This window comes from Plectropomus leopardus, chromosome 15 (genome assembly GCF_026936395.1).
Source record: "Plectropomus leopardus strain MGB_pleo_1.0 chromosome 15, ASM2693639v1, whole genome shotgun sequence".
Lineage (NCBI taxonomy): Eukaryota > Metazoa > Chordata > Actinopteri > Perciformes > Serranidae > Plectropomus > Plectropomus leopardus.
Window position 1 is genome coordinate 18,275,332 of NC_142190.1, and position 72,089 is coordinate 18,347,420.

The window sequence follows — 72,089 nt, forward strand, 5'->3', positions numbered from 1 at the left end:
TTCATTGAAAATGTAAAAATGTAAATGTTAAATGTATTTATTTTCAACTACAAATGCAAAACATAGTGTTGGCTCCTATCAAAATTGTACATTTTAATGTTTTTTGGTTCTAGTTTTGCAGATGTTTCTATTTCAATGTAACACTGTCTAACAACAGATGTTTACAGATGTTTTAATGTCACTGATAGTTGAGTAAGGCCTATAGATAGACTGACTGACAGGTGGATAAATGAATGCAGAACGTCTGAATAGACCGAAGTTAAGCAAATTTAGCCACAGTGGCTACACTGACCCTGTTATCTGTAGATATAAAGATACACCAATAGGTGGCAATACAAGTTAAGACAATATTCATGGAGACAGAGCACTGCAGGGTGTGGAGGATTTTTTTCTGTCCCATCAGTGAAATGTCAAAATAAAAACCATCCAGGCTATAAGAGGTGCATTAGAGAGGACTGTATTTGTGCAACATTAACCCACCAGAGTATTTCAGTTCAATAACATACTCTGATACATTTATTTTGAAACGAGTCCTAACAATACACACTTTTTAAAATAATAAACTGTTGTTGTTGTTGTTTTCACAAGTCTTTTTTTTTTCTTTTTTTTTGATACAAGAGCCCTCTAACACAAAAACATGTTTATACAGCTACCTTTCAGTCTGTCCTGGCTCATTTCCCTGTAATTTAAAACAATGCACAGGATACTTCCTGCAAACACTGGCAAACCACTGACGCTTCCTCCTGCTGATGTTTCTGCACAAGACGGGAAACCTTTTCTGCGAAATGAATCAATGTTAATCTATAAAAATGACTAATCAAGCTGTGGAACATTTTTTAACAGAATCTTGGCTGCAGTTTTTTGGTCAGAAGTCTGTAGAGTGTGTCAGGGCTTTTCTTGTAGCCTAAACATCAGCTATAGAGTTGAGGTTTGATTTCTTTCTGGAAGATCCCAGTAGTCCGTCTGTGGCCTCTCTGCCGCTCATATCTGCTTTCAGAATCACAGAGACAGACTTCAGGTCTTGGCTGATGTCTCCAATCGGAAGTCCACTGAGGTCAGAAAAACAATATGTCACTTGGAGTATTACATTCAGTTCGTGTGTCTGTGGGGACATTCAGGTGTGATTAATGAGCTATTGTCAAAGCAGTCTGCCTATTTAAGAGCATTGGGACACAATAGGGAGTTCCTTCAAAATAACATTGTCTGGCTATTGCTCTGTGTGTTACACTTTTGTACAAAACTTTCTCTCTTTCACTCTCTCTCTCTCTGTCTGTCCATCTGTTTGTGTAAGCATAAGACATTATTTTAATCAGCATTTTAAACTGAGGTTTTGAACTGTTTTGCAGTGCCTAAAAGCAGGGTAGAAACATTTTAAATGACATTTCCAAAGTTTTAATGCATCATTTGAGATTTAGACGCTCTTAAAATGGCAATGATCTTCTCTGTGATTAAGTGTGAGATAGATTGTTGATTTTTTTACATTTACAAGAGGAAATACATAGGATGACTGTTGTGTGTAAAAGATTAAGAGTTGCTGATCAGAGCAGTTACGGCTGATGGGGAAGCTGAGATGGTAAGATAGCACCAAAAATAGTATGCATTAGTTTGAAGGCCTATATGGTGTATGGGCATACATGTGAACTGAGAAAAACAATGCAGCAACCGCATACTCTACTTTACTGATGGTGTCCGTGAAAAGAGACTGCAAAAAAAGAATGCAAGTCAAGAATTTAAATATCAGTATATCATTTTCACATTAGGTTTGAGATGTTCGTAATATCAGGTCTGGAGTTCATCAAATAATAAACCTATAACTAATAATTTTGTTTCTGTGTCACAGCAAACCAGCTGGGCTGCACAAATACAGTATTGCAGTATCATGACGGGGGGCACTGCTGTTCCAGTGCAAAAATCCTGGCGACGGGGCAGACAGAAAAATGAAAAAGGATAAAACAAACACACATGGTGTGATGCCTGAAAGGGGAGTAAGTAGTCACATCCTCTTGGATAGGAAGCAACAGGCTTTATAGGAAATATGGCACAACACCAGCCTATAAATAGGCTGCCACTGCAGAGAGATTGAGTCTAGCAAGGGCGAATATTTGGCTCTTTATTAGCCAGTAGCTAAACTTTGTTCACCAATTAGTTGTTAACCTTGACTGTGTCATTTGGTGCTTGACAGGTAGCTTAATAAGATTGTTTAAAGCTTTTTCGTTGGAAGCAATACAGATGAGAGTGGTGAGAGTGAACAAAACACTGGCCAGAAAACTAAAATACTAAAAGTCTCCACAGAATGGAGGGGAAGTGAAAAGTCAGGTGATAATTTGATATGGATTTACTACTCCTTTCAAATCACACGTAATTGCTTGAGCCATAGTTGATAGAAAATTATCAAACAGTTTCCTACACATTGTTGACAAAATACATTTTTAACTGGATAGCAGAAAGGACACATTTATTCGCTCTCAGGCTTAAATAAATCAGATTTCATTTGAAGCCAATAAAAGATATAATATAAACAATCCATTTAGGTCCTATCCACAGGGCATGAGCATCCATCCCTGTTAACCTGCTTCAGATGTTATCAGTCCATTAAATGGCTGTTATCAGTTGTCATCGGGAGCATGAAATAATGAGGAAGTATGACCTCACTATCCTCTACATTTGTTGTAAGGAGCAAAGGTGGAAGTCAGTGACATTGCTTAAAAAGTGAGTTTTTGTATGGTGGGGGTTGGGGTAGGAAGATAGAACAAACAAACACAGGACTTTCACTCAGACACCACGGCCATTTGTAGTGTACTTAACATACATCATATATACATATACATATACATCATATACGCAGCACAACTTCAGTCATGACATGAGTTAACATGGTTTATGTTCACAACTTAAGTCAAATAACAACTGTGCTTATTTTATTTATTTATTTATTTTGGTGCCTAAAACTCATGAAACTATGACTGTTCCACAATATTGGAAGTGCACCTTCTGACCTCCTGGTTGGTGCACTTTGCCCCGTCTGGACCAGTATAATGAAAGTGATAACAATTGATGGTGACCATTCAATAGGTTGATATTAACATTTCACAGGGTTTGTTTGTCAAAGCTAAACAGAAAAAATGGAAAGCTGAAAAAAAGAATAACAGTACTGTGCACATATTAGACTGATGATTTGTTTTCCATTTCCACAAAAACAATCATTAAAAACATGAAAGGCAAATGACTAACACATCTTATTAATTTAGAGAAAAATTATGGTGCGGCTCAAATCAGTAAATAATTAAGTTTACTTTCACAGATTACAACACACTTTAAGTCAGAGTAAAGAGCGCAAAGATCCATCATTCCTCCAGTAAGTGTCCGTCTTATTGCTGTAGCTTTCTGTGTCATATCCTCGGGATTTGGAACATTTATTGATAAAAGCCTGAGGCAACACAAGTATGAGAGAAGATTACATCTTGTTATGTTGCAAAGCATGAGGTATGATTAATGTTTCGCAAGTACTTTTACACAACCTTTCTAGTTTCCCTTCACAATAACATTGGATATTGCCAGTATGTGTGTGTATTTATCAGTGTGGAGACACAAGTCTGAACATGCAGTCTAAATGAGGAGAATCTCCTCCTATTTGGAAACAAAATTTCTGTCCTGGTATAAAAAACAAAGGTCCAGGCACTCGTTTGTGTTTGTGGCTTTATCAGTCAGGAAATGGGACATGGCAAAGGTGAGGTGACTGTCATTGTGTGTGCATATGCGTGTGTGTCTCTGAACATACTCACTGCTCTACCTTCACCTCACATGATTAAGGGGTCATAAGTGGGCTCTTTATTTGTCTGGGTCCTGTTCTTTGGAATGAGATTTATTGAAGATAAAGCTGAATCTAGAGGTCAAAGGTCACAACACACACCCCAAAAACTTAAGATTTATAACTGTAGGGGATGAAGGTATGGCTGATAAATCAAAAAATATTCACATTCTTTCTCTGAATAAAAGATGAACCACACCTCATGTCCATAGATCTTTAGATAGACGATTTACAATACTTTCCCCCCAGATTTGTCCCGAAATATATCACATGAAGAAGCTCTCCTGCAACAGTATTTTGTTGTTTTGTCTCTCCAACAAAATGTCATGGTATAATAACCTCAGGGTGTGGGTTTATCATCATATCAGATGGTGACTATCATAAACATCTTTCAGCCAACACACATTGTTGCTGCGTGTTATTCCACTGTACCAATGGTGTCATTTTTCACACTGGAAGACATAAAATAATATTAGTCAGCCATTTTGGACTGTGATAACAATGTAAGGGGTTATTCACCACCTTTATCTGCAAAGGCATGAGAGACAAATAATTTTACTCAAGACAACCAAGAGCTGTATTTCTTACAACTCAAAACTCTGAGGTGCTGAAACACCTCGGCATTATGGCACCAAACTTTGCTGTTGTAGTAGATTAGTAAACTTCAACATCTCTCTTGGCTGCTTCTCTCTCTCACACACATTGTTCAGACTTGGGTGTGGAGCCAGTTTTCTTTTTTTTTCCGAAGCTTTGGTTTTAATCCAAAGTCGTTGGAGCTGCTGCGTTTGTTTGGACAGACAGGAATTCTCTGATCCTTCAGGGTACAGTAAAATAGCAGGATAGTACTGTAAATGACGTCTGTCCAATGTCCACCAGAAAGTGACCTTAGTCAGATGATTCTTGCGTAAATGTGTTTCTTAGGTACAATGAGTTGTGCTTAAAGATACAATTAAATCAGCATTAAAGATGCAATGACTGAATCAAACAGTAGAAGCAAACACCATCTGACCCACGTTTAAAAGGACACACTCATACAAATTCAGCAGTACAAAGTGTAAATGGACAAGTGTTTGCTTTAACTTATCACCGAGCATCTACACACCTGCGCAGCATCAGCCGCGGAAGTCCTTCCCTGTTCCTCAGTTTCTCCCAGCCAATCAGCTCCCTGCGTGTTCTTCTGCCTAATGACGTTATTCCCCTCACATGAGCTTGTCCACCTATAATATATATATATATATATATATGTGCTGATATTTCATAAAACACATATATATACATATATATGTCTGTGTGTGTGTTTGAGCGTCAGCAACAGGAACTTAAAAAGTGTAAACACCACACAATTTATCGACTGAGAACAAACAATGCTGCTTATGAGTGTAAACTATCTTTAGCAAACTATGTTTAATGTGGCTGATTGTAGAGGCAAGTATCTCAAATGTGTGATAATCCAATCTTGTAGTGGTTAGCTGTGTGCGAAACAATGAGAATTGTGTGTTAATTGGTATCATCTCAGTTAAAGGGTGAGTACACCAACTTTATCCAACAACATTAATGAATTAGCAAAGGCAGATATGTCTTAGTCTGTGACAACAGAAACAGCTCTGTAGGACTACTAAACTGCCAATGATACCATCAGGGGTATCGCAGCTTTGAATCGGATGCAATTTTCAGTGAGAAACCTATATTACAATATTGGGACACAAAGTTAGAGCACCTATAAGACAGAAAGGGAATAAAGAAGAGATGCTGTTTAGTTGTATTACACGGACAGTAACACATAAAGTCAGGAAATCTCAGCTCCGCTTTGACTTTTCTGTTGCCAAATCTATGGAACTGCTTTCCACAGGAAGTTAGCATAACGAACAATGAGACAGTAGACAAATTTGTGGCTTCTCTCACCAGAAATTCTCCCAGACACACACACTCAGTGTCATCAGCTATAACTCATTGATCTTTTTTTTAGATTTTTGAAGCTGCAGGTTGTCATGAACAGAAGAAAAAGCTCACAGAATGAATTATTCTTGGGGGTAAAATACCCACTTTCAAAGCTGTTGAGGCACTTAATGGTGTAATTCAAGAACACTTGATGCATCTGCTGATCCTGAAGAGGTGAAAACTGCTGAGGATTGTTTGCTGTGGTTTCTCAAACGGGATGACAAATGACACAAGTGGAGAAAAAAAGGGATGCGGGTAAAAAGGTAGGGTGAGCAATGAAAATAAGGACAGATGAAAGATGAGTAGCAGAGAACAAGAGTCACCCAAGGGGGAGACAACCAAAGAAAGGAAGCAGAGAGAGAGTGATGAGGGAGGAGGTAGAGGGGGAGTTATGAACGAGATAAGAGAGGAGATGAAAGAGGAAAGAGCGATGAGGGAGAAGAGGAAAGCAAAGAGGGTGATGGATGGAAAGACAGGAAGAGGGAGAGTGACTATGATGAGAGAGAAAGAGAGAGAGAGGAAAAAAGGAGAGGGGTGGGAGGAAAGGAAAGGTGCTGACTGGTAGAAAAAGTGTTTATTTTTCTGCTCCAATGCTTCATCCCTGATCTGTGAGAACTGAATCTTTCATTTCATCACTCCTCACCTGTCAACAACACACGGACACCAGGCAGATAGTGTATGAAACTTTGTATATATGAACACTTGCAGCCAATTGCAGAGTCATCCAAATAAGGTTCTCAGTCTCAGCTAATCGGAGGTGATGCTATGGCTGTAAGAATACACAAACATGGTATAATGTAGGTGGAAAGAGGCAGGGCAGGAGAAAAAACACAGTTGTATGAGGGATTCTGTATTTTGATGGATTACTTTAAGAGCAATTCCACATATATTCCCTTTTATGTTACAGTATAAAGCAGAGTTAGCCAAAGACAGCTACTCTGCACCACATTACAATGTAATAGTGTCACTTCAGTATTTAACCTTTCTTTTATCTACCTTGTTGGCGTCTGTCGTGCAAGTTCTAAAAGAAAGGTTACACCTTATTCGGATAATCAACCTACAGATAGTTTTGTATTAGCATTTGTAAAATGTTAACAGCCTATTAGTGAAGAGTACACAACTCAACTGTTTTACTTTGGAGATTTTTATCTATAGAGTATATGAGACACCGCACCACATATTCTCAGTAAAATGTGGTTAAACGTGAACCATTCACTCAATCAGAGCCTGAAGTTTAACTAAATTATTCTGAGGATATGTAGAAATGTTTGTCAAAAAAAAAAATCAACTAAAAAACCTACACTACATGTTTACTTTTTACAGTCCAACAAAAAATGTACATGTAAGAAGAATACCACAAAACTATAGCTAGCTATAAATGGCAAATTGCACATACCTTAATTCCATTACTGTGAATCTACTATGATCTTATTTGTCATGGCATTCTCCTAACCGTGTTTGTGTCAGAACACTGCAGTCCATGTATGTCGGGTCTTGATGCAGGGAAGATTAGGGCTAAAAATCCAGAGTAGTTGCTGTAGCAGCAGGAAACAGCTCAGTATGGTCCTTATGCACAACATGCACAGGATGCACAGTACAGACTGGGCCTCTTCTATCAGAACAAATAAACTGCACCAAAAACTCAGCTAAGGCTGGGAATGTTTTCTTTTCCTTATGGACATTTGATCACTGGTCCCCCATGATGCAGGAGATCCAGGTCATTATAGATCTGAAAGTAAAACCTTTTTCTGGCTTCAAATGCCACTGAGCAACTTCTGTATGAGTGAATGAGACCTGGCCTTCAATGCTGTATCCAGTTCTCTTTATATGTGGTTGGGTCAAAAACCACAGGACTGTGATCCAGGAGACTGCTGTTTGTGTCCTGTACAAAAATAAAAGTCACTGTTGAGTAATGTTAAATTAGGTTATGTATGCAATGTGAGGTTATGTTATTACAAAATGCAACCATACTTAAACCTAACCTCAAACAGTGGGGCCGCTTATTTAAGAAATGCTCTGGTGGGGCATATTTGAATGTAAGAACACATGATGTAGGTGGCCATATGGGTTGATCTACTTTTTGAAACTACTTTTTGACACAGTGAGAAATTGTGGAAGATAAAAAGAGTTTTGAAAAAATGTATCCTGTAATACTACAGCTGAAAAATGAATTTTATCATGCTGATTATCAGCATATTTCATCTATACAATTCTTGTGTGAAAATAGCTGCATTATAGATTGGTACCACCACTTGAGGAAGTCACTCAATATAGAGGCAGACAGTTATTTCTGAAGAAGTTTTAAAGCTTTCCAGTATTACGGGATATTGGATTTAGTGGAAAGTAACAGAGAAGATTAGAGGAGGAAATCTACACGAAACAGACCTTGACACAGACTCACACTGGCAAGCTGAGTGAACTAAACTGCCTCAACATCCTCACCGTCATCTCACAGTAATTTTCCTTGACTGATAATCAAACGCTGTGCTGGACAGCATACTGTAGCTTGGCTTGCGTCATTTGATCCCTTCGAATGGAGCTTGTGAGGTCGTATTTTAAGTAGTTGAAGTCATGTTCAAGTGCAGTGTAAAAACACTGTTGCTTGGTGACCAACAGAAAAAGACAGTTTCATTGTTCTCTTTTAAAAAACGTTTTGTTTTTGTGCATGTATTTTTATTTCAAAGTTATTTTTAGTGACATGACAACAAGGCAAAAAAAGTAAAACAAACAAAAAATGTTTTGTAGAACTGAATAACGTTAGTCATGCTTAAGTAGCTATAAGCAGATACTGTATTGCATTATTGTGGGGGAAACAAATAAAGACTAAGAAGATATATGCTCACATCATGTTTTAATTATGTTGATTAAAATTTAACTGTTTTTGATTTCGCAAAGATGTCAAAGTATGGCCCAACTCTGCAGAACTTTCTACATATCGAGTCTGGAATAAAATTTCAGCTGGTCATTCAGATGGGCCGTGGATGATGCAGAGGGCAGATAAACGGCTGACAAGGATCGACTTGTGTAGAGCTGTGATATCAAGGGATGGATTCTTTAGGAGTTAGAAGGTGTGGCAGGGAGAGGAGGATATGGAGAGAGACAAGGACAGGAAGAGGTGCGGAGAGGAATGTGTTGGGGCTAGACAGACAAGAGGATATGGCCATACTGACTGCACTGTTTCTCCTTTCCCATAGGAAGGCAAACATTGCATGGAAGAGAACATCTAAAGCAGAAAGAGGCTGATGCACAGGACTGTTTGCTTGTGTTTTCTCACCAGTCATGCCACCACTTCATTTTTGCTCTTCATGTGGTTTCCTCTTTGAGTGCAAAGCCCTTCAAATGAACTGCTTAACTGATGCAAGCACTGCTTGATATTGGCAGCTTGCATTTGCACATGCAGAGAGTGACTCTTCCTTGCCAGATTAAAGACAGTGATCATAACATTACTGACTCAGGCACTGAAGATGAATTGCAGTGCTCAAATTGTAACACAGAGCATTGTCGCTAATCAGTACTTTTGGCCATGGGCATGTTGCTCTGGGCCTCTTGACAAACTTGCTCCAAAATGCAAGCAAAAAGAGATGGTTAAAGGTTGAAAAAAGAGAGATAGTGTGACTATCTCACTGTGATTAAAGTGTTTCCTGTTACCATGGCAAAATAAGTTTGACAAGTGTGACTGAAGTGTCATTCAACTACGATTACCCCTGAAGCAGGGGAATCGGAGATAGGCAGGGTCCGCAATAAGGAATCAGTCATGCATGAGTGGTAAAGAACAATCTGGTAAATCGTGTCTGTGAGGCTGGGGTATGAACATTGGCTGTGTGCAATCAGGAACAGGTGAACTGAGTTGCCTTGATGAGGTGGGCATGACTGATGCTGAGAAGTGGGAAACTAGGGTGAATGGAAAATGACTGAATTATAACTTTTGTGACTGGGTAGGCAGAAGTGAGCAGGTGACCAGTAATGCAGAACTGTAAAATAATATGAAGTATTTGTCTAAAGTATCCATATTGTCTTATCTGACCACAACAACAACCTTGACCCAGCCTGTTTTAGTTGATTTAAACTTAACTGTCACTAGGAATGCAATTGTGTCTTTTTAACATATTCTTATCCCAAGTCGCCACATGTTGCTGCTTTGCGGGACTTCCACATCTACATATTACATTGTAGGTATTTTTCTGTGTCTGCTCTTTACGTGCCAGGATATTGCAACCATGATGTCAACAAATGCCCATGGTGGGCTGATGTGATTATGTATAGACACCAAAAGCACATGGCAATCAACGCCAGAACGTCAAAAAATGCACCAGCAGCCACAGATAGAAAGAATGCACATGGTAAGGTGTAGAAAAAAAACATCACATTCAGATGGGCTTTGTTGGAGCGTGCATCGCCCCTCCTGCCCACCTTATAGGCGCCCTTGCGCTCCTTATATTATGTCGTTATCACAGCGTTTCCACCTGACGCTGTTCTGTGGTGTATCATGCATACACAACCACTTCTGTCCAGCCACGTTCTCAAATGATGCCGTCCATCGGCGTATTAGACTGACAAGGCAGGTGCTGTCCAGTAGTATATAATGACAATGTGACCGATTCTGTCCAACAGGGTTCTCAACTGATGCCGTCAAGGGGCATATCATGTGGATGACAAAGGTGCCTTTTGGCGACAGGATCGCACGCCGAAAGCACTGTGAAAGCGTCAATATTTTACAAGTTCAGAATGAGGATGGGCTGGTCTTTTTATTGCAGAGTGTTAATAAGATATATTAAAGCATATGAAAACATTATAGTGTACATTCACATTGTTGTTATGTTTTACTGCTCAACTGCAGCATTATAGCCACCCAACAGCCAAAAACAGAAGTCTGTGGTTTATGTTGCTACACCAATGTATGAATGTGACACAGGGTGTTGCTTAAAAAGAGCCAAGAAATCCTGCCCTGAAAAAATAAAGGTTAAAAAGGGGGGCATGGGGTGCTGTCAAGCTTTCAGTTCACTGCAGACATGCGATATACACTAGAAGCCATTCCTCACTCTCTGATAGGCTACTGTCCGGCTCTGATGTCATGAGGGCTTGCTTATAAAAAAGGGTAACGGGCTCAGCTGCTTCAAAAGGGCAAGTATGCTGGAGGGCTGAAAGAGTGTGTTTGTACATGTGCAGGAAGGGGAGAATGAGGCAGAGTGTGTGTGTGCGTGACCACACAAAACCAGACGTTCATAACTGAGCAGAAGAGGAAGAGAGACTAAAAGCTGCTGACAAACACATTATAATGATACTTTGTGTTGTGGATTTAAAGACGTTTGGATTATCAAGTCACTGGATTGTAAAGCACAGGACGGATCCTGGAGGTAGGTTTCTATGCTTCATGCATACAATGTGCATGTACATATAAATAAATATATATGTGTGTGTGTGTGTGTGTGTGTGTAAAAAACAACTACTCATGATGACACCATGGGTATTTTAAGAGGCAGGTGTCAACTGGTACAAATATTTCATAACTGTTAAAGCATTAATAGGATTCAGTCTTTAAATTACATAGTAAGGGATCATCTCAATGTCATTAAACAATTGAAAAAAAAATCTAGAGTTATTGAACCATTTCATATAGTGTTTACACTCTAAAAGGCTAATTCTAACAATTGTGTTACAGTGGTTTCATTTGTATGTTAAATGAAATTATAACAGAGGTGTCAACTTTGAAGCCTTTCTACCATCTGCTTAGAGTCAATTCTGCGAATGCATTTACTGCACGTGTTGAAAGTCTTAAGTGTGAAATATTATATAAAATTATATGCTCATATTACATATTAAGTATCACCCTGATTCTCTTTCCTTTCCAAACAAAAAAAACGACTGAACCTGATTTGGCAGCTATAAGTCAGAGTGTGAGGGTGTTTCCACAGTCACTTAATCCAAACTAGCTTTCATCTTTAACATCTACGGTTTAGTTTATCATGACAGCAACATGTTTTATCGCTCAGCTGTTATTAGTGCATGTGTGCTTTTCACAAAGTTTACAAAGACATCCCTCTTTGCTCACAGTTTGGCCGACTTGTCATCAGTTTTTTCTACTAAGCACTGTCAGGCTGGGTGTTCTGTGTGCATGTGTCTTTTTGTGTTTACACATGCGTTTGTGCCAGTGTGTACCATGTACCATTGTGTGCATTTTTGTGTGTTTAAGTGCTCACTATAATTACCACCACTAAGCTATCTCTGCCCAAATATTGGGATATTTATGTCACAGTAAATCTTTTGTGTTTGGTTGTTGGCCTCAGAGAGCTGGTCATTTTTCTTTGTGTGTGTGTGTCTGTGTGTGTGTGTGTGTGTGTGTGTGTGTGTAGCTGTTTAAACAGAGGGAAGAGCAGGGCAAGTACAGCCTCTTTCGTAAACTTGATAATCTAGCCACCCAGATTATTGATCTGATCAATGGGGGCAGGGAACAGTTACGAGGCACCTCAGTGTGAGGAAATTGCGGTGTGAGCCTCAAACTCCATGGAGAAAACAACACACAGGCTGAACATTTTACAAACATGAATAAAAGATTAAATTATTCCTTCGGTTGTATGTAGCAATAGTGTTGGATTGTGTGCAGTGCATTATTACATGTCAGGAGAAAATTGTGCTGTGCTGTGCTTAATTCATTACAACTGAAACAGCCTTCTAAGCATCAGTAATCAAAGATTGATTTTTAAAATGAGTCTGCAGTCAACTTCATCATTTGCCCTACACTGTGGCACCTCTGTATGCTCTAAATGGAAATGTGTTCAGCTGAGGTGAGTCACAAAATGATGAAGAATTTTCACACAGACTGGCTGCTGTGGACAGACAACACAATGGACAGCAAACTAACTCCAATTATTAAGATGCTGTAATACGACAGTAATGTAATGACACTGCAAGGCTTTTACTGCGGGCAGCAAATTAATTCCACTTGTGAAATGATTGTCATAAAACAAATAATCAAGTCATGGTCCACCTTGGCATTTTGAAATGCATCCCAAAATTCAACACTTTGCTCATTGACCACGGGAGACCTGGGTAAACACTTGTGAATCAAAGCGTCTCTTTACAGCCGGCATTACCATGTGTTGTGAGTGTTTGGATTATGTTGGAATAAAGCCAACGTACATATGAATCCAGGTGTGCATGCACACAGAAGATCCAGTTAAGCAAACAACCTCTGGAGGTAGTCAGAGGTGCATTAAAAAACATAGACCATACACGCTGTTCCCATTTCTAAGAGCGACAAAAAATAAATACACTGCCAATTTTTAAACAAATAGAACACATTTCATACAATAAATAAGATGAACAGTCAGAATAGTAACTGGTCACCTGGTTACTATTACAGGTGTCTGAGTTACAGCATTGCTGTAAAAGTGTCATTATGTAAGGGATAATGCCAGATGAAGAGTCAGTTATCATGAATTGATAAAAAACAAGAAGGTCCGAACTGGTTGTCTAAAGGGCATTATCCCTCTTTTGTCACTTTCTAGTCCGCTAAACTCATATAACACTTTTACTCATTTATCTGATACAAGGCTATTTGCCCATCATTAGGAATTAATGGACACATTGCAACTTATCAGAGTTGAGTATTAACCCAGACCATGCACTTATAACCCAGGAAGTTAAATACATTTTTCCTAATGTAAACCTAATAACAAAGTTTGTATGAAGCGGTGCTTCAGGTAAGTCATTCTGTTCTGCTATACACACTGTTTATATGTATATATTCTTGTCACTGCAATATATGGGTCTCCATGCACCAATAGCAGTAGCTTATGTATGATTTCACAAGCCCTAACACTTTCCAAGGCAAGCATCCATCTCCCCAGTGAACATCTAAAAGCTTTGCATATGCTTACAGAATTCAAATGTAAACAGGAACCTTTCTGCATGCCATCTATCCTTTTATAAAACAGGCCATTGACTGAAAGACGGACGTAAGTGGTGAGCTGGATATGAAAAACTTAGATAAGATTACATTACATCATAGCAGGGCACAAGCTGATATCAGCTACATGCTAACACGGGGAGAGAGCAGTGTGAGAACTATACCAAGGATTTCAGGGGAACCTTCTTTTTTGCATAGGGTATAAAGAAATATTCATAGCTGTAAGCATGTAGGTCAACTTACTTTACGTCATCATTTAATAATCCGTTGACCACATCGTAGCTCCACATGGGGATGAAAAACCGCATATCACATTATGATACAATACAGCCAACTAAAGCTGGGCACAGTATACTCTGCAGAGTGACGCTCTATAGTTTATCAGTACAAATAAGATAGATAGGTCAAATTGTAAAATGGTCTTAAAATGCACAACTGTATAAATATTAAATCATAACAGCTGCCTACAGGGGTTCAAGTCCTCATGTCCAGATGAGTACAATATTTCTTATCAACAAATTGTACATCAATAATAGGCTAATTTAAGGCATTATCCACAATGAAGAAGATACAGAAACATAAAAATGCATGGCAAAAATAGATTGCTATCAGTATTTTAGTTTAGTTTAATTGTGTTGTGGTTCCCCTGTAGTTCCCACCCTCGGTGAAAGACTCAGAGGCATGCACACCACTGAACCTGATGCACTCATGTTAAGGGGAGGGACAAATAACTTCCTCTGTGAAAAAGCACATATGTTTGTACCTCACCTCAGTAAGAAAAGAAAGTCATTAGCTGACTCATGACCAACTGAAAACACTGCACCAAGTTAGATGCAGTTGGGCATGTTCTTCAGCAAAAAGAATTATTTCTTGATATCCAAACAGTCTGTTTAGATCCATATTACATGTGCTTTTTAAGGAGATGCAATGAAGTGTTTTAAATGTATTTTAGGGATGTACCACACAGGTACAAATATGTGGTAGAAAGGTAGAAATATGTGATTGATTTAAAATCACTTATGGTGTAAAGAAAGACTTGAAACCTGAACTTCTCCCCACCTTCACCTGAGCTCTCTCGTGCTGTCTTTCTCCATTAAAAATAAAGCTGTGTTGTTCTGTGTGTTCTGACTGTAGATCATGGAAAATGTCTCAGCACTGACTAACCATTCACAACTCAGCAACTCCTCCATGACCTCTGATTCGTTGAAGACACCTCCAGAGTTCAGTGATGTAGAACTTGTGCTGCTCGGCGTTGCAATGGCTATCCTGGTTCTGGCCATAGTTTTTGGTAAATTCCGATTAATTTTATATTTCATTTAATCAATATTTATCAGATTAACTGTGTGGAGGATCAAAACTGAAATATTGTTTTCTTCTGGTCAGGTAATGTGCTGGTGATTACAGCCATCCTGCGGTTCCAGCAGCTCCAGACTGTCACCAATCTCTTCATAGCCTCACTGGCTGTTGCGGACCTCATCATGGGTTTGGTTGTGGTCCCCTTTGGCTGCAGCCCCATTCTGCTGGGAGTCTGGCAGTTTGGAAACTTCATGTGTGAATTCTGGACAGCAACTGACGTGCTGTGTGTGACAGCCAGCATTGACACCTTGTGTGTGATTGCTCTTGACCGCTACCTTGCCATCACCTCCCCGCTCCGCTACCCAACGCTACTGACCAGGTATGATCAAGACATTTTGGTTTGGTTTTGCGGGGGTTGAACAAGTATTTAGGTTTAGTTACTTTAAATCACAACCAATTCTTATTAAATACTCACCAATACAAAGCAATCCAAAGTGATGCTGCTGCTGCACACCTCTCTACATGTTCAAACTTTTTGGCATTTATCTAGTCAACCCAACACTGTCAAAAGGCAAAATCTGTTGTGACATCACTTTTTGAGGTCTGGCTGTGTTTGGAACATGCTGGAAAATTTGAATCCATACAGTACCATAGTTTCACCCACATGATGTAGACTGTGGGTATTAGCCTGTCACTGGCCGCCTATTTTTCGACAGTAACATGTTTCTTGCATGTTACTGTTTTTAAAATCACATCGCTATGTGAAACTACTTTTGCATAGTCAGATCTATGGCTGCAGTTTCTCTCAGCTAACATCCTGGTCTCAGCACTGCCCAAGACGATTGTGATTGGCTTAAAGAAATACAAACAAGACTGACAAGATAAGTCAGGCTATACAAGGATAGTTTTACACCGCAACAGGGATTTTGAAATAGTTACCATCTGCAGTACAAAAGTACTTTTCTGCTTGATAAGTTGACATGGTTCTAGCCATCTTCCTGCAGTTTTGGTCCCATAAAGTATTGGTCCCAAAGTAGTATTTGGAAAGGACCTGCTCCAGCGCTGGCCCCTTGCTATTAAACATACAACTTAAAGGCAAACTGCACTGATTTTTACACCCCAAAGTATGTTTACAGATCTTTGGGAGTACTACTGTATCTAAGAAGAAAGTTCCATTAAACCTCTTGTGACTCCAGAGGGAAATGCACAAAATCTGACAAACTGCCCAAGTGATATTACTTGAGTCTGCATGGGTTTGAAAATGAAAAAATGTTTACATTATTCTTCACCTGTGTGCACTCTCGTTTCCTGCTGCTGACCAGGGGTCGGGCCTTTGCTGTGGTCCTAGGGGTTTGGGTGGTGGCCTCCCTCATTTCCTTCCTGCCTATACATCTGAAGTTGTGGGTGTCGAAAGATAAGGAAGCTATCCGGTGCTTGAATGATGAGTACTGCTGTGACTTCAACACCAATGCAGCTTACGCGGTGTCCTCCTCAATTGTGTCCTTCTACCTGCCGCTGGTGGTGATGATTTTCCTGTACGCACGGGTCTTCCAGGAGGCCCAGAAACAGCTGGAGAAGATCCGAGGGAGAGAGAGGCGCTTCTGTAACTTGCATAACACTGCACAGCTGACTTATCCGGATGATAGTCCAGCAATGAATAAACTCAGGGCAGGAAGAGAGGTGGGAGAACAAGCAGAAGAGGACAGACTAAACATGCAAAAAATAGGAGATATAGACACTGGCAACGAGGAAAAGTTAGGAGAGAGCAGAGCAAGGACAGAAAAAGGGGAAGGGAAACACTCTGCCACAAAGCGTCTTAAATTCTGTCTGAAGGAGCACAAGGCTGTGAAAACTCTGGGGATCATCATGGGAACCTTCACTATGTGTTGGTTACCATTCTTCATCCTCAACATCCTCACGAACTTTTTCAACTGTGGTGAAAGTAAGCTGCTCTTCAGACTCCTCAACTGGCTGGGATACTCCAACTCAGCCTTCAACCCGCTCATCTACTGCCGCAGCCCTGACTTTAGGCACGCCTTTCAGGAGATTCTCTGTTTGAGGGGCAAAGGGGGAAGCTGGAGAGGGAGGAGAGGATGGGGATGGTGCAGGGAGAGAGATTGCTACTCCAAGTCCCCAGGTAGGACGAACAGAAAGTCAGACATGAATGGTGTCAAGGGGCTGGACGTTCAGCAGAGGTCAGGGTGGAAGGGCAGTTTAAAGAGCTCTATTCAAGCGAGCTCACAAACTCTAGCTCTTCAGATATCTTGCCATGAGCAGGTTTTAGAAGTTGCTCCTGGTTCCCTGTCAAACTGGCAGGCCAACAGTTCTGCTAATGGGAGCTGCAAGGAAAACCTGGCTTCTATTGCTTGACCAATTAAGATATTAGACTTTACATTTTGTGTGCATGACCGTGCTGTGAATATCAATTTTGATGAAGCTCAGAATGTTTGTTTTGGGTTGAGACTTAAGCTTGTAGTTCTGTTAGTTAATATTCATTTTATTTCAGTAACTGATGTTTCACTTGTGAATAGAGGTCTGACTTAAACCTTTAAAGGTCCAGAGTGTTGGATTTAGGCAGATATATTGGCAGACATAATGTATAATATCCCAACATATCCTCATTAAATGGTTTGTATGATACCCTGTGAAAATGCACACACGTTTGTATGATGTCATACGTACTAGAGCCCCATGAATGACATTACGTCCCTAATGTACAGTTATGTAATTAACTTAAAGCTATTGAGGTTAGGTGTAGGCAAGTAAAGGTACTGTTGTTAGGTTTAGGAAAAGAAACATGGAAAGGATGTACTTTAAAATGTCTCAATAATTCAAACTTCACCTGATTCCAAACATGCCACTCCAGTGAAAATTCTCCTTTTTTTTGTCTGCTGCCTTGTTTACTCCTGTCAGCGCATTGGTCATGTGATCACAGCTTTTCATAATTTGTGTGATATGTAAAAATGTGGTTACATTACTTTTCATAGCAAAACATAAAAGCAGTTTATGAGAACAGTTTGAACAGTGAAAACTACGTTTTCATTAGTGTATAATCACCTTAAACTATGAACTGTTGTGTTTCTATTACCTTAGTATAGGCTGCTTATATCTACATATGGAGTGACTGCTCTTCCACAGAGTCCGCTGTGTTCTTTCTACAGCAGCCCAGATCACACAAACTGAACAAAGGGGCTGTGTCAGAATGTGACATTTTTTTAGTATGTCTAAAACCTTAGTATGCATCTATTAGTATGTGAATTTGCCTACTTTAGTCCTGCAAACACTGAAGAATACGCTAACATAAATGTCCCACACTGCAATGTGGTATAGGACAATATTCATAACTGACGCTTCACTTTAGTGTGAGTATGTAAGAAATGTAAGACTTTACTTTTTAAATCATTAGTTGGCACAGGTTCCAACCGGCAAGAAGGATCTCAAAAAGTATGTTGAACAATAGTAGGCATATCGAATGTGTAATTCAATAATAATAATAGTTCGCCTTCACACTTGGCAATTGGGAGAAGTTTTAGTTTTGCATCCTCACCGCGATATGCCACTTAATTCTACACACTGGACCTTTAAGTGAATTTTCAAGACATTATAAGATTACAATGTATTACAGTGGGCACAATAACGCTGAATTACTGGTGCAACACTCACAACTGCCCAATGCATAAATGAAAAAATGTGCAGCCTCAAAACTAATGATAATCAGACCAGGAAAACTGCATATGCAGATTGTTTTCAAATATTATGAGCTTCACCAAGCTGGTACCTACAGCAGGGCTATTGGGAAGATGTTTCTGTTATTTTATCCACACTCCTGTTTATGCTAGATGGATAACAGAAAGGTGATGGACTGCATATGAATTACTTGCTACTGAAAACAGGTAAAATAGGAGTGAAATATTGACGGACAGTTCTGCTGTTACATGTGGAAAGGTTTTAATGACGCTCAGTGATGAAGTTCCAAAGTGCACCTTTACTGAAGCAGTCATATAGGAAAATCAAAGACTTTCTGTTGCTTTGAAATGTAGAAAAATGAGCCACTAGCAAGAAAGTTGATGGTTCAGATTTATTATTATTCATATTGTCAGGTTTGGAAGAGATTATTGGAATTCCTAATGATAAACCTTACGAGAAATCAGACGAAACAACCTTTTGTTTTCTGTTCGTAACTGGTTGATTATTTCGTTATCTCAAGCTTATTTACTTTAGTTGGCAAAATAATTAACTTGTGATCTTGAGATAATGATGTTAAAAAGCAAATGTGAGCAAGGCCATTCTCGGCTTCCATAGAAATCTTTTATGTGAACTGACCAAAATCCTACTCAAACATCAGAAACAAATGTTGGCAGTCAATGTTTCTGCAAACACTTAATGCCCTACATTAACACATTATCATAGGAGATATGTTTGAAGTTTGCATTTCAATAATGCTATGGTTATTGTGTGGTTAGGGGGCACAATCCCAGCAGGAAAAGCAACTATGTCTCAGTAAAAAAATGGCGGCTTTTTGTGATACTATACCCTGCCACCAATTCGCTACAAAACATCCACGTTTGGAACCTAAAAACCAGTTGAAACACACAGACGGGTCGCTACAAAACACTTGCGACTGGAGTCTAAAAACAGAGTAATGGACTGTAAAATACAACTGGCTTTATTGTTTGTCTCAAACAATAATCTGCAGTAGCCTAGTCTACAGTTTGAAAAATGCGTATGTAATGTTTTTGTGGTTTGCAGAAACTTATAATGCCAACATTTCCTGGTGCTTAAAAATGTTATATATTGGGCAGATAATTGTTTTTTATTGTAAGATCCCATAATTCATAATCGGAATATGAAATAAAGGTTTTATGGGCCTTTAAGTGAATTTTAAAAACCATTTAGACATAATCTTGTGAACCTTCTTAAGTCCAAAACACACAGAAACAATATGATACACATCATAATGATCATTATCATCTTCTACATAAACCCACAAGGCAGGGAGCACAGGCAGGCATTGAGCAACCTCCGTGAAGCAGCGATTCAAAAATATGTTTTGTTTGCCCTCTGGCTAAAAGTCTTATTTGAAACAGAGGGACTCATTTGAGGCTCACTTATTATAACCTCCTCAGATTTTTGTTTTTCATTCCTTCCTGATAAACCTCACAGCTGGTCCAAAATCATTAACTGGTGTATATTTGTCTATGAGATAAACATCTAAGACACAAACTTGTGACTATCAAAACTTTCTCTTCTTGTGTTCGCTTTCTTTCCACGTCTTCACTCGAAATATGTTCCCTCTCTCTGTCTATCCAAACATCAGCATCTACCCACTCGTTGCTTTTATCCTGTCGGCTTTCGCTCTCTGTTATAGTATGAACATTGGAATTTGTCAAGCAGAGCTGGGGAGACCGTTTTCATGAAGCGGGATCTCTTTTCATAACATTGTCTGCCACACTCACTGTAAAAACTGAGCAGGCAGATTACACATATTTTAAGTGTTTACTTTTAACATGACATATTAAGTGTGTTTGGATTAGTCGACGATGATAAAGTAGCTCACATACAGTGGAATCAGATTGCATTATTATACACCAAGTGGACAAATTACATTTTGAAAATAATCTCCCCAGCCCTGCTTTTATGTGTAAGGATAAATATTTTTGTGTGTAAAATGGCCCCTGAACAAGGTATTGAAGGTCAGTGTCCCTTGTGTTAAGTGAAAATCTGCATGTGTGTTTGTGTTTCTGTATGTATGTATAGTTGTGATATGAGAGGTAACCATTTGTGCATCTCAAAGCTCAAAACATGCCATTTTATACCATGTAATTTACTATAATGTATATTAGACTTTGATTAAGTAACAGTTGGAAAATAATGTACTTTTTAATTCAATAATTTAATGCATTTTAATGTATAGGGTTTAGATTTTGTATTGGATATTGGAAGAGATTGAATATAATATAAGAAAGTATGTTTTCTTTAGTGTATAATCACCCGAAAATAAGGATGAGCCATTACATAGGGAGGGCGTCCTCATCCACGGAGATTGCCATATTACACCGGCATGTTTCTATAGTAGCCCAAAATGGACAAACCCAACACTGGCTCTGGATAGGGCAATTATGTCTTTGTATTGGCTACCATAGTAGGCAGCCCCTCTGCAATGAGAGAATTGGGAAAATGCAGTTTTTTTAAAAGGTGAAAATGTAAAAACAGCTTTATTCACAGTTTTTTATTGATTTAAATAACCGGATCTATTTCTTTTGGAGCGGAAGAGACCTCTGCTGATAATTCAGCTTCCGATAAAAACCTCCTGAACTTCTGGGTCGCAAGTCAGTAAAGAATAACGGAGAGCGCACATAAGCAGGTGCTAGGCTAGTGGCTCATCTCCGACATGCTGAACCATGTCACTGATTTTTAAAAAATCGAGAATCACTGATTTTGTAAAGCAAAATTGTTTTAATTCAGTGAATTTACTGGTTTAAATCAGTAGTCCCCAGCTGGTCTAGCCATGGGGTCCAGAGTTTGTCCTTAGACATTATTCCAAGGTCCACACATAAGTTAAGTTACCACATATTCAAATTTATATTACAAAATGTATACAATACCTGGGCTTACAACACAATGAAATATGAAAATATATCTCAATAACAGTGCTTTATACATAGAAAATAAATAGCACTGCAACCAAAGAAATCCATATTATTGCCTCAAGATCAGTGACATAAAAACACTGCACAGAAAAAGCATGTCTATAGGCCAAATAATACCAAGAACAGAGAAATAAAATAGTAGCTAGCTGAAAAGCAATTCAAAATAAAAGCCCTGTGTCAGAAATTCAAAAAGTGTGCTTTTTTAAAACTTGACATGTTCAGGAGGCACTTGCGGTCTTTTCAGATTAGACCCGTGACCAACTTTTGGACCACGACCCACTGGTTGGGAACTACTTGTTTAAATCACTTTTGAGGGGAGGAGACCTCTGTGGATAATTTGGCTCTCCGTTAAAACCTCCTGAACACTGACGGAATTCGATTTGCAGTCCTTACTGCAAGATGCCACTAAATCCCCCTAAATCTTACACACTATTCCTTTAATGTGTGTTTTGTATCATGTCTGTTACTACATGTGGAGTTTAAGCAGCACTGAAACACAAGTCTACTCTCAAAACGACTCGTTTTATATTACATGTTTGTGTCTGTCCAAGACTAAACTTGCTTTGCTGAAACAGGATGTTTTATGGTGTGTGGCTTTTAACCAGAGGGGCAGATTCTATTTTCTACCTCTATCAGACTCATATGAATGTCATCTCATCTCTGTAAATATTTATTCATACACTGTTGGATATTTTTTTGAGTAAAAGAATTAAGTTTGACATGGTGTTGTTTGAATCTGTTGCTATATGTGTTGGTTTGTGATCACAAGAGGAAAGTCATGAGAGATAAGGAAAAAGAGGAAGATGTGCTTAACATAATAGCCAAATGAGGTTAAAATTAGCAGTATAAGTTTGCATTTTCATAACATACAGATGGAATTTGGGGTTATTTGGGGCAAAGAACACAATCATTTTGCTAACTTTGTGATTTGTTGTCAATAAAATCATATTTTCGTATTCTTCAGTTGAAATTTACCAGTAAATCCAAGTGTAAATCCATGTCTGCCATTTGCAGACATGGTCCTTGAAAGAAAACAGCAGTGCAGACGGTTAGATTGGATTCTAATCTAATTCCTGCTTTATACAGTGCCAACACCTGTGTTGCAATTTTTTCATCAGAGCATTGGCATTCAATGACTGAAATTAAGATGTTTAAGACACCAGCTGGGTTAAAGAAAACAGACATGCATGCTGTTGACCAAGTAAAGCATGAGTCCAAAAATCTAATCTGATTCTCATTAAGCATGTTAGAAATTACCATACCACAAAAACTGTTCCTCAAAAGGCTCTTTGTCAACAAATAAAATGAGATCAGGAAATCTGATTCTATTTGCACTGCAACTTTAACCTTTTTAACTAAGCCCGTAAGACAGAGGCTTTTTGTACTTATTCAGTCATCCAAGTTATTCAGCTTGCATTCAAGTTATAGTGTGTGTGTGTGTGTGTGTGTGTGTGTGTGTGTGTGTGTGTGTGCGCACGTGCGTGTGTGGCAAGACATACAGTGACAGGTGCAGGCAGTCACAGAAGCTATCAGCTGCTGCAGAGGAAATACAATCAGCTATACTGCCTCAATACACACACACACACACACGCACACACACTAACACACACCCACACACGCACACACACACACACACACACACACACACACACACACACACACACACACACACACACACACACACACATTCACACACACACAGCTTTACAGTTCAATGGCAAAACACACTGTGCGTATGTGTGTGTCTGTGAATGTGACCTTTTTCCACTTTAGGTATATGAAAATTAAGCTGCCTCTTGGTTGTCCTATGTTTGTTGTTGGTATTAGTGTATTTTTCTATTAATTTGTGCTTGTTTTCAAGTATTAAAACTGATAAATGGCCCAAAAACTATATTAAAACATCAGTTTTAATATTCACACAGTATAATCCAATTCTCATGTATCCATTTATGCTCAGTGCTTTCCAAACAAATTACAATACACTGCAGTCAGCCATATCCAATGGGGACTGACAGCAAGTTAATGCATGTGTTTGGAAATATCTGACCATGTGACTGAATGAATGAAACTTTGATCATATTGCACAAGTTGTATGAGGGTTTGTAAAAATATATTTTGATATATATTTGCTGTTGTAGACATGGTCCCCAATAACCAGTTTTTTGATTTTTCGCTGACCTGAGGCTTATGAGAAAAACAAGTTTTCTTCATGAAGTCAACGTAACGCGGAGTGAGTAACTAATACACAAATGACCAACTGTGGTGTATTCCTTTAACCCTAAATGAAATGTATGTTGTTGCAGTTTTTCATTTGAGAAAGAGACCAACTGAAAGAAGCGCGCTTTAAATGTTTTACATCCTGCCACCTTCTGTTTCTACATATCAGTGTCTTCTCTCACTTCAGCGTCAATTTGTCTGGCCGTGTCTATGTTTTATCTTGTTACAGGGTGTTTACTGGCGTTATATAGCTGACAAGAGGCAATCAAATATATCCTGTGTGATTACTCAACCACAAAGACACAAGCATTTACATGCAAGATTACAGATACACACACACACCCCTGTTGACAGGCAGGTGCACTTTAATCCCTGTAGATCAAAAGAGAGACCGACTGAGCTGTGCCTCAGGCCTTTGTACGCATTTCACAGAGCTGGTGGTATGCCCTCTAGGTAAACACACACACACACACACACACACACACACTTCCCTTGTCTCTCAATAACGCAAACATACCCGTAGAAAGTCACACACGTCGACCATCCACAAATGCATTATGTATATGCAAACATGAAAGCATGAGCATGCACAGAAGCTCACTCATGTCATATGTGCAAAACACATGCAAGCACACGTTAATACACGCACACTCACTCATGCAGAAACTGGCTATGCAGAACATGCAGAATATACATGCACAGCTAGCTACACAATGTCCTGAATGTGTGTGAGAGGGATGTGCCAAGTGTATCTTATGATCACGAAGAGTTTATAGATGGTGAGCGAGTGTTGCTGCCTGAACTGAAGCCAACCCAACACCCCCTGCCAAAAAGCAAGAAAGACAGTGAGAACAGACAGATATTCTGTCTGTGTGTGTCTGTCTGTTGGTGTCACACACGTACAAACACACCACAGTTCTCCGAAAGTGGTATGAAATCCAGAAGCTGTGTTGTGTACTTTAACTCTTAAGCACAGCGAACCTTCTTCTCAAATATCAATAACCTGCACAATATCTCTAGTTGCAGCACATACATGTCTACTTCATTTTTCCTCAATGGGATGGTCACTTTTGCTCTTTTTATCTCAAAGAAACAATGCAGATACACAAAAATAGACTATAAACACAGCGCAAGAGTTCATTGGCACTAAGTATATCAAGGTATGAACAATTCTAAGCCGGCTTTTCTCCAACTTCCTCTTTTTACAGAATGCATGCTTGACAGCATCTGTTTTCGTGTTTGCATGTCTGTGCACGTGTGGCCCCAGATGACTGCTACCCTGCAGGAGTGGACTGCTGTTCGTCACAGAGACATTACACAATGTTTGTCTATCATTGGGTGCTCGAGAGGAGGTATCAGCACTCAACACAAGTGAAAGAGAGACACTGACACATGCAGGGAAGAGCACACAAAGCAGCAAACTTATTTAAAATCCATTGTTACTGTAATCACCATATTTAGCAACATTTTGGTAGGTAATTCAAGCCTTGGACATTAGTTTTAAACTGAAAATGGATAAAGGAAATAATAATACATAAACTATAAATACAGAGCAAAGAATTGAAACAGAACGCCTTAAATACAGAGCCCTATCACCTTTGATATTAAACTTATACATATATTTGCATAGGCAGAGGCAGTGTGTAATTAAGGCTATGATAGGCCATGCTTTTCCAAAAGTATATACACCCTTAAAAAATGTTGGGATAAAAACAACCCATTCTGGGTAGTTTTCAACTACACTGCTGGGTGACTATTGGACCAACTACACGCTGGGTTAATCTAACTTAGCAAGATGGGTTGTTTGTTTAACCCAATAAATTGGGTTGAAAATTCAATCCAAATGCTTGGTCATATCACTTTGATCAATGCCTTAGAAATACAGAGCGTTCAGACACTCCCATAGACAGCCGTTGTAATTGTGGAATATGGAAGTTACGCGGGTCATGAAGCTCCCAAAAGTTCAAAACACGGATCGTTCCAGCGCTGAGCCCCATTCCTTTAGAATGATCCTGAGGCTCGCTCACCAGTCAGTTAATTGAATCACTCATTTTTTTGAAATGTTAATGCGTAAGTAGACCTTTGATTGATTGATTCTTTTATGTAGCCCTCTTTAATATTCAATTTTTTTTATCTTGAGATAATGGCTACCATAGTTAGATCCTTATACAGCCAATGCTAATGCTACAGTGCTACTGGTACAATGCTAATGGTATAATGCTAACGTGACTTGGCTGGCTAGATGTCAGTTGACCTTATGTCTCATTTACAAAATCATTTGTGTTCCTTTACTTACAGAGTTTTTGCCCTCTCATTACATTTATGTTAAAGTTAGCAACATTTACTTGCAACTGTATTTGTAGAAGTTACATGTAATTCACGTTACATTGACTGGTACTTTGCTTTACTAAATTACATGAGTAACATTACCTGAAACACTGATGGGTCTGAAGGAGAGTTGAATAGTTTGTATTTCTGCCATATGATGATGTGTGTCCCGTCTGAGGTTTGTCAGCAGTGGAGACAGCAGACTTGCATACCACCTTCAGGAGATGAGGACCCTGGGTGGAGAAACAGATTGGACCTCAGTGCTGAGTTGTAGGCCTGAGGTATAAAAACCTCATTCATAGCCACTCTTTAAGAGGTTGAATTTTCTTTGAGGACTGCCCATTCAAGAAAATGTGTTACTGGCATTCACTGATACTCACATATGCATGTTTAAGTAAATCCATTAACATAAGATAACATTAGGATGTGTGCTGTGGGGGAAGAAGTATTGAGATCCTACTTACGTACATGTACTAATACACCATGAAAATACCCCACAACCAGTAAAATGTGAGCACAAAAAACCTTACTAGCAGCAATAGCATCAATGGCTGAATAAGTGTGAGTGTACACACACTTGAAATTTGACTATTTTTTCAGTGTACATACAGACAAACAAAAAAAGAACAATTTAACTGAAAAAAGGGGTAAGTGAACAACTGATATAAAAAGGTATAAACAGTAATAGGCCTATATACACTTCACACAGTGATGCTCTTATATTTATTAGTGATAATTATGTTATGATAGTATGCACTTACTATGAGCAAAACATAGCCTACTTAAAATCATTTTTTAGATTATTGATAGTGCAGTAAAATATTCCCTATCAGTGTTTTATACTTGATGTTTTTGAATAGATTTCCTATTGCATTAATATATATATATATTGAATTTTATTGCTGTAGCTGTTTACAGTTGTACTCATTTTATCTCCTTTATATAATGATTTAATCTACAGCCTCATAGCATCATATGCTATAAAATCATAATGTTTGTAGCGTGGCTGTCCTATGAGAACCATGTAGCTGTTAAGTACAGTATTAAGTTACTTTATACCTCTAGTTGTGAGTAATTGGGACCATAGAAGTACAAAAGAGATGTAAATGCGTACATACTTTAAATCTATTTTACATTATGAGAACAAATCTCATTCCCTCAAGGATTACAAACAGAAAAACGGATTAATGCTGTCTCTACACCACTCCCCATTCAAAATGATATTATGTATATTGACTGTGAGCGTAGTGAACGTGGCAATCAATGAAGATTATGTATTAAAATTGCCTGAAAATTGATGAAAATATAGTCACTGCTGAGTGTCCTGCTTTAAACTCTTCACAGCGTGGACACAGTTGGAACTATCTGCAGCTCCATAAACCACGTGACTGTGTGGAGGAGAGACCAAAGAGTCTGACATCTAGCTAGTCACGTTAGCATTGTACCGTTAGAATTGGCTGTAATTAGAACCTAACTATGGTAGCCGTTATCTCAAAATAAAAGAACTAATGTGGGCTACATAAAAGAATCATGTCATATCTATTTATGCATTAAAATGTCCAAAAACTGAGTGATTTAATTAACTTACCAGTGAGCGGGCCTCAGGATAATTGAAAACGTATTGGGCTCAGTGCTGGAACTATCAGTGTTTCGAAACTATCTGTGTTTAGAACTATCCGTGTTTCGAAACTATCCGTGTTTCGAAACTATCCGTGTTTAGAACTATCCGTGTTTCGAAACTATCTGTGTTTCGAAACTATCCGTGTTTCGAAACTATCCGTGTTTAGAACTATCCGTGTTTCGAAACTATCTGTGTTTCAAACTATCCGTGTTTCGAAACTATCCGTGTTTCGAAACTATCTGTGTTTAGAACTACCGTGTTTCGAAACTATCCGTATTTTGAACTATCCGTGTTTAGAACTATTGGCAGGTCCATGACCCGCGTCACTTCCGCATTCCACAATTACAATGTGTGCCTTTAGGAGTGTCGTAACTCTCTGTATTTTTTAAGTACTGGTTTTGGGGTTTTTCTGTATTTCCTCATTATTCATTGAGTTACCCATGTTGTGTTTCCTGCTTTATTTTATCATGTTTAATGTTTCCTGTTGTTTCCACAGCCACCTGCTTTGTGTCAGTCTCATTAGTCCTTCCCTGCAGTGCTTTCCCTTTCGTTTACTGCGCCCTGGTGTTGTTACCTATCACACTTGTTGACTCCATTGTTGTATAGTCCTTGTACTTCCCTTCTTACGCCAGTACACAACAACTTAGGTTGTGTCATCTTGTATATGTACATTACACCTATGTTTCCCTTTATTCCTTGTCAGTCTGTCTGGTCCCCACATTTGCCTCTGTGCTTCTTGTTGGATTTCCTCTGTGTGTCTCTGTGTTGTTCTTTGTTTTAATTAAGGTTGCTCCCTCTGTTTTATTTCATTTTTGTGGTCTTTTGGTATCATCTTTATTTTACTAAAGCTCACTTTTAATCCTTCAAACCCACCTTCTTCTTGTTTTCGCACAAATTCTCTTTTAAACTGTGCACACAGGAACTTGAATATACTTAGTGTTAATAATACTTCAATTGTAAACAGGCAAACAAGCTAATGTTACCATTAGCTAGCAGTGTTTTCCACTGAAAATAGCGTGATTCTTGTTTGAGCTTGTAGTGTTTCCAATTTGGGAATCAGTAACCAACAAGACTGATGTTCTGACATTTTTTTCAAAAGGTAACCTTTGCTCTAAACTGAGGGCGTCAAAATATACTAGTATTAACAATATCAATGATATTTATAAATGAAATATTGATATCATGTTAATAATACATATATAATAACATGAAAATATCCAACTCTTCTTAAATCATTTCCATTTCTTTCTGTTCTTGCTTTGTCTTCCTCCACAAACAGAATGTGGTTCGAAGGTGTAAATGCTTTTTTATACCATTTTGCACAAATACGGTAACAGAATCTCTCTTTACTTCTCTACCCTTGTATTTTGAGTGTTATTTTATTTGTCAAAATGAGAAACAAAAAACACAACAAACAAAGTTAAAGATGAATCTGAATTTTCCTCTCTTTCTTCTTATTTTTATGAAACTTTCTCTAGAAATTGCAATAATAATCTTTTAATGAAAATACCCTGCTAGCCCTCCTCTGGGATGCTGCTCCACCTGCTCTTGAGTGGCAAAATAAATAGCAAAAAGGTATGACTTTAAGTTGAAAGAACAAAATGGCCCACCTTAGCCTACTCTGCCTGAATATTTCTTTTTTGAGGGAAGTACAGATGATTATTTTTATCTTTCAGCAGTTTAATAAAGCCTGCCACCCATGACATCAGGTGTTTAAGAGCCCTGTGACTCAATGACACATTGGTTCATGGACATGAAGCAGCCTACACATGAAAAGCTGCTACAGCAGACTTGACGTAAATGAAATAAATCATAACCATAACTGGGATCCTAAGTGGGAAAAGTATTACTGCTAAAAAGGGAAAATTGGTTTTCACAAACTCAAAGTGCTCAAACTCACAACGTTTTCACATCTAAACAATGAATGCTCTCTGGTTGTAACCTGTATATTTTCTCTTCACAAAACAATTTTACCCACAAAAAAATTACAGAATTACAACCAAACAAGCACACACGTCAGTTATGGGAATAAACAGGACACCGTATCCAACTACAACATGACTCAACACTACACTGAACGTTCTGGTAGCTTTGGTCTATAAATAAGGCCGCTCTTATCTTGCTCACACGTCATTGTGAGGTAACACGCTAACCAGGCGACTAACAGTAAATGAGACCCTTGATCTGGGTTTGCACGGCCCTGATCGGTCAAGCAGGGGCTTCTGTGGAAGTGGGGGAGCATTAGGTAGTTTTATGTTCATTGAAAGCTCTTAAAGACCAGCCGATTTAAAAAAACAAACAAAACAAAAAACCTTTTTATCCTAGACTAGGATAAAAAGTTTCCCTCTGCTCCCAGTCTTTATACTGAGGTAACTGTCTCCAGGCCCTGTAGCATTTTATGTAACCTTTGGCAAGAGGGTGAACAAGTGCAGAACCACTGTTGGTCATTGAAAGTAATGCATGTTAAGGGACACCTTTGCTGGGCTTTTCTGTATGTTGCCTCAACAGCAAACTTCTCCAGTTTGTTTGATAGCGAGCTGTGAAGTTCACCAGCTGTCATATACTGAACACACTACAGACTATAATACTGTTTATGGTACAACAGAAAGAACCTGCAGATCCTTACAGTTGTTAAGAGGTAGATGTGAAATTCCAAGAAGTCTTTGTTCTACACAAATCCCTCACATCAAACATCAAATAAGAGACACCACATGTTGATGGTATTTGGGGCCCTGCCAGTATTCTGGGATTTGAAATTTAAACAGTCTCAGCTCAGGGTGTCGAGCCTCCTATACCCTCTGTGTAGATTAACATGACAGATCCATATGTTACTAAAGCGAGCAGGCGACCTCATCTGCCTTTGCCAGCTCACTGATGAGAATTCTAAACAATACCTTGTGACAGTGTTTTCATGGTCAGTGTTATACTATAATTCTTTCAGAATTGTATCATTATGGTGTAACAAATGTATGGAGGACCCCAAATTACAAAAAGTTTTTTTCTCATAAAAGTTATAAATAATTTGTCTTTGGTGTGCCTGTACAAATTTGTTTAAGCCATTTATGGTTTTTTTGACACATTCAAGGAACAGCTCCCTTAAATAGCTTAACTAGAAAAACTTAAAGAAGTTTAAATACTTATATATATAAATTATATTTATTATATTTTCAGCAACATAAAGGGGATCCTTACATAAAACAAGGCCATCTATGCAGTAGAAAGAAGCAAATACTTTTGAAACTGGTGCTACATGACCAGAGAAACCAGCAGAATCTTGGTTTATATTTGATAAGCGCTGCTTAGTCTGATCTTTGTTTTGTTTTTTTCAGCCTCTGTTTTCACTGTGCAGGACGCAGTATGATGTCCTCTCCCTGCTGACAAACTATCGCCATTACAGCGAAACAAGGCTTTAAAATTAACTTCTGAAAACATTTTAGAGGAGAAATAGGCAGTGCAGTAACATAATCTTGGTTTATATTACATTACCACTGCCTAGTTTTACTATTCTCGTTCTATTGGATGTTGAGAGAGAGCAAGAGGGACAGGTCTGTCTCTTCATCAGCTGTATACTCTTTGTGTACGTGGCGGTGGTGGCATGGTTGGCGACCAATACAAAAATGTAGAAGGTCAGCCTTAGTTTTGCCTGGGGGAAAGGGGGAATATCTGGGCATAGGTTAGATGGAGGAAGTCTACCACAGTTCATCTACACATACTACTCACACTGTTTTGATACAAAGCTGGTTGAATATCGGTCAAGTATCCCTTCAAGAATCGAAGTACAATTGTAAATTTTCTGACAGTTTGTCCCAGTGGCCAACTATGGAAATGTGTCATGAAAGAATAAAATAAATTAAAAAGAAGTCTGTTAAAATTTTGACAGGGCACCTGAAACGACAAACAATTTGTAACCCATGAAAGTTTTAGTGATTTTTTATCACATGTGTATAATGGAAACAGACCACTGTTTACAGAACAGCTTAAACATGGTGTCACTGCATAAGATTGTGGGTTTTCATGGGGTTGTCAAAACTAGGTGTCACTTCATTGTTGAAGAGGAAAAACAGATATTTGAGTGTCCATGTGAGTGCAGACTCATTTGTACTTCCCTGCTGTTAAACAAGACCTGGGTATTTCCTAAGTGTTTCCATTGCTTCTAATAGCTTTGTAGCTCACCAACTGAACACTTTTGGCGTTGCCAATACCGCAACATATGGTGTCACACCAGCTGACTATACAGCCTTGGCAACGAGCTGCATGCGTGCGTCCATGTATGCATATGCATATTCATAGGTGTGCGCGACCATATTTGTAGCTTGGTACTATGAATGTGTCATTGTGACACATGTAGCCAGCGTGTGTGTGTTTGTGGTACAGTCCCAGTGCAGCACAGGAAGTTAAATATTCCTGATTGTCCTGCTGTCGGTCTGCATCCCATTTGGCAAGCTCTGTTGGCCGTGTGTGTCATCCACAATCCAGCTGAGATTTGACCTGCGACTAAATGATCATCATGATCTTATCCCTTCTCGTAATTTTTTGCCACTTGGGCAGAAACAACAAAATTTTAGTGCATCTCCTCTTAGCTGTTGAAGGTTTTTTGTTATTGTTATTTTCTTTATTTAACTTTTATTTAACCAGGTTGGTCCCTTTGAGATTAAGAATCTCTTTTTTCTAAGTAGACCTGGCCAAGACAGTCAGCGGTGAAAAAACAAAGTTGCAGACAGAGACAAAATATAGTTTGTAAGCAATAAAATTTGCATTTAAAGAGAACTATCATGATAGCTATCTAATGTTTTGAGAGTAAGCCGTACAACCAGGTAGGCTAAAACCATCAAAGTCCTATAAAATCTGCTTCAAAATGTTTCATTTGGTAAAAAACACAGACACGCTGAATTTAATGGTTATTTCTGACACCAGCACTGAAGTGAGAAATGAATACCACACTTACCAAACTCCTACTTCCATTGTACAATATTTTTCTGTATGTCAGCAAAAGTGCCACGTGTTTACAACTCAGGAGTTTCCTGTTAGCATTCTAAGAAATCCAATCACGTCAACAGCATTGGATTACATGACATTAGGCTCAATTAGATGTAATTAGATTAAGATTAAATCATCAGTTAGATACCTTCTTAGCCAGGCAGACAGCGCCATGCACACCGACAAAGAGATGAGAGACCCAGCCGCTTTAATTCACGCTGGCTGTCTGAGGCTGTCGTTACTCCTGTCGTTTCATTGTGACTTTTATTATCCAATCATGCCAGGGTGCATTAGAAGACGACTCTGATACGAAAATCGAATTTGACTCACACTGCTGCCGAACAATCCAAACAAGACATGGAGGTGTCTCATACTCACTTTGTGATCACATTTCTGTGTTCCCTGGAGGCAATCCAGCTGTGACACACAGACCAGGAGTGTGAATGCAAGGTGAGGGAAATAATGCAGAAAGGACACATGGAAGATAGATTGTGGCCATGCATGCATCGTGGTCACTGTCAGGCTTTGTGTCAATGGGAGATTAGTGAAAGTACATTGGAATTAAAAGGTTAAGACCTCCATCTTCAGAGGTATGTACCAAGCTACCAGTTGGTAAAATACCTACCTAATCCTCCCCTTGTCAAACAAGAGACTCTGTTGGTTTATTTCATTATGTTGCTAATTGTGCTTTAAGCTCTGCCAAAGCTTACTTGATTTTTCCACAATCAAACTGCTAAGCTTATTACTGAGGACACTTGTGGAGACAAAGTACAAACAAGTTAGTAGAAATGTTGTGACTATGAAGAAAGGATGATGACTGCATTTTGACCTTCGACTTTTTACAAAATTAAAATATTAAACAAATCTCTTTCATCACTCTCTATGTTTGGCATGAATGCCCTATATTGTATTCATGAAAGCATTGAATGTTATCTCCACTCATTCAAATCAAATTTCCTGCCTTCTTATTTGATGATCCGCCTATGGCGGACAAAATTTATGAAGTGTCTGAGGCTGCTCAAAAGCCATCGAGATATGCAATATTACTATTTCTGTTCTATTCCATACAATATGAAAATACACCAATCTTCTCTCTGTCTTCCTGCCAGTGGTACCTGAAGCTCTGCTGTTCAGGATACAGACTGATTAATGCTGTAAAAGTTGAGCAACCACACAAATAAATGACTAAAGTAAATGTCTATTTAATGGCCAATCTATGATTACATCTATGTCCTTGTGAGATCTCATTTATTCTTCACAGCATATTTGTCTTTGCGACATGGGCTGTTGGATTCATATTTCACACTGAAGCTTCTGAGGTTCATCACCCGGTAACAATTTATCTGAAAAAACTGAGAGAACACCAATAGCCTTAAGCAGTGAAAATGAAAGTCATTATCAGTTTCATAGTCATGGTCATAACCTTCCTTATATAACTGTCCATTTTCTTGCAGTCTTTTGGCAAGCATTTAATATTGCTTCAAACCAAAGCTGTGCTGTATTATTATGGATACTTATCTCTAAACAAAATGGCAATGTTAGTGAAGCGTCTGACATTTGCAGGCACTCAGTATGGAGGACACAAGCTGCCAAAATCAAAAAAGGAAAAAAAAAAAAAGAAATGTGTAGACAATAATACAGAAATAATTACTTTGGAAAGAAAAGAATGAATATTTTTTTAAAAATGAATTTAAAATAAATTAAAAAGAATACACACAAAAATAAATGAATACATTTAGAAATGTATAAAAAAATTAAAAAGGGGAAGAGAAAACTAATAAGTATGGGAATTAAAGCAAAGTTATTTAAATAAAGGATCAAATTTAAATGTGTCACATTGTATCAAAATTAATTAATGCAGACTTTATATATTTATATGTGTACATATATATATATATATATATATATATGGTACATTTAATGGCATATTCATTTATTTATCAAGTCTAAAGTCTTACATTACACAGCTAACATGCTTTGTGAGCAGGTTCATTTGTAAATCAAAGAATTGGACAAAAAAAATTTTACCTGATGATCGCGCTAGGGGAGGAATAAAGAGATTAACAATGTCAGTCCATTAGAAGTCCTCGTGTGGGGAATATGACTGAATCATCATCCAATAGTTGTTGAGGCATTTCCCTAAAACCACAAAATCACCAAAGTCAGCAGATTTCATTCACTGCAGACCATGTCTGTTCAGAATTTTATCACAATCTATAATGGTTGAGGTATTATAGTATGGATCAAAGTGTGCAGACAGACATCACCGTCTAAAACTGGCAAAAACAGTGTATTTGCTTGCGTCAATAGAATTAAGTTCAACAAAAGACCAAACTTTTTAAAAACATTGCTATAAAAATAACTTAACTTAACTGAATTAAAATATCAATATTATTTTAAACATGTTGGGTGTCTTTTGAGAATGTTAAAAATTTATTTAGGGACAGTTGTGCTCATGGGCCACATCAGGGTTAAGATTTGTAGGTTGGAATTTCACTCCTCGCAACTCTCTGTTGTCCTAAATCAGCAGCCAGAGAGCGGTGATGTTATGTAACAAGATTTGTCTTGGACATCCATGATACGCTGTGAAGATGTACGTACAGCAGTGTAATGTATTAAGTGTAAAGGTTTATATCAAGAGAGATTATATCTGTTTATAGAGCAAATGGACCATACAGTAGGTAGTGTGAGACACATCCCACAGATAGACTAATCTCCATATGACTGAGCTTTACCATAACAAGTCAGGTCTGTGTGTGACACACACACACACACACACACACACACACACGTGCACACACACACACACTCAGAGAGCAAGAGAGACGGACTCTGGAATGATAAGATATACGAAGCCATCAGTGCCGCAGCAGTAATGCCCAAAATTAGTAAGAGGAGGTCAGCTCTACCATTTCCTCTCTCTCTTAAAACTGAGTCAAACACATTTCAGCCAAAGCAATTATGGTAATTTAAAGGTTTAATTACGGTTGTGTTGATGTATTGGTACTGAGGTTCTCCAAAGTGGATGTCTGTTACGGTCTCATGACTAAGAGCTACTGTCCTTGTTGATGTAATTACTGATCATGTAAAGAGTAAGAGTCTCATAAAGCATCCATTATATTACCTTCAGAAAGGACGCGGTAAACCTTCCTTCTCCTGCATTTTGTGGTGCTGCAGCCTGACTTCAAAGCAAATTAAAGTTTAGATTCCCCCTCACACAAAGAAACTTTTGATATACAAAGCTAAAATGTTATAAGAATTTTCTATAAACACTCTGCTGTTTAAATACTTTGCAGAAACCTCTTTGGTTTTAGCAGTAATTACAGCTTTGATTCATTTGTGTCAAATTTGGATTTTAGGATACTAACATTATTCCTTACAGATTTGACCCAGTTTGTTCTAATTTTAAAGAGGGGTGTCCATGAGCTCAGTGGTTAGTCAGTTTTCAAAGTGATTCAAGTCTGGGCTTGAACTCAAGGACTTTAACGTTCTTGTTCAAGAGCCAGTCCAGTGTTGAGCTGGTTTGATGCTAACGTCATTGTAATTTCAGAATGTACATTTTTGCTGCAGACACTCATATGGGAGTTTATGAGGTGTCCCCACATTTGGCTTCAGTCAGCGAGTGCAATCACATGGACATGAATAACCCATTTATAAAGCTTTTCCTGGTACCGATCACATTCGGGATATGGTGTTTACATGAGCACAGAGAGATTAGGTTATTCATAGTCCCTGTATACAATACAATAAGTCTAGGGATGAGAACATTTTGAGAATAGCTGCAGGCACATTCTGTATGTAGCGTACAAGACACGGCCCTACATCGCCTCCAACACTGTATCCACCTCTCTTTATACATCCACAGGCTAGATTGTGACTGTCATTGTGTACAGGTCAAGGGAGCAGTGGATGAAGATATGCAGCCTCTTTCATTAGTGAAATACAACTGTTTCTTTGTGGCACCAGAAGTGAATCGCTGTTGCTGACTTTTTTTTTGTACTTCTGTTATGATGCTTGGCTGAAGCCATGCCTGAGCAGGTGTGGCTCTCAATAACAACAGTATCACAATTTCTTACCCAACACTCTAGGTAGCATATTCAGGTTCCTCATAAACTAGATAAGGTGTTATCCAGGTTTCTGAAAATGGGATATGGTGTTTTCATAATAAACAGGATACTCCAAAAACCCATAAATGGTTTATTCGTGTCCACATAAAGGCACTCTCCTGTGGGCTTAGAATTCCCCTCTTTTCTTTCTGCAGCTGAAAAGCCCACCCTCATGAGAAGCTGCTCCCATGCTTCACAGAAAGGACTCTGTGTTGGATGAATTTTTAAGACACACATAATGAAGCACTTTGTTTTGTTCCAGTATTTAACAAACCACAGACTTTTACCTCATGCTCTCAGAGTCTTTCACACGTCTTCCTGCTACATCTCCCACTGCAGCCGTCTAACTGTTTTAGTATCCCTGTAGGTTATTAGTCTCCTTTGTGGCCAAGGTCATTCCTGCCCAAACCAGCTTTAAATCTTAGTAGTTCCACATTTTTGCTGCCATCTGTGTTCTTGTAAGATCCCAGCAGTCATATTGATATTTTCCAACAAAACAGTCAATGTTGCGAGAAAATAAAACTGAGGATTTAATGAATCTGTGTACAAATGCTAGGAATTAGCTGGGCCCCGCACGGGAGGTGAGTTGGACCACTCTCCACTGTTTTTCTCGTCCCTCCACATCAACATTATCGCCTGCTGTCTTTTGCCATTGCTAATTAAAATTCAGCATGTTTGGCTCAATGTTGGTGCTATCCTTTTCACGTCACGCTTCTGTACTCCACCGAGGTGAATTATTTTGATTCAGTTTGATCAAACAAAGACCGTTTTTTGCTGCTTCTTCTAAAAAGTATTTTCTGTTTACTTGAGAATGTGGGAATGGTAAAATTGTATTGTGAAATAGATTCCAAAGCCAGAGCACGTACAATAGGTTCCAGAGGTGTAAACTCGAGTCACGTGACTTGGACTTGAATCTGACTGGAGTCATAAATTTGATGACCCGCAACTTGACTTTTAACACCAATAACTTGTGACATCAAAAAATACTTGATACCTTTGTACCTTTGTTGATACCTTTGTTTCGTATTGGTGGCACAATAAGAGAAAATGATGGGACAGATGGGAGAAGGTAAAAATAAGTGCCCAAGTGCTGAATGCCACTTTTATCCTCAGGGTCAACCTGACCTGAATTTCATACAATCTGGCTGTCTTGTTTTCATTTTCTCATTCAGAATTTTAGTCTTCACTCTTTTCAACCCCTTTTTTTATTGTCCACTCTGTCCCATGTCTCCATCTCTGTTTTTTGTTATGAAGCGTGACACAGTGAGGAACCAGTGGCGGGGGGTTGTAGTTTCACTCTGACAAAGCAGGTAATTGTAAATCAATGACAGGACAATCAAGTGTGTACCGTCTGCCAGCCTCCTTCTAACACAGCTGGATGTGAATGATTTTAAAAGCTCCAAACCGCCCAGGCTCTCTGCTCATCATCAAATACACTCAGTGCTTATAAAGGCCTGGGTTCGGGGGGATAGCGCTTGACAGATAACAGTAAATCAATGGATCCACAAGCAGCCCTGTCTTCAACACAGATGGGGCAGTTGAACATCTTCAAAAGGCCAGACAATTGGAACCACAGCATCAGATGGATAATAGGGGAGATGTAAGGCTGGAGACTTTGGACCAACACAAGAACAGGGCAGTTAAGAATAAATCAATGACAAGCCTATTAACCTCTGTGTCAGCTGTTCTGTTGGTTTGATGAAAGAAGAGGGGGGAAGACTGTCTGCTGAAGAAGAAGAAGAATAGGAGAAGAAAGGGTGTCGATAGTGAAAGAAGCAACAGAGACAGAGATTAGAGAGAAACGCCAGATAAAGAAGAGTTAACTTCAAAAGTCTGTGAAAAACAAAGACTGTTGGTCAGAGTCTGAGAAAGTCCCTTTTTTCCAGGCTGAAGACTCTGCTGTGACTGTTTGCCTGCAGAGGAGACAGACAGCTGAGCAATTACTGCCCCAGCAGGCTGAGTGAGGTGGTGAGGCTTTTTTTTGCATGTCATGTTGTTCATCACATGCATCATAAAAAATATCTTTTTTGTCATGTCCTGTTTTTTTATGTAGGCCAACCTGGAAATGTACAAAGCTATGGTTCACTTGTCAAAAAGCCAATTGGATTTTTCAGCTGCCTTTTGGATTATTGCAGAAAATAAGATCTGTCACAAGCAAAAGTTTATGATACATACATTTTCTTCGACAAGATAATTTTCATCACAAATTTAAACCATAATTGCAATCGCCAGAAGTATTAATCGTGTGTTAGGCTGTAAACGGACTACACCACAGTCGCATGACTTCAACGTCACCACCACAACGACAAGCGTTCAGCGTGATGACATTCTGTTGTCTTGTTACGACACTTGTTAGCAACTGTCTTTTTCAACACAGTACAGTTGATAACTTTTAGCAAAAGACGTTATTTGCTGAAACTGTCAATATATTCTGGAAGAAGCACATGATACAAATAGTCTGCAAAAAAAGAAAATCCTCCCTCCTGCCCTCCCATACTGCCTTGAATGGCATTCGACGTGCCATGGTCAACAACAACCAATCAGACTCTCTGACGCACCTGTCAATCATGTCAATCACTGCTCGTGAACTGTGGTCACACTGTCAAACTAGTCAGCACTGACAAAATATGAATTAAGATTCTGTTACTGCACTCACTATTTCTTGCCTAAAATGTTGTCAGAAACATATTTTAGTGTACTGTTTAGCTGTAAAATGAGAAAGTTGGTCCGGCTGGTGGACAATGTTTGGCATTCAGACAGGACACAAATGTTTTCCTTTTACAGCCAAACAGTACACTAAAATATGTCTCTGAAAACATTTGAGGCACAAAATAGTCAGTGAAGTAACAGAATCCTGATTTATATTAGTTTAACAGTTTGATGACTTTTGATGACTGGCAGCTGTGTTAGATACTCCTCAGCTCTGATTGACTGTTTTCGTTCATCATTCATTGGAAATGTTACAAGGCAAGATTGTCTGTCCTGTTTAAGACTATGAATATAGTGACAGTTTCAGCAAATATTTTTTTAAAAAAGGTATTTTGATTTCTTATAAAAGTTACCAAGTATAACATTTATTTGAAGAGTCCAACCAAAAACCCATTCAAAGAAACTCTTTGAGTCAGAGAAAAGGGAACAAGAAGTGCTAAAATTCTAACAAATGTTGGGGTTTTAAGACTCATTTCTACAGTCTAAAGGGCTTAAATGCACTTACACTGTAGCACTATAGTAGGTGCAATTTGCTTTATTCACTTTGAAAAACTGCAAAAAGACAAAAATACAGCTAATTTGTTTTGGGAAACCATTTAATCTTTAGAATATGAATACTCCTGACCTTTTGCCTCCATCACACACTAAATAAAAGCCATGTCTCTCTCTGTCTCTCTCTCTCTCTTTCTCCAACACACACACACACACACACACACACACACACACACACACACACACACACACACACACTTGGACATAAACACACATACTTGGTATCTCTCTGACTCCATCTACTGACTGAGCCACATACTGCAGAACACTGAACATTTAGTCTTACGTATTGCTCCAAATATCCATGAGTTAATAAACACACTTTAAAATTGTTCTTAACATACAAGGAATTCTGCAAGAATCTATGCAATCTTCAAAAAACTGTCCTTTTTCTTCTGTCTTGTCATGCATCATACTGTAGAAGGTTGCTTTCTCATTCATCAACAACCATCAACAGATGGATCTGATGTTTTTGACCAGTCTGTCTAAAATGAAACATCTGGTGTAGATTATTTAATAATGTATTCTAATGTTACAGAAATATTGTGTGGAGCATGTTGGGCTGAGTGTGTGTTTTGCTAGTTTAGCTATACAAGTAAAAAAATAAGCCATGTCGTCTTGTGACTCCATCACGTATTTAAAATTTCACTCTGAGGTGACCTTTTCAACCAATAGTTTTTTTTTTCAACTCATATTAATTCATTTTGTAAAATTATGGAGTAAGTCATGAGTAAAATCAATGACTATAAAAACAAATGACCCCTAAGATTTGGAAAAATTATAGTCAGTTGCAATTTTTCAATAATAAGCATAAAAAAGCAAAGATTAAAGGAACATCTAAATACACTATGCTATTTGGCGACCCCTCCGATGCATCTGGTGACCCCTTGATGAGTCTCGACCACCAAGTTGGAAACATTGCATCTATAGTGTGGCTTGAGTATCTTTTACTTGACAAAATGCTTTAATTACACTTCTTGTGTGTTGCGGACATTAAATTATTTTGCCACTGAAATACTTTGTAATATAATTCTAGTGTAGGATAAAACACTAGAGGTCACTGCAGTTCTCAGAAATCAACTTGTCACACTTTCCGTTTGTTTAGTCAACAGCCTATTCTTGCCTTGCACAGTGTGGGTAACATTTCACAGCTTGCTGAGGCTTCTAACAATGCCACATTGAACAAACAGCACTGACTCTAGGACTTTAATTGGAACCATACAACCACATGTTTTTACAGGTCTAAAGTTTCCTCGTAACCTTTTTAGGACACATCCACAACAATGTGGGTTTGAGATTCTATAAAGCTTTTGCAATCTCTATATAAACTCACTCCTTGGTCCCAGAATAAGCAGCATTACCAACTACAATCACTTCCCACAGGCGTCACACAGTAGCACCTCCTGAACAAAACATCCTGATAGAAAGGCTGATGTTTAGTCACTTGCGTCATGGTGAATCTGAGTCTACGTAGAGAAGATAGCATAAAAGATAGTGCTGAATCTCCTGCTGTGACCTTGATCACAAAATATTCAGCGACATGTCAAACGTATTCTCGGCAACATGTTACATCATATTACGTCATGCAGACAATCAGAGAAAGGTTTCCAAGTAAGCTCTCTGCTGCATAAACATGGCTTCTCTCAGTTCCTAGCAATGGGAAATAATTGTAATTCCAGACAGCTTTGTTGTAAAATTACCCTCCCTATCCCGTTGCTATTGTGTTTCTCTCTCTGTGTGTGTGTGTGTGTGTGTGTGTGTGTATACACATGAACACATGAGTGACCGTGTGTGTGTGAATGTGCCAGTGTGTCGAATTACACTCAAGTCTCTTTAGGACAGTCCTAAAGATAGTGACCAGGCAGGAGTGTGTCCATCTGGTGTAACATTGCAGCATTTGAATGCAGAAATAGAGTGAGGCGAATGACAGAGAAGAGAAGAGAGAGGGTTGTAACGGGACGTGAAATTGTGTAACAGAACAGAAGTGACAAGAAGAGAATAGATTAGAATAAAAACATAATTCCAATGTAAATTCTGATCAACCTATGTAACAAATGTGTTTTAAAACCTAAAAACTACTGATAAAAAGCCTTGCTCCAAATAGAATGGGTTGCACAATAACTATTTAATCTGACAAAAACTAAAACACATCTGAATTATTTGCTTGTTTGAATCAACAAGCTATGTAATCTAACAACTGAAACCTCATGAGACAATAGATCAGATGTTACAACAGACCAGCACGGTAACAAAACTTTCACTCTGCATTGTGAAATGTGATTTGTATTTGAAAAAATAAAAAATGGTCCAACCACTGAAACCTTATTATGCATGAGAGAATATTATATAACTTTAATAGCATTTCACTGTGTTGTAAAATGTGATCAATTGTTGCAACAAATGTGTGAAAACCAAAATAACTACTGATAGAATAATAACAACAAAGCCTTTTCTGCAAGACAGACTTATTAAGAATAACAACACAATAACTAAAATTTCGCTTTGCAAAAAATTAAAAAATAAATCTTAATTGTGTGCGTATTTGAATTAATGACCTACATAATCTAACCAGTGAAATCCTATATGCATGAGAGAAAAGAATAGATTTAAGCCTAGTACAACAGAAAATAAGCTTCTCTGCAAGAAAGACTAAAATGGAAGAGAATAGACCAACACCATAACTACATTTCACTCTGAATTGTAAAGTCAGACTTTAATCTGCAAAAAAAAAATCTGAGGTGACACAATAGAATAGAGCATGTTACTCAATGTTGTGAAACGTTATCAGCTTTTTCAGCAAACGCGTGTGAAAACCTAAAAACTACTGATTGCATAATAAGGAGCCTTCTCTGCAAGAAAGACTAAAAGGAAGCAAAATGGATTATAATGGAGTGCAATGACTAAATTACACTTTGCATTTTAAAATCTGATTTTTATCAGCAAAAAAAAAAAACGACTAAAACCTCACTAAGCTTGAGAGAACAGAATAGAACAATAAAGGCATTTTACTCTGTTGTGAGATGTGATCAACCTTTGCAACAAAAGTGTGTGAAAATGAGAAAAATAATCATAGCATAATAAAAGACAATCAAGAAAGAATAAAATAGTATGGGGTGGAATACATAACAGAAAAACTGAATTTCACTCTGCATTTAGGGACTATTCATTATTTATGAGAGGGAAGGGGTGGTGCAAAACTGGGGAGGCACTTCAAATGATCTTTTAAGCACTGTGGAGGGAGTTATGGTTTTTTAATATCCTATAGTTGTATTTTGTAGCCTATTTATTTTCAGAACCCCAAATCTGGAAGTGTGTTTTGAAAGGCACGTTTTCTTTAAAAAATCTCCAAAATCACACCATTTATCACAGTGAGAAAGGCTGGTGAAGAGATGGTTTCCCCCCAGTCACTCAGGAACGCGGCCAACTCGCTTCTCTGATAAAGTACAGTCTCTCAGATTTTTATTTACAATATAAATATATGAATGTGTACATATACAAATGTATGAATTAACAACCTACATAATCTAACCACTGAAACCCTCTAGGCATGAGAGAATCGAGTAGAGTAGAATAGAAATAACACAATTTCACTCTGTGTTAGGTAATCTGATCCTATGCAAAAAAAACTTTAAACTGTTTTTAATTCAAATTTAACTGATAGTGCAGGACTATAGTTTGTAAAATCAGATTTTTATCTACAAAATAAATTCAAATTGCGTGCTTGTTTATATTAAAAAACCTTCATATTCTAACCTCTGAAACTCTACGAGAGTAAAGTAGAATAGAAATAAAAAATAGAAATAAATTTGAGTGAGCAACAACTTTATTTGTATGACACTTTTCTTTAAAAGCCAAACTAAAAAGATAGGTTTAAAGTTTGTTTTAAAAATAGAATAGAATAGAATAGAATAGAATAGAATAGAATAGAATAGAGGACCATGCCTTCATGAGGCCAACTGTGACAGCAGGAGGTTTTTCTTGACATTCACAAGGATAAATTTGATGTGTCTTCTTCAGGGAACAGCTTTTCTCAACACAAAATACAATAGCACATACGTGTCCAAATACATTATTATCATCAGAGTCTAAAGTCTAAAGCAAACATCCAAAGAACTCATCCTTTTTCTTTCTTTTTCTTTTTCGTCTCCTTTGTTCTGTTTCTTCCCCTCTCCTTTACTCCTCTCTCGGTCACCTTGTATTTGTCTTTCTTCCTCCGCCTTCCCCGCAGATGAAGAAGAAGAAGAGGAGGATGCCTGCTGCTGCGCCCCGCCAATGCTGAGGGGAAGAGGGGAGGGAGGAAGGAAAGAGGAAAGGGAGGGCGCGAGGGAACGAGGAGAGAAGGGAAGGGAAGGGGAGGGGGGAGAGAGAAAACCGAGAGAGAGGGGCTAGTAGATGTAGCTCTAGCTGTGGGCCGGGGGGTGAGCTACCTAGCCCGGGCTGCTCTGCCGAAACATCCATGGGTGGCTGTGTCGGGAGCCACCACGACTCTTCGGGCAGCTTAAACGAGAACTCGGACGGCACTGGAGGTAACTCACAAGGCTTATCAGCGTCTTTTAGCGCGTACCAGCTTGGCTTTGTATTTAGGGGGCTTCCTGTAGGCTTTCTGCATGTTGTCCTGGATGGAGGTCCCTTCCTTTATACCCGAGCCAGACAGAGCCGGAGACAGACACGGCAGCCCTCCCGGGTCTCTCGCTCCACACAGCGGGCATTGGAGCCGAGAAATGCCGCCTCTTCGCTACTTTATAAACTGGGGGATATTTACTGAGCGACGCTGCCTCCCTTTGTTCTTTGGTTTTTTGACTCAGCTAGCCGGCTACAAATGTAGCCTAGTTAGCTTGCTAGCTTTTCTGCATAACAAATATGGGTCACAGACGGCAATGGCATGCAAGGGAGTGATACAGTCTGATTTTAATTATGTCCAGACTCGCTGGCTGCTCACTGTTATCTTAACGCAAGCTGCACGTAGGATTACTGTTTCTTTTTATTTTGTATGGGTGAGGTGTTGGGGCATGTTTAGTGCTGGTAAGTGTTGGGGAGAAAAGAGGAGGAGGAGGAGGTGTCAAAACTTAAAGGGTGCTTCAGCGTTATGATAAAGGAAGTGTGTTTTAACTGCAAGGCCCGAGAGCAGTCGGCACCAAACTGTGAGCAGAACAGAGCAGAACCAGACACAGCAAACTGAAACTGTTTGGGTGTATTGCATTTATTGTGCAATAAACTGTATTGCATGCAGTGCCCGTGGTTATGAAGCATGATACACCCTAAAAACTATTTTATACGTTTTACTTTTAGTTATTTTCTGGTGATGCTATAACATGGACGACTGGTTAAAAACCACCAAAGGATGCATAAAATCTGGTGGTATACTGGTGCAAAAACAGTGTTGTCCTAGGTCCAATAGGTTGAAGTCAGAGATGGCTATGACATGCAAATGTGCCCTCAGCTTAAATTTAACTGGCAATGTTGCATTTAGATCTGAACCACAAGGCATTTTCTACAGAGAATTTTTTTCAAGCTGGGGTGCAGTCAACAACTATGCACTGTAGTATCCTGGTTTATTGTATTTACTGAGCAATAAACAGTATTGCATGCAGTGCCTAAGTTTATAAACCACGATACACCCCAAAAAATACATTTTTGAATGTTTTACCAGAATGCCAGTCATTTTCAATGAGACACGAGCAATGTCCAGTAGATGGCAGAGGTGTCGACTTGAGTCACAAATTTGATGACTTAAGATGCAACTTGACAAAATCAAAAAGACCTGTAACTTAGCTTAGACACCAGCGACATAAGACTTCACTTGGACTTGCTTTTTGAAATGAAAATACGAAGTTTTTTTTCACCACCATCAAACAGGATTTAAAAGTTGTACCACGAATGGATTGATTTCTCTTCATTTCCAGAATCACCTAAAATTATTCTTTACCAACAAGTCAACACTTCATTTCCCAGATCCACTTTGTCTGAGTCAATCCAACAGCATCCAGTCAAGTTACAGGAGAGAACCACGTTGAACTAATGTTTTTACTGCTACTGCGTACCATTTGGGAGAGGATAGCTTAGTGCAAGTACAAAAACTATGGGAGGTCAACAAACAAAAGTTTGAAAAAGTGCAAGTTGAATACTACAGTGGCCACAACAACCTCCCATTTCATATGACTTTTGAAAATGCACAAAAACACAGTAAGTCAAGGCTAATATTGACATAGTTTGCTAGATGATGCTAAGCGAATATTAGCTTAACAGCCAAGTAACTTTATAACAAACTTGTAACAAATTTTAAAAAGCATTCATGATTTTTGTGACTATGATATTATTGCTCTTGTCAAAATGGCATGACATTTGGTGAAGAGCACAATAACTTGCTTAGGACTCGATCTCAAAGTTTAAGACTGGGGATTTTACTAAGGACTGGAGTGCAAAGGCTTGAGACTTGCAAAATGACTTGCTCCCAAATCTGGTAGATGGCAGACAGGAACTGAACCAGTAATGTTTTGTTTAGATCTTAACCACAAGGCCCCTTTAAAGATTTTTATCAAGCTGACGTGCAGTCGATGACTTTGTACTGTAGTTTCCTGCTCGTCTGGTTTCAGGAGGGATTCCACTTCTGGCCAGTGAGTTAGTGTAACAGATACAGAGATAGAGTTGGGTTCAGGGGTGGGGACTGACAACTTAGAGATACTGAGATATAGTCTGGTTACCTTAATGTCTTCCTTTTTGCCTCCACATCTTGTCGACTTCGACCATCTCAGACTTCCTGGCCGTTAAGATGTCACATAAACAGGTCTCAGAGATCCCTTTTATCTGCGAAGGAGTGAGTGTAGTAACAAGAAGCTATGCAGTGTTAAAACAGATGCAGACAAGCAGCTGTTACTCGACACCCTGGTTGATGAAGACAGAGACAAGGCAATTAGACCCAAACACATGTAAATTTATCCGCAGGTGTCATAACTAGGTTTAGCTAGTTCAAGTATTGTGATATTTTATTATACAATTCTTTTCACATACTGGCCCACATACAGCCCAGAGGATTTCTGAGAAACACTGAAATACTGGCAAATTAGTAGATAATAAGCAGATGAGCTGGAAAGTAGGCTAATGTTGAAGTATGATTGTAAGCATACAAGAACATACACATGAATTCAGGCAGGTATTTCTGGCAGATCTCTACGACTGAACTGCATGCTATACTGTTATTTTAAAGGACATTCTGTCTTTGTTTGAGTCAATATGAGCTGTTTTACATAACCACGCGTGGTTACTGATGTTTATATATGTTATCTGTTTGAGCTAGATATTTAAATTTCGCTACAGGCACAGCAAAAGTTGTATCTTATTTTTGTCAAACCAAGAACCTTATCTACCCTCCGTCCCTCGATTACGTGCCATAATCTGCCATTTAACAGCAGTTTACTCTTCTAACAGTGTGTAAGTCTTGAAGAGGGAAAAAGTCAAAGTAAGCGTAAACAGTCTGTCAGTTAGAGCGCTTATTTACTACAAACAGTCGGTTGAAGGTTGGTGTTATCAGACTGTGCCATGTGATCATCAGAGTACATGTGTACCAGCAGCAGGCGTAACTCAATACCTTGATCCGTCATCCTCTCCTCTTCTCCTCTGTCTCTGTGTTGCGCACGCACGCACACACACACACTCACACACACACACACACACACACACACACACACACACACACACACACACACTCACACACACACACACACACACACCCTGTCCCGTACCTGTCGTCCCCTTCGGTGTTGATCCAGATGGTGTTATTCATCAGCCAGTCTGCTGCAGATGGAGCACTGTTAGATGCTATAACCCTAACCTTGTAACTGGGTTTAGTAACTCAATACTTCTAGCTTCAGTTCTGCTCGGTGTGAGTGTGTTTTGTCCATGTACATGACGGTGTACGCTCATGTTTAATCTGTCATCGGAGCTTAGTTGTATACTTGAGCAATCTTAAAAGCCTGGTGCTTTGTTTCAGATAAATCCTAACGCTTCTTATTCCCTCTTTCTCCCCTACTCTCCATCCCTATTTCTCATTTCCCCTCCTATGTATTCCCCCGTTGTCTCGCTCTCTCTGACTGTCATCTTCCACTCCACATCTGCCTGCTTTCTTTTCACAACTTCCCCATTTCTTTCTGTTTTTCTCATCTTGATTATCTCTTCTTCTTCTTCTTAATTCGTCCTCTGTCTATACCCACTTTTCTTTCTTTCCTCACATCCTTCAATTTACCCCACCCTCACCCTCACACTCTGTGTATCCTTTTCTATCTTTCCCTTTATCTCCCCTCCCACCCTCCTGTTTTCCTCCTGTCTCCATTTCTCTTCTCCCCTTTCTCATCCTCCCTCCCAGTGGCTCTAGGGCGTAACCAGCCCCTGAAGAGAGAGCGGCCTAAATGGAAAAGTGACTACCCGATGACTGAAGGCCAGCTGCGCAGCAAGAGAGATGAGTTCTGGGATACGGCGCCAGCATTTGAGGGCCGGAAGGAGATCTGGGATGCGCTGCGGGCTGCGGCCAGCGCCTTTGAGAGCAATGACCACCTGCTGGCTCAGGCCATCCTCGACGGGGCCAGCATCACACTGCCGCACGGTAACACACATTTCCACAGTGGTAGACGTAGCAGATACCTTGTAGTGTTTGTTGTTACTCCCCATGAAATCCCACTGTTGTACTTTATGTAGGACATTGCTGTCGATGATTACTTCCTGAAGAATTTCAACTCCCTCTGTCCAAGTTATCTCGAGATACTGAGGAGCTCAGCTGCAGAGAATTTCTTTACAGTGTGAAGTTCTCTCTTCTGCAGATCTTGTTTTTTGCCAGGTTTCATGTGTATGAATGTTTAACTGAACTTCAGGAAGAGACAAGAGTGCATTTTAAGAGAATCCAAGCAAGGGACTGAAACTTAAGATGAGTGCAACCAATTCAAAGCAGGTTTGTGTATTTATAGTTGCTACAAAACTAAGTATACTCAAAACAGTCAATATGCATTATCAAAACTCCCTAACACAGAGTGCTGTTTAAGTAGAGCTACAGCAATTAATCGCCTGGACAATTAACAGAAAGTTAATTATTTCAAGTATTTCAATAACAATGCAGTCAAAATCAGGACAGCACTCCGATTGTAATCTTTTTTATTGTTGCTGCATGGACATTTCGGGATTGTGCATTCTGCAATAATACAAAGAAAACCCACTGGTGGAGTTAATTATAAGTCCACGCATGAAAGGATTTCAATAGCGAAATAATATATTTAGTCATTTACTTGAACAAAAATGCCAAACATTTGTCAGTTCAAGCTTCCTAAAAGAAATAAATTGATGCATTTCTTTGACAGACATGATCAGACAAAACAATATTGAAGACGAAGAGAATAATAATAATAATAAATGCACAAAACATTAGCAAATATATGCAAATGAAGAAATTATTGGTAGATGTGCAAATGTAATATGAAGATAGTGCATTAACAAAAGTAATAAAGACATCATTTTCTTTTTAAGATTTCTAAAGACAAAACTATGAATCAAGAAAATAATCGGCAGATTAATTGAGCTCCAGGAACAACTCAGAAAGCCTAAAGAGAAAAAAAAATTAAATCTTTGGAACATTTTGATGTATACATGTGAGGTTTAATCAGTAAAGACATTCTAAAATCCTTTGGGGTAAAAACAGTAAAGTAGTGTGGATGTAGACTAACTGCAAAATAGTAAAAGACAATTAGTGTATAGTGACCTTTAACAATATTAATATGCCTAAACAAGCTATTGAGGAGCAAACAGGGTGAACTTGTTTCAGACGTGTGTCCTGGGCTAAAAATAAACCAGTGTCCATTCGGTGTGCTGTATATCTTTGGATTTGGCAAATAAAATTTATTCATAGTTTAACATACACATGCTCACCATGGCAGCAATAGATTGCAGCAATGTCCATTTGTCATTCAGACTCGAGCACGCCAAGCTGACACACTTCGATGCTGACGCAGTCAAAAACTGTTTCCTGTTCCACACTCCTCATCACCTGGAGCTCAGCTATATCCGCCCCCTTCATTAATGCTCCACCCTGTGTTCAATGTCAGAACTGCATGCATACATAAAGTCATCTAGTATTTTAGATAAGGATTTCAAAAACAAACACATTATGGCTTTAACATATACAACATACTAGAAAATATCATTCATAACTCTTAGATCTGGATGTAGATAGAAAATGAAGCATGATGCTGCAGCTGCACAGACAATGTCTTGTGTCAGATATATTCAAGTTTCTAAGTTCAAGTTTCCGATTGAAAAGCAAAAACAGTGAAATAGCTTTGCAAGGCCATGACATGCAGTCCTGCCACCAGACAGCAGCCGTGAACACTGGGGGGGTGTCAGGCACTGAATATCAGCTCTCAGATATTTATATGTTACATCAACAGAGCTCAAGGATGTAAGAACGCCTCCCCAGGAAGTATCTTGTCCTCTAATGTTGAAGTTTCAGAAACAGGGAGCAAACTTAGCCACACATGACTTTTCATTTCTGTTTGGGCGAGTGTCTTCTGTGCACAATAACTGAGTGTTTAATGATTCCAAGCAGCAACAGCCATTTACAGTATTCAGCCTGCAGTTAAGTGGAGTTACAGATGCTGAACCTCTTAGTGTATCTCAATGACCGCATTGTAATGTTTAGACTTTAGCTATTAGGGGGTATATACTGCATGAGGAGTCAATAAATAATAAATTACAAGGGCCGTGTCTTCAGTCTTCTGAAAGTAGGATTAAATGAAGTAATCACTCACGTTGGTATGAAGATAGTGCATCCTCTAAAACTTTCCGTAGAGCATTTGTATAGAATAAATCGATGAAATTGGCTCAGATTCAGGAATCCCAACAACTCCACACAGTATAATCAGCTGCGTGTGCAGTGTGTCTATTTGTGGATGTGAGTCATTCCCTCGATTCCTAATTCATATCACCTCAGAGTCATATTACCTCAACTGTGGGAAGAAAAGGTTGCCTCTTTCTTGTTAAATTGTTGTCATGGTGAGTTTTGGATGGTGATGTATTTTTGTCCCAATGATGGCATTCTCGGTTTGACTTGTCTTACCAGACTTTCATGTAGGAGTCCAGACGTGGGGTTTTTTTCAGTTTCACCTGCCTCTGAGCCCAATCGCTGAAAGTAAACAACATAAACTCATTGAGTATAATTCTCGTTGTGTCAAAACTAGAGCTGCAACATTCAGTCAACTGATTGACCAAAAATGCATCGGCAACTATTTTGTTAGCTATTTTGTTAATTGTTTTTTTTTTTCATTATTTATTCATTTTAAGATTTTTGGGGGTCTTTTGTCTTTATTATGATAGGACAGTTTAAGATTCTTTTTCTATAGGACAGTTTAAGCATGAAACAGGGCGAGAGAGAGGTGGCGACATGCAACAAAGGGCCGAGGCAGGCATTGAACCTGCGGCTGCTGTGGCAGGACACAGCCTCTGTACACAGGGAGCCCGCTCTATCCCCGAACTACAGGGCACCCTGTGATAGGACAGTGCGAGCGATAAGGGTGGGGCAACGACAATTCAGTAGAGGGCTGCAAGATGGAGTTGAATATGCGGCCGCTGCAGTGAGGACAAAGCCGCTGTACATGGGGCTTCCGCTTTACCAGGTGAACTACTGGGTGCCCCTTTTTAGTCGTTTTTTAAGCAAAAATGCAACATTTGCCAGTGTAATGCTCCTCAGATTTGAGAATTTTCAGGCTTTTGTCATTCATTATGATGATGGCATCGTTTTTAGTTTTGGACTGTTGGTCAGATTAAATATACCATTTGACAACATCACCAAGGGCCCTGAGAAATAACACTGAGCGTGTATCACCATTTTCTGACACTTTGTAGACAAAACAATTAATCAGTTAATCAGCAAAATAATGGGAACATTCATTGATAATGTAAAAAAATGTTTATAATTGCAGCTGTAGTTAAAACAGGCTGAGATGACTGGCTCGATCTGATATCAAACAAATTCATGGACTTTATACCTGTAATCCCTCAACCCACTGGCATAGCGTCATGGGTATTGTGTATTTGAGGTCAATAAATGACATGGTAACATGTTTGTAAGCAGAACCTCACTTTATCCAAAAACTTTACATTCTTATCAAAGGCAGTTTATTTCTGAGGGGCTGGATGGCAGCGTGCAGCTCATAGGGGAACTCCTCTGCAGGAAACCAGGGGTGCACAGAATTATTCTGTCAGTAGGCCAACAGGGAATCTAAATCTCAAGGTCAGCTCTACCTGAATAAAATTACCAACAGAAAGGCTTTTCATGCATGCAAACATAGTCAGTGTCTCGTCCTGCTCCGTTCAGTTTGGTAGTTCGGCCAGGTCAGATCAGATCCTGCTGGGCTGCAGCTGTGGATTCCCCAGGCCTGATGTCACTGTTTCACTAATCCAGCACACCAGTACAAAGAGCAGCCAGGTCACTTAAATATTTTATTACTCACAACTTTATGCCTTTGTATTACTGTCTTTCTTGCATTTGCGATTTCAGTTTCAATTTGGTACATATGCTGCACTCACATACTTCTTAGATGGTTTCATTTCCCAAGTTGGGAGGTTTTGTCTGACTTTGGTGTGAGCTTTAAGTTGCATTGTGGAAACATCATGGATGCTTCAGAGAAGATGTGTTGGAATTAGTTGTTACAAGCATTTAAACATCGCGTTAATAACAAATTGAAACTTTATATGATAAAGTGATTATTTTCCAGATTTGTTGCTGCACCAGTACATCCCTTACATTAAAATATTGCTTCACCTGAAAAATGCTAATAACTAGCTTTTCTGACTAATCTAGGTCTTAATACCATATTACAAATAACGTGAGCAAAATTTAACATGCAGTATGTGAATTAATAAAAACTTAACCACCAACTAATCATTTACTTGAATTGGCATTGTTTTTGCATGTATAACGCTAACCCAGCAACTGCTGGACCAAAAGTTTTGCCTACTTTTCTAGTTGTTGTTCCAACTTTAGGGGGTGTTCATGTGAATCCTCCCAGTTGAGAACCCATAGTTACGATTATTCCGACACCACATGAACACAGACTTAGACATAGTGGTGCTTGGATCTTAAAGCACAGCACGCAAACATGCTCACAATTGCAAGGCTGACATGCTGGTGTTTGATTGGTGCGGTGTTAACCATGGTCAAAATCTTCGTTTAGATGTTTGCTTTGCTAATTAGCACTAAACACAAAGTACAGCTGAGGCTGACGAAGAATAATATTTTTTACTTTTTGTGCCAGAAGAAAAGTCAGAATAACAAAGGAGTAACATTTCATCCTGAGGGGTAAATTAATATATAAATGTATCAAGTTTTAAAATGTCATTACAGTTCATTAAATAATTGAGAAGTTTCTCAAAACCATAAATTTGATGTCCATATGGTGAAAACTAGAAGGAAAGTCAGCTGATCTCCAAAGTTGGTTGGTTTCATCCTCTGGGGACTGAATTTCTGCTTTAATTAAGTTTTGTGGCAGTCTATCCAACAGTTTTTTGGGTTTTTTTGACATTTCTGGAGCATGGTGAAAAATGTTGTCACTGTCGGACTAGTCAGTTAAATAGCGGCTTTCTATAAGCAGTCAGTGATGCTCCAATTTCTTTTAAAAGCTTAAATTACATCCATTACTGTACTGACACATATAGTGCAGACTTTGTTGTGGCCATTCAGGAAATGAAGCTCAGTATTACGGGCTGTTTTTTTTTAAACTCCCACTGCATTCATAATGGAGACTTTTCAGTCATTAGAGATTCATCAGTTAATGGGCTCCTTTTTCAGTGTGTGTAATTATATTGGAGACCAACTTGATCTGCGGTCTTTCAAAAGTGATACTGTGAGGCAGAACTTGAACCACTTACATCAGCTGTTGGTCAACATGTTGGATTACGTCCGACCTGCAACAAATGAAAACGTCATTTTCACTGATTCACATCTTTATAGGCCTCATATTTTTAGCCATAAACAATTAAACTATTTTTTTGGGTGGCCATGCAAAACAGCACTGCATCAACAAAGCATTTTTCATGTATACAAATGTTTTATTGCTATGATCATAAAATTGAATCTCTTAAATTCGGTGCGAGGCTGATCTCCCCTCACAGGGTGGTTTTTCAATCTAAACTCTTGTTTAATGAAAGGCATTAGCACCACCTGGAATCCATTAGCATTCTGCAGCTAAAGGATAAACGCCAAGGTGGAGCCAACTGGAGAGGAAAAAAGCAAGTCATATACACAGGCATAGAGGCTTGTCTCCAAATCATGTTTATAGACTGTCAGTGAACCATGTGTAACATGTATTTTGTATTTATATTGGCTTTTGTGACGTCTGCTGTGACAGCTTCTACAGGCTATCTAATTATTGCACGAAAGGATTTTTAAAGTCCATATTTTTATTTATTTTTTTTAAACAAAAAACTAACAAAACATTGAAAAACATCTTCACATTATTTTGACTACAAAAATGGGATAAGTAAATGTGATTTAATTTAAACGTTAAAGGTCCAGTGTGTAGGATCCAGGGGGATATATTGGCAGAAATGGAACATAAAATAAAAAGTGTGTTTTTTTTTTAGTGTACAATCAACTGAAAATAAGAATTGTGTTTTAATACTTTAGAATGAACCATTCATATCCACATACAGAGAGGGTCCTCATGTACGGAGTTCACCATATTGAACCCCAGTGTGTTTCTATAGTCGCCCCAAATGGACAAACCAAACACTGGCTCTAGGTAGAGTCATTTGTGTTTCCACATCGGCTAACTTAGATGGCTGCCCCTCAATGACAAGTGTCAGAGAAACACTGATATTTTTAAAGGTTAAACTTCTTAATTTAGTGCCTTTACTCGTTTGCATTACCAAGTCTATTTTGTGTTTCAGAGGAAGAGACCTCTGGGGTGATTCAGCTCTCGGTAGAAACCTTGTGAATGTCTGGATCTTAAGTTACGAGGGAAAAAAGGGGAACACACATAGAAGGTGCTGGTCTAGCTAATACATGCCAAATGGCATCAGAGAAACACTGATGTGTAAAAGTTTTAGTGTTCTTACCGATTTAAATCACTGAGTCCGTTTATTTTGGAGAAGAGGAGACCTTTGAGGATAATTGGGCTCCTTGTAAAAAGCTCCTGATGGATAAACACTGTTGGACTTATAATCAGAAGGTTCAGCTGGTTGCAATCTGCAATCCTCACCAATAGAAGCCATTAATTAACCCAAATTTCTACACACTGTTCCTTCAATACATTTGTAATTAATCTGAGTGAAGAAAATATAAACCTTTATTGACTGGTTGATTCTTATGCACATAGACAGAAATAGAGAAAGTAAAAGAACAAATAACAAGAGGAGCCTTAATACCTTAAAAGCAAGCTTACCAGTTGTGTCACTGTGATGCTATGTCAGCATATTTGGTTGCTTAAGATGAAAGAGTTTGCCTATGTCAGTTTATTTTCGCAGTATTAAAGAAAGAAATTGTTATGGGGTTGAAATAACTTCTGTCGTTCTTTTCACACAGTAGTTTTTGGTGAGTCCTGTTGTGATCAGGTGCTGCACACTTTCTACCTACAATACTACACATTTCAGTTTTAGAAACAAAGCAAGTGAAACTCTCTCTTTCGGCCTCTCACTCTTACGTTGACTCTGTTGACGGTGTCCTGAGGCGTAGCGTTACCTCGGTGTCCTTACCTTGACCACAGCAGTCGTCATAGAGCACAGAGGGCAACATCCTGTGGGTTTCTGCTGACTCATCTCACTCTCACTTACCACAAACTCATTGCCTTTCCCAAGCAGCTCATGCCTCATTTTAAGACATAGAACAACTCAGGAGTGGAGCAGTGACCTTTAAAACGTTAACAGAAGACTTTTGAGAAGGCGTCTTGCAATTGTGGGGAAAGTTTCCCCCTGGTCTTAAATGATTTGGTTATTATTTTTAGACTCTGCAGAAAAAAATCATAACCATCATTTCAGAACCATTTAAAACACAAAACATGGGGAGGAACCAGCTATTGTTGTATTTTACTCATAATTGTATTTTACTGTAAAGCAGACCTGTCCAATATGATACCGCTGAAAAGATCCAGTGTGGGGTTTTTTTTGTTTTTACAATGGTTACATACAAAAAAATACTAATATCATTTTCAGGAGAGGGATTTTCATTATGAAACTGGCACATTTACCTAAATAACAATGTTTAACCAGGTAAAACACTCACTGAGATTTAAAATCTCTTTTCCAAGAGTGACCTGGCCAAGAGGGCAGCTTAAAACAAGGTTACAACAATAAATACAGACAGACAAATACAACTATCAAACAAATACAACTATCACACAGTACAAAGAGTGAACACAATCTCCAGTTAATCACCAGCAATCATCACATTGACCAGTAGTGCTTATTTCTCAAACTTTTAAAAGTGACTTAAAATCCCCCATAGTGATGAACTATATGTGTACATAAATAAGGGGGAACTAGACCAAGTAGACTCTTCCATATAACAACCGAGTGACTGCCTGCACAGACAGAGAAGGCCCATTAGCAGCAGTGTACAATGTAACAGTGACTATAATGTTTGTTGTTTTAATTAGAAATGGTGATTAATTTGGTTTAAAATAAAATATAGTTGTTGCTTGTATTTAAGATAAACGTGAATTTTGCCGGTCCCCAGGGGCCCCCTCTAGAGGCTGAGCCTGAGAAAATTTCACCTTTTTGTCCTCTTATGGGCGGCCCTGCTCTTAAGGGTAAAGAACTAAGGCGAGCATTACCACAAAAGTACCAGGTGTTTGAAAAGTATTGATATTAAATGATTGAGCAGGGAGACTGGTCTGAAACCCCCCCGAGGACCCTTAGGGATGCCCCCTGTGAATACCACTGTATAAAGTTTCTGTCTGTGGAATACTGTGACCTCTCCACTACATCTTTTTCCCCCCGCTCCACCAACACTTTACTCTGTGTCTGAATCACAGCTGGTCAGCAGTGACAAAATGTCTTTTAATGTAGTACTCCAACAGGAACATGACATTCCCTTTTCTCCTGGTTTCACTTATCTTTCCTCACAGTCTTTGTTTTTTGTTCTCATTTCTGCATTTCATCTAACTACAGGGAAATGTGTATTGAATGTCCGCTTTTTGTTTTGTTTGATGGAAAAGTAATGGGGCTTTCACTTTATGAATGCAGTGATGAAAATATACAAAAGAACAGTTATTTAAATACAACATCAATTTGCCAGAAAGTTGTCAAACTCAAAAAACACAACTTATCCAGACCATTAATTTGAAAGGAAATCATTGAAGGAAAAGTGGAGGGTTTGCCTGAAATGTTCCCTTTAGTGGTTAACTGTTTTGTGTTATAACTTCCCAGTTAAACATTACAGTAAGTGTAATCCTGAACTAACATGGCAAGGTCTCACTTCACTTTTCACTTTGAATGTGTGGTTTACATTAATGGGTTGAAACAGACTTTTTTTAAACCTTTCATTGGCAAATGTTCCCACAAGACTCTCAATGAAGCTGAACACTATAGTAGTGGCTAAAATTGTTGAAACAAACCAGCTTTGTATCATAGCAATTTGGGTAGTGTAGCTACTACAGTCTGTACTTTCGGATTTTCGTATTGCCTATCATCCATGCTGCCTCCATTGACACAAAAAGTGTAGCCCATAGACTGTATGCTTACCCCTGCTATTAAGTGAGGCTAAAATATCTGGGATACGATTGCTGCCATCTTGCGCTGGTTACGTCATTCGGAGCCAAAGTCTGCACAGTGGCGATATCAACAGTGGGGGAGTTCATGTCAGAACACCCATCCGACCAATCGCGAGCAGTTCCATTGAACGCAAGTGCACAGAAATCACTTTTTTGTATAATTTAATTACTCATTAAACAGGAACTTATAAAAACAAACATCAAATTTATTTGGCGTGTACTTTTAGTTCTTAGTTTGGCCATTCACTAACATGGAGGGACGGGCTTTATGACTTATACTGTAGACAGACACCAGGGGGCGATCGAGATTGAAAAGTTACACTTTGAGGGATCTGTCATGTTGTCCATCCTATATACAGTCTAGCCGCTCTCGCTCTCTGTCTCTTAAACTCATCAAACGGTAAAATGAGGCTGTTCTAATCTAATGAAAACCAAGATAATGTTATTGCACAGGCCTCTCGCCTAATATGTTTTCAGGAACATATTTTAGTGCCCTGTTTAGCTGTAATAGTGAAAGTTTGGGAAAGGGAAGTGGGCGCCACACTGTTTCCCTCAAAGTGAAAATGAAGATTAAAAAAACTGAGATAAACCGTAAAACTATGCAAACCAAGATTCTGTCACTGCATTTCATAATTCTCAGCTCAAATGGCTTCGGGAACATATTTTAGCTTACTGTTTAACTGTAATACGAAATTGTTTGTTACCAGCCGGCTGCCATTGTGACAAGTATGTCACATGGCCAAGTATGCATTGATTTATATACCAGCAGGAGCGCTTATTGTTGTGGTGTAGCGCTGTGCACTGTAGTAGTTGTAGGTATTAAACCTCTTGAGCAAAAGTTAATACCACAGTCCTTTTCTTTGTTTTCTCTGGTCATGTAGCACCAACTTTAAAAAGTACTTGCCTCTGTCTACTGTATAGACAGCCCAGTTTCACAAAAAAAGTCTATCTTTCCAACTGTAAAAAATACTTCTCTACAAAAGTGGAAAAATCCTTAACATTTATATTATAGTGTTAACACATTTTTCCATTTTTCCAGGAGCTCTGACTGAATGTTACGATGAACTGGGTAATCGATACCAGCTGCCAGTCTACTGCCTCTCTCCTCCCGTCAACATGATCGAAGAGCGCTCTGATGAGCCGGACGGTTCAGATCCAGACTCCGGGGCCGCAGACCCGTCCACGGGCAGCGCCAGCGACCCTGGCTCAGGAGGGGAGTGCCAGCTTCGGCTTCGGCTCTCCACGGGTCGCGACCTACGCCTGGCGGTCCGTTCCACGGACACAGTGGGCATGATGAAGCGTCGTCTGCATAGTCAGGAGGGCGTGCCTGCTGCAACCCAACGCTGGTTTTTCTCAGGTCGGCCACTGACAGACAGGCTGCGCTTGGACCAACTCAACATCTCCAGGGACTATGTAGTGCAGGTCATCCTCAGCCAGCCGCCACAGCCAGAGCCGGTGTCAACGCCAGGACACACACCAGAGGCCTGTGGGCCAGCGGCAGTGGAAGGAGTGTCTGCACTGCCACAAGAGCCCACGCCGGTGGAGAATTAACTCCCCACAACCTGGCGACCTGGAGGTGGGCAGTGAAAAAGGAGGATAACAAGGGAGAAAGAAAGAATGAAAGTTGACTCTCTTCTTCTCTTCTTCTCTTCTCTTCTCTTCTTCTCTTCTCTTCTCTTCTCTTCTCTTCTCTTCTCTTCTCTTCTCTTCTCTTCTCTTCGTTTGCTGTCCGCCGGAGCAACAGGACTCTCGAATTGAGAAAAAGACTCTTCCTTTTGGTTTTACATGTTGAAATTTTGACCTTTTTGAAGTCTTTTTAACTGTTCCTATGGAAACCAAACCACAAAAAGAGAACTTTGTCAGATGGCGTAAAGGGTTTTCTTAGCAACACTGATGTTCGAATGTTTCTGTGTGTCAGTTTCCATTTGAGTTCTGCTGTCTGGCAAGGTTTTGTCAGCAGAATTCGTTTTATGAGGTTACAGGGTTATACATACATTTATACATACAGTTTCATTACAGTAGAGTTCAACAAGTTCAGAAGGAAAGGAATAAAGATAGTTTAAGAATCACAACAGTTATTCAGACAATTCTTCATTATATTTGAGTCAAATCAAGAATACTTTCTCACTCTGGGGTTAAGTAACTAAAGGTTGCTGGTTAGTAAACAGATGTGTCCTCCCTCTTGTATAGAGGTTGCAGTTTGGCGACATGACGATGTGTTACCAAACTGCCGCTGGATTAAAACGCTTTATTTCACTCCGCTTCACAGAACAATCATGTAATAAACATTAAGTAGTCAGTGTGTGCAAGCGTGCGTGCGTGCGAGTGTGCCAGTGAGCGTGGATGTTAATATATGATCAAGACAACACCACACTTATCCATGTGGCAAAAGGATGGAACATCAGAAACACAGTTGCATATTTTGATTAAAAATAGAATGTTTTTAATTAAAATTGATCATTGTTTCTATTTCTCGATCTCTGTCTAATTATTTGCATTGATTATTTTCAAGTTTTGATGTAGAGTCGGATCGAAAAATCATGGCCATACGTCACAATACGTTCTCATTAATTATGGCTAATAATCATTGCTAAAAAGAATAAAACAGTCGCAGTTCTGTAAAGATGGGATCCCGTAAGACCTCGATGAGACAGAGTACATTTTGTAACCTGCAAAACATGTGGCGCATCACACTTATCACACGTCATTTTTGTTGAAGTCAGATGGAGCGCTTTTTGCTTTGTCTTTTTATATATATATAGATATATAGATTAGATAGAAGATGAGATCATTTGAAATCACACGGGGGCCATAATTACAAAAATAAAAAATGGAGACAAATGCAACTGTTTAATATTTCAGCGCAAAATAATTGATTATTCCACCGCTCCTTTAAGCGACAGCCCTCACTGTCGTCTTAACACTTTTTTGCTTTGGCCATGTCTGCTGCCTTGCAGGAAATATCTGCCGTAAGGTCACCTGTAGTTGCTTGTTCACCGTCTTTTTATGAAAACGCATAATTTCCACCTGCATAGTAACTACTTGGTGCATGTCTACAATCCATGCAGTAGTCCTGCCATTATAAGGTTAACAGGGATGATGCAAAGTGATCTTGCTTGATTAATTAAATTGACAACAACAAATACTGTCACAACTGGCCCTAGCTGACTCCTGTGTATCTGCATGAGTGTGACTTTTGTTTATTTTTTTCCTGTCACTTTTGTGTGTTTGTTGTGTGCCTGTTAAGTTTGGGTTTTGTCTGTCCTTTGCTCTCTCACACACCTTGTCTGCACTCCTTCACTCGACACACCTGGTGGCACTCATCAGTCTACACACCTGCCTGCAATCAAGCCTGAAACCTTCAAGACAGCCAGCTCGACAATCATTCCCCGCCGGATTGTTGCCCAACACAGGTCTTTGCGACACAAGTTCAGCTGCTTGCCAATTTTACTTTTTTTGCTGAGACTGTGAACTTTGCCAGGATTCCCTGTCTGCCATCCTGTCCACACCTCCACCCAAAAATAACCACAGAAACAAGGATCATCCATCGTCTCAGCCAGTCATCCTGTCCATCATTCTCCTGCACAATTCACTATTGTAATAAAGAACTCTTCTTTTTTCTAACTATCCATTTCTCTGTCTGCTTTTGGGTCTGTAGTCCCAAGAGTGACAGGTCCAAATTTTGGACATGCCTTACTGAGCTTAACTGTGCAAAAATATGTGATTGATCCCACCTTTTTAAACATTATTTTCACATTTTAGAACATAATTTTTGAAGAAACCTCTTTTTCATGATAACATTGTTACCTTTGTGTAATATAAGCATGATGTGATTTACTCAGTCACTCACATCAATAAATACAAGCAGGTTCAAACCATAGATAAGACAAAATGAAGGAAACATGAAGTTATCTCTTAACTAGAGCCCATGACAGATTCAAGTATTTAAGAATCAGAATTAGTTTTTGGGACACACCTATCTCTTGTGTGCTGGGAGTTAGATGAAGAGAATGACACCACTATCATGTCTATAGTTGTAGCAAGCAGCAAAAATAGCTTGGCCAGTATAAAGACTGGTAGACGGGTAGCCTGGCTTCATCCAACAATATAAGGATGAGCCGACTTGCACCTCTCACGCCATCTAATTAACACATTATATATTGTTTGTTCATTACAAACACACACTGAAATGTTAAAATGGGTTGTGATGTTTTTTTTGTGTGGGAACTATTGTTTGTCGACACCAAGTGACTAAAGGGGAGACTTTAAAAAAGCCACTGATCTGGCAAAGAAATGTTTCACGCGTAAAAGCTAAAAGGTGCCACGCTTCCAACGACCCCTTTTTTCCGGTCTTAATGAATGACAAAAAGTGGCATCAATCTCCTCTCACTGCATTTGGATTTACCAAATGTCAAACTCTTCCTTAAAAAACCCAACATCAATATACTGGCTAACAAATATACTAAAAAAACTCCTTGATAAGCTAATGTTGGTCATAATACAATCATAGCTGATTAATTTCTCATAGCTTCCCTTCTTCCTCCTTTAATTATTTGACCTTCCTTCTTTCAAATCTCCTCAAACCAACCAGGCAGAACATAGAAAATTCCTCGAAAAAACCAATATGACGCTAAGAGGCCGGCCAGAGTAAAGAAGCGGCTGTAAGCTTTGTGTTTGAAAGAGGACCCGTCAGCTGTCATTCCCAGCCTGAGAGTAAATACACACACGTCACTGAGGCGGTGATGGAATGAGGAAGGTATTAACCTGTCTGCTGACAGTCACTCACGTAAACTAAGCGCTTAAGTATTTATGAAGAGGAAGAAGGAACATTAACCCTTTGAAACATGGAACATCAGTTTTCTTGTGCTGATCTCAGACACCTTTCACATGTATTTAAACCTTTGAAACCCGAGCTAATTGCTTTGATTTATTTTAAAAACATGTTTACAGGGCATTGAGCAACTTGTTCACACAAACTGTGAGAAATTAAGATTTTAATTAGTTTTTAAAAGAGAGAGAGAGAGAAATAATTTGAAGATGATACTACAAAAATGTAGGTAATAATGTCAAGATAAATATATAATTTTATTATTACAGTTATTGGAATCTATTTTATGAATTCATTTATTTGACATTTGTTGTTTTTCTTGTAACTCATTAGTTGTAAATACTTTCCATGTTTTTGAAAGAAATTAAGCACAGGTTTCAAAGGGTTAATGTCCTGCTTTCATGCTATTCAACATGAAAGGTCAGGCTGTGTATGAGTGAGGGGTTGAGAGGAAGCCAACATAAGGTCAGTGTGGTATTAAATCTCCAGTCCCCTCAAAATTATGGCTTTTTGGGGGGAAATAACATCACACCTGATTGAGGTTTCAAAATTGAATTTGATCCATTTTGAGACATCAATCCCAAAAGAGAAAATGTCTTACTTGTTTGAAGTTTTCTTGTTTTGTAGGTTCAGACATTTCTATGGTATCAAATTAGATTCAAATAAGTACGTAAGCATTACTAAGCTACATACTAGCAAAACTATGGTTCTATTTAAATTAAGTTGATTTAGTTTGAAACCACAAGGTACACTGACGCTAGTCATTTATTACCTTTTTTCAAGAGCGCACAGGAATGTTGAATCAGAATCAACCTCCATAACTGTAATTAAGTTAGAGGCGTGCTTATAGGAAATGGTCCGCCAGCCGTTACTACATATAGACCTGCGCTGGCACAATTGAATGTTCATGGGAGCAGAATGAATAATGGAAAGTCCTCCATAAAGTGTCACACTCTTTACAGGTAACTTCCCACATGAGGTATTTACACATTTGTTATTTCTACAAAGAACATTTTGTTCACAAACCCAATTTGTCCATGTGACTTTTCATTTATGAAACAGATTGTTTTTTCTCCCCTTTATTTCATCTAATGTCTCTCTTTCCACTTAAATGAAGGTTTCATTACACTTTTGCTTTCTTGTTCTTAAGAACTCCCATGACCATTTTCCAGGCCACCTGTTTCAGTTATCACACACCGTAACACACCGTCATGTGCTCTCAACACTTGAGCCTCTCCAGTTCCCTTTCCAAGTAGTTTCTTTCTGTGTGGTTGTCCCTGACTTCCTCCACAATGGTCAGTATGGGCAAAATGTTTACAATGGAATATAGTATTGTATGAATTGCACTTTTGTCCTTAGCTATTGTCATCTTCCACATGACTGCGTGAATAGGGCTGAACAAAAATGATCAAGAGTCAGATGGGAAACTGTGTGATGGGTGAAGAAATAATGTTCATCTGTCCCACTGCCTCTTATTTACTAGTACGGAGTTTCCAGCTGATGGAATTAATCATGATCTACTTCATCAAACCTCATATTGTCAGGTAATAAAATAAATCACACACTGATCCTTACCCCTGTCTCTCTCTCTCTCTCTCTCTTTGACACAGACGCAGGCATACAGGCGGCAGTTCCTCTTCTGGGGTTTTTACCTTCTGCTTTGGTCGCACATAAATACAGTGACAGTATGCTGAGTTCAAACAGACAAACTCAACACACGCTGGCATCATTATCAGATCACCTGTCAGTACTGAAGATTTTGGATCAAGTTCAGTTTTCAAGGTAAGTTGTCCTTGCTTTATTCATTTATTTAGATATTTATCCTAATATAGTGAGGTTAACATCTTTTTCCAATATTAGCCTCAAACTCTTTTAAAGATCCAGTGGGTTAGGATTCAGGGGCATCTATTGGTAAAAATTGAATATTATAATAATAATTATAACTATTAATTAAATTAGTTTATAATGAACCGTTGTGTTTGCATTATATTAAAAATGAGCTGTTTATATCTGCATACGGAGCAGGTTCTCTCCCACCGAGTCTTCCATGTTTCTACAGTTACAGTAGTGCAGAACGGACAAACCAGTCATGTTTTTCCATTTTCTCATCGGCCACTGTAGTTTACATACAGACTTGGCACGCAGGAAAAATTTCAGTTCTGCAACCTCACCGTTAGATGCCACTAAAATCCTGCACACTGGACCTTTAAGTTAGAATTTCAATGACAAAAATTGCCAGATTGATGATATGAATTTTTTTAACATTTTCAATTAAGGCGTAATTTGTTTCTTTCACAAGCTATTTGACCTTTTGACACGTGGCAAATTGAGCCTGCTCTACCACATGAGCCACTAGACGCCCCAGCCTTTTAAGTCTTAAGCAAATATATCTTCCCCTGCTTATACACAGACTTTAAATGAATGCTTGGTTATAAATTAATTCTACAAGTTTTCACCATAAAAGTGAATAAGTGCTCTTAACTTGACAGTCCCTGTACTTCACTCACCTATTGTCTTTTCTTCCAGATGCGTGCTTTGTTCCTTATGGTCCTGTATGCTGGACTGTGCTATGCCAGCGCTGTCACAGACAAAGACAATGTAGAGATTCTGATGGATAATGGTTGGTAACGCCTCCTGTCTCTATGGATATTTCTCTTCCTTTCCATTTGTCTCTTCATCTTCAACTGTTGATTCAAGCAAGTCTGTGTTTATGAGTTTGTTTCTCATTTGATTTAACTAGTTCTGGTCCTGAGGGTGCCTGATGATCAGAGCACCAGGGAGTATGTTCAACTGAGCTGTGGAGAAGCCTATGAAAACCAGCCTGTGGTTTGGAAGAAAAACGGTAATAAAACTGACGAGAATACGAGTAGTGATACCACTTCTACCACATGCTACTTCTAATAGTGCCTGTGCAAGTATACTAGATGCGATACGATACGATACGAAGCAATATGATACGATACGATATGATATGATACGATATGATAGAATATGAATGAATTGTGAAAAACTGATTACATTTTATGCAAAAAGTGGCAATATTTCTCTGTTTTTATGACATTTTAAAGCGTCATTGTTGACCACTGTCTGTGTCTCAGGCGAAGAGCTCGAGCCAGCTCTGCAGGGGAACCAAGTCAAGGTCCTGGTGGAGGAGATGAATGGAGGAAACTACACTTGTCACCGCGGTCCAGATGGGGAATACCTCAACCACACTGTGATCCTGGTCCAACTTGACCCAGACAACAGGACTGTCATACTGGAAGAAAAAGATGGTAAAAAATAGACAGAAAAAGAATGAGACAACACGATCACAAGAAAGGCACCAGAGGGGAGGAAACACTAAAAGAGAAAGAATTCATGGTTTTACTTTGATATAATTGCTGTAACATAAACAAACCACACCAAGGTTGACACATGGGCAGGCTTACTGTCACATCCATCACCACAATGTTTGTGCAGGTCACAAACTTGTTGCTTCTAGTCCACACAAGTATCTTGTTTCCTGGGTTAAAAAAGCTTTTTCTCTCTTGCTTTACTAAAGAAATGACAACATCTTCAAAAAGTTCTTCTCTCATAGATCTTTTGCCACCTCTCACAAATTGCAAGAAGCTGTGAAGCTTAAAAAGCTTTGGAACTGTTTGTACTGATAAACATTATCCTGTCTCCTGTTTTGTGCCATAAGGCGACACTTTTGTATGCCTGATTTGATGGAACAAAATGTGAAATGTAGTGAAGAGGCTGGTATGAAAAGGGTTGTCTGGCTTGTTTGCAGTTTATCATTAATGTCCTGAAATTGACTTTGCAATGATTTACTGATGTTTAAATGCTGGGGCCTTCAAAAGAAAGTGCTTTAAAACACAAAAGCTAGAGATAAACTGCTGTCAATGCTCACCATGTTTCTGTTCCTCCAGGTCACATCCACTGTTCTGCACCCAACTATAAAGGCTCCTTTCACTGCACCTGGAAAAGAACAAGGTCCAGATCCAACGCCGCTGTGCTCCTGGTGAAGGCAGAACGGTGAGGACAAAATATAGTCTCTCACACAACACTTATCCTACTCATTTAACCTTTTAGGGTCCTCACTAAGAAAAACAAAAGACAATGGATTTTCTTTTTTTAATATCCTTAGGGTGATAATAACAAACAGACCCCAAATGGCTGAGATGTCACATTATGGTATTTGTAAAACAGAGAGGAAAAAAAACATGTACTGTAACAATACTTGTAATATGTTAGTACACCAACATATATTAACTTGTGACCATGGAATTAGTCGTATTACCTTTACTAATATTATTTTCATGTATGTATTCAAGATTTTTACCATTGTGCTACTTTGAAGACATCTCAGAAATGGTGAAAAAAAATCATACTGATGCAATTTCTTTCATCAAATATGTAACGGAATAGCATTTGAAATATGATATAAAAACATGAATACTGATTCTTTTAATATTTCATAAAAATTATACATTTAATGTCTTAGCATCACTACCTTCACCATAATATGACAATTCAACTGTCTCATCGAGCATGTCTTTAGAAGAAAAACAAAGTCATACTTACAAACTTACTTCAGCATATATATAAAGGATGGCATTAAATGTATCACTTGTATCACAACAATGAATGATCAGAAAGCTTATTTCTTATTTTGTAGCAAATAATCAATGGTGGAGCATGTTTAAAAAAATGAGCCTTATTATATCTTTATTTTTTGTTGTTGTTTAAAGTTACATAAATCTGTTCAATAAGACCTCTGAAACTATAACATGCCAAATAAACATGCTTACCCTTGAAAAGCCCACCACACTTGAGTTCGAATTCATTGTTCATTATAGTGACTCAAAATGTGCTCTTACCAAACAGTTGAGCAAAATGTTACAGTGTTTTAGATCAGAAGGAGATTCGGCATCCTGTTCTAGATAGTACTGTACCAACCAGTATGTCTTCAATCTAGTAATTCAGAGAAGATTTCCTGTGAGCTGGATGCTGATGGATCAGGGATTCTCTGCCAGGATGCCAGCTGCCCATACAGAGAGGAACAACACCAGATCTCCCTCACCATCTACATACACAGTGACTCTCGCCTCGAGGCATACACAAAGGCTTTCTACCTGAGAGAGATTGGTAAGTGAATGCTTTGGTTTTCTTTTTTGTTAGTTAGGATTATGTGGCCTTATTTTCATCTATCCACCCTTATAACCTTGTGTCTTGTCTTTACCTACTGTTGCAATCCTGCCAAATTCTCCTCACTATGCTGTTTCTCCCTCCTCCCCTTAAATAGTGAAGCCAGATGCACTCCCTAACCTGCACATCAGTAACGGGAAGGTTTTCAGCTGGAGCTACCCTGACTCCTGGGAGAGGCCCTGCACCTATTTTGGCCTGCAGTTCCAGGTCAAGGTGGTCCAAAAAGGACTTTCCTGTCACAGTGACGCCCTCATACTGGTAATCAATACATGCATGATGTAGATCAGATTCACAGTTAGTAACTGTAAAAATGCATTTGCTTCCAGTTAAAACATGTTTCTGTGTCTTTAATGTGTCATAACTTCTTTTGTGCAGCTAACCATGACTCAGGAAACCAAGTACGAAGTCAACATCAAATCCAATAAGTATGTTTTCTGTGTGCGAGCTCAGGACAAACACACCAGCGGGCCATTTAGCCACTGGAGCCACTGCACGTAAGTATATTATTGGACTATTGAGGGTAAATTGCGTTTTGACTGTGAAAAGACACAAGTTGCATGAGAAATTATAATAGTGCCAAGTCATGCTGCCAACATCTATCTGATCCATTTTTTTTTATATCAACCTGTCTTGTCTGCAGAGTGGATAAAAATAAGGTGGACTGCAATAAACCGTAATCATAAAAGAAGGAAGGACACAAGAATGCAAGAAAACATTTTTCAAACTCCCATCACTTTTAAAGCAATGCAAAAAAAGTGGCACTGTGCTTTTGGAGTGAATGTCTACTTGTACAGTATTTATTGATCTCTCATTTAAGTTCTCTCTATGAAATTGCAGTATATTGTTAAAACTGTTTGTGATGTGATTGAAACAAATGAGTCATTCCTTAATGCCCCTTATTTATAACAATCCTTGCAGAATTGTTGCTAAAATGTTTCACATAATAAATTGATGAACATATTAACTGACTGCTTTTTGTATATGTCAGATGTATTTCAAATACTGTGGCAATAATTGCAATGATATTCAGTGACTTCTCATTTTCAAATGACTTCAGGAATGATGAACAATACAGACAATTTAGGTACAAAAAAGGGTTTTATTGTCATATTTACAGCCAGGATGTTAGGGACGTGATGAGGAAAACACAAGAAGGCAGATCTCAAGAAATCATTTCAAGAAATTAAAGGAAGCTGAATATCCAAGAGAGCTGTAAACCTGACAAAACCTGAAAGAAAAAAAAGTTCACATCCCTGATGTTTCCAAGCACTTCAGGTGCTACTTGCTCATAAGATGGGACACACCTTCCCCTGAAACTTCCCCTTCTTCATCCATAATTTATAATTAACGTTGACAATAAGTGCAGACATCATATCTCTAATGAAGCAGCTACAGGGAAAAAAACCCCAAAAAGAAACAACAGAAAGCGCACATTTTGTGCTGTCAGTTTCTTTCATTCCCAACTTTGTTCATCAACATTTGAATTTCCCTAAACAGTTCAATAAAGGCTCTAAACAAAACACATACTAATATATTCTGCATCCCAATAAAAATAAAACCGATCCTTTGCTTGTAACTGAGATTGTGCATCCAGCAACAGAGCTGGAACAGAAAAACAAAACATCTCTGGGCAAAAGAAGCACACGTACCCATCCACCCATGAAAAACTGTCCGCCTGTGTGCCCATAGTATGTACAGTACATGTACGACCTCCTCCAGCCCACAGGCCTGTGTCCGCTGACCCCTGCATACAACATGTTTTACATCAAAACACGCACATGGCTGTCGATTGTTTTGATGAAAGCATTTTTGCTACAACCTGTCTTATCTCAGCAGCTGTTAGTGTTACAGTAGCTTTGAGGATTATTGCATATTATTTATTACATGTCAAATTGTGTAATGCTCAAAGACACATTTTGCGGTTCCAATTTTCCACTTCAGTTCTTCACTTCAGCGTGGGGGGACGCCACTTATTGCTCTTAACCATAGTGAAATAAAATTTGTGTCTATTGTCACTTGCTTGGTAGAGCAGAGCGCCTTGATGGTCGGAGCAAAGTATGCCTACTATTTAGTAAAAGACAAACAATTTCACACTATCTGTAATGTGAAAACACTGTAAACCCCACACATCTCAAATATTTCCAGGTACTATTTCACAGTGGGCCTCAGGATGTATTCTAGACACCTGACTGAAGTAACTATGTAGAGGTTTGTGGGTCATGGTGGCTCGTGGCATGCGGCCTCAAACCCAGGAGAACACAGGTGTATTTTACGATTACCACACAGACGGGTGGTAACTGCTGTTATTATTGTAATAAATGCAAAAAACAATGTGTGAGATTTGGGACAGAACATGCAAATATATAAATTGGGAAGCCCATTCCAGTCCTGAGCTTTTGAGTGTTGGTGGCTGCAGGGTTAGTGTGGGTTTTGTAGTAAGGTTTGTAATAAAGGGCTTGTAACAGCCAAGTTTGTGTGTGACAGAGCTGGATGATGGGATGGCAGCGTCCAGCCCAAGTCTTTGCTTAGGATGTAGTCCCTCCTCAATGGTGCTGCTGCCTCTTAGATAGGTACCTACACACATACACACACACAGTACATATAACAGTGATGTACTTGTTTCATATTTCACATATATTTTGCTGTTTTTTTTTATCAATTTTAGACAATGTGTATGTTCTTGGATGTGTGTTTTGAAGTTGGTATGTTTGTTTTCATTATTATTTTGTTGTATATAGAGGTTCTAACAGGTGCTACAAGCATGTGTTATGATGTTACTACTAGGCCGTTTTCCTTATTACTGTTTAGCATGTGTGTGCCTACCTCTCCCAGTGTTTGTGGTTGAGTCCACTGAAGTCCTCAAGCTTGGCGATTTCTTTGAGGTACTGAGCCAGTTTATACAGCTCCCTGTCCTTCTCTCTGTTAAGATGGGCCTTCATGAATGGCCGGATCTAACACACACACACACACACACACACAAAATAAGACTTGGCAAAATGTGTGCATAATGCTGACAATGATGAGATAAGAAAGAAGGTCAAAATAACAATGTTGATTGTGACTGCCTACCTTTAGTCCGTTCTGTGGGTTCATGAGGAAGTTTCGTCCTATGTCGTCAAACATAATGGTGTTCTTTCTGTTGTAAAATTCTCCATACTTCCCCCATATCACACCCAGCGGCTTCACCTGGACACGTGGATACAGCACAAATAAGGGCACAATCACTAATCGAGATGTCAACAAAAGAAAAACAGGCCCCAGGAGGCTTCACAACTACTAAATTTTAATACAAGTGCTTTGATCTGTTGTGAAATATTTGTTCACATCAGTCAAGTGTGTAACTGCAGTAGAGAAACAGGCTAATATGTTCATTCATCACAAGCTCTGTGTGTACCAACCTCCACAACTCCTCTTTTTGGGGTGTGTACTGTGATCATTGCTGCACTGTCCAACATAAATGTGATCTTGTAGTTAGGGTTGTCTGTCACTCCCAGCTCCTACACACACAGGTAGACACAAATGCATGCAAAGACACACACACACACACACACACACACACACACACACACACACACACACACACACACACACACACACACACACACACAGGCAGTAGTGTTATCTCCTATTTCCCCTCTACACCCAAATACTGTGGTTTAGCTTGATTAACACTGCCACCTTTAGGCATAAAAGGGTAGAGTACAGTAATAGAAGCAATATTGCAGATAAAGCAACAACAACAAAACAACACAATAAATGAATTTCTTACTTTCATTTTGGCATCAATCCACTTCATACTTGTAGCAGCTGAGGAGAGAAAGCACATGTGTAAGAGGTCGATTCTACAGGCAGAGACTGCTGGATCCCAACACATAAAGGAAGTCAAATACAACACATGGCAATAAGATACGAACCAAGACGAAAAAGAAAATGAAACACTACATATTGCATTTTCGTAGAGATGCATTTTTTTCTCTCTCGATAAATGCGTGCAATTTAGTCCAATTTATACCTCAACAGAATACATCACCCCTAAACTGATCATTTGTATATAAACAATTTCATCCTGTGTTTCTCTGAATTTGTGAAGAAACGTCTTCATAAACAGTCTCAGTACTAAGCATACATATGGATAAATCACACTTTAATTTTCCTGCATGTTAAGAGTTTGCAAATGGATATTTTGATATAGTTTTGCTGTTGTTTAACGTGATCTCCCATG

General features: G+C 38.8%; 4 protein-coding genes across 4 annotated transcripts in view; 3 read left to right on the forward strand and 1 right to left on the reverse strand.

Moving 5' to 3' along the window:
• Window positions 1-10,840: 10,840 nt before the first annotated feature.
• On the forward strand, window positions 10,841-22,317 carry LOC121952477 (beta-2 adrenergic receptor-like). The gene is made up of 4 exons (XM_042499191.2): window positions 10,841-11,100; window positions 14,787-14,940; window positions 15,036-15,327; window positions 16,271-22,317. The coding sequence occupies exons 2-4, from the start codon at window positions 14,790-14,792 to the stop codon at window positions 17,316-17,318; spliced, it is 1,491 nt and encodes a 496-aa protein (XP_042355125.1). The 5' UTR covers window positions 10,841-11,100; window positions 14,787-14,789; the 3' UTR covers window positions 17,319-22,317.
• Window positions 22,318-44,448: 22,131 nt separating this feature from the next.
• On the forward strand, window positions 44,449-60,318 carry ubtd2 (ubiquitin domain containing 2). Its single transcript, XM_042499702.2, has 3 exons — window positions 44,449-44,634; window positions 48,468-48,704; window positions 58,889-60,318. The coding sequence occupies exons 1-3, from the start codon at window positions 44,565-44,567 to the stop codon at window positions 59,398-59,400; spliced, it is 819 nt and encodes a 272-aa protein (XP_042355636.1). The 5' UTR covers window positions 44,449-44,564; the 3' UTR covers window positions 59,401-60,318.
• Window positions 60,319-64,395: 4,077 nt separating this feature from the next.
• Window positions 64,396-68,857, forward strand: il12bb (interleukin 12B, b). The gene is made up of 9 exons (XM_042499962.2): window positions 64,396-64,459; window positions 65,204-65,297; window positions 65,418-65,519; window positions 65,776-65,949; window positions 66,589-66,694; window positions 67,638-67,807; window positions 67,965-68,125; window positions 68,243-68,361; window positions 68,508-68,857. Exons 2-9 carry the CDS (start codon window positions 65,204-65,206, stop codon window positions 68,542-68,544), a joined length of 963 nt encoding a protein of 320 aa, XP_042355896.2. The 5' UTR covers window positions 64,396-64,459; the 3' UTR covers window positions 68,545-68,857.
• An 89-nt stretch (window positions 68,858-68,946) lies between these two features.
• The window catches only part of ublcp1 (ubiquitin-like domain containing CTD phosphatase 1), a 5,703-nt gene continuing 2,560 nt past the window's right edge, over window positions 68,947-72,089 (reverse strand). Inside the window, exons 7-11 of the mRNA XM_042499963.2 lie at window positions 71,637-71,674; window positions 71,266-71,364; window positions 70,937-71,053; window positions 70,691-70,818; window positions 68,947-70,441 (exon numbers count right to left, since the gene is read on the reverse strand). Coding sequence (XP_042355897.1) covers window positions 70,411-70,441; window positions 70,691-70,818; window positions 70,937-71,053; window positions 71,266-71,364; window positions 71,637-71,674 — 413 coding nt within the window. The 3' untranslated portion in view covers window positions 68,947-70,410. The remainder of the gene's footprint in view (window positions 70,442-70,690; window positions 70,819-70,936; window positions 71,054-71,265; window positions 71,365-71,636; window positions 71,675-72,089) is intronic.

Excerpts from the sequence above, each read along its gene's own strand:
- LOC121952477 (XM_042499191.2), top strand. The coding sequence starts at position 14,790 with ATGGAAAATGTCTCAGCACTGACTAACCATTCACAACTCAGCAACTCC. Across the intron at positions 14,941-15,035 it reads GGTTCTGGCCATAGTTTTTG|GTAATGTGCTGGTGATTACA; the intron begins GTAAATTCCGAT and ends TCTTCTGGTCAG. Across the intron at positions 15,328-16,270 it reads TACCCAACGCTACTGACCAG|GGGTCGGGCCTTTGCTGTGG; the intron begins GTATGATCAAGA and ends GCTGCTGACCAG.
- ubtd2 (XM_042499702.2), top strand. The coding sequence starts at position 44,565 with ATGGGTGGCTGTGTCGGGAGCCACCACGACTCTTCGGGCAGCTTAAAC. Across the intron at positions 44,635-48,467 it reads GAACTCGGACGGCACTGGAG|TGGCTCTAGGGCGTAACCAG; the intron begins GTAACTCACAAG and ends CCTCCCTCCCAG. Across the intron at positions 48,705-58,888 it reads CAGCATCACACTGCCGCACG|GAGCTCTGACTGAATGTTAC; the intron begins GTAACACACATT and ends CCATTTTTCCAG.
- il12bb (XM_042499962.2), top strand. The coding sequence starts at position 65,204 with ATGCGTGCTTTGTTCCTTATGGTCCTGTATGCTGGACTGTGCTATGCC. Across the intron at positions 67,808-67,964 it reads TTTCTACCTGAGAGAGATTG|TGAAGCCAGATGCACTCCCT; the intron begins GTAAGTGAATGC and ends CCCCTTAAATAG. Across the intron at positions 68,362-68,507 it reads AGCCACTGGAGCCACTGCAC|AGTGGATAAAAATAAGGTGG; the intron begins GTAAGTATATTA and ends TCTTGTCTGCAG.